Source organism: Pristis pectinata, chromosome 4 (genome assembly GCF_009764475.1).
Source record: "Pristis pectinata isolate sPriPec2 chromosome 4, sPriPec2.1.pri, whole genome shotgun sequence".
NCBI classification, from domain to species: domain Eukaryota; kingdom Metazoa; phylum Chordata; class Chondrichthyes; order Rhinopristiformes; family Pristidae; genus Pristis; species Pristis pectinata.
Window position 1 is genome coordinate 72,419,116 of NC_067408.1, and position 68,271 is coordinate 72,487,386.

The 68,271-nt window shown below is 42.1% G+C and overlaps 1 protein-coding gene across 1 annotated transcript; it reads right to left on the minus strand.

Annotated features, from left to right (window-relative positions):
* Positions 1 to 3,610: 3,610 nt before the first annotated feature.
* egfl6 (EGF-like-domain, multiple 6) lies at positions 3,611 to 57,446 on the minus strand. The gene is made up of 11 exons (XM_052014449.1): positions 57,345 to 57,446; positions 43,775 to 43,881; positions 37,830 to 37,922; positions 37,061 to 37,180; positions 34,258 to 34,377; positions 32,244 to 32,378; positions 31,687 to 31,809; positions 19,074 to 19,373; positions 9,886 to 9,981; positions 8,284 to 8,552; positions 3,611 to 3,721 (listed from the first exon to the last, which is right to left on the minus strand). The coding sequence occupies exons 1-11, from the start codon at positions 57,416 to 57,418 to the stop codon at positions 3,611 to 3,613; spliced, it is 1,548 nt and encodes a 515-aa protein (XP_051870409.1). The 5' UTR covers positions 57,419 to 57,446.
* Positions 57,447 to 68,271: the final 10,825 nt, after the last annotated feature.

The window sequence follows — 68,271 nt, forward strand, 5'->3', positions numbered from 1 at the left end:
CATTATTTATATAAATGATTTAGATGCAAATGCACAAGGCTTGATCAGTAAGTTTGCTGAGGACACGAAATTAGGAGGTGTTGTTGATAGTGAAGAAAGTTACCACAGATTGCAGGGGGATCTTGATCGGTTACGGAAGTGGGCCCAGGAGTGGCAAATAGATTTCAATACTGATAATTGTGAAGTGGTGCATTTTGGAAAGTCAAACCAGCATAGGACTTATTCTATTAACGGTACGGCACTAGGGAGTGTAATGGAACAGAGAGACCTAGGAGTACAAGTGCATAGCTCGTTGAAAGCAGTGTCACAGGTAGATGGGGTGGTGAAAAAGGTATTTAGCATGCAAGCCTTCATCAGTCAAGGCACTGAGTATAGGAGTTGGGACATAATGTTGCAATTGTTTAAGTTGTTAGTGAGGAATACTGTGTACAGTTTTGGTCACCCTGTTATAAAAAAAGATGTGGTTAAACTGGAAGGAGTGCAGAAAAGATTTATGAGGATGTTGCCAGGACTAGAGGGCCTACCCTATTATAAAAAAGATGTGGTTAAACTGGAAAGAGTGCAGAAAAGATTTATGAGGATGTTGCCAGGACTAGAGGGCCTACCCTATTATAAAAAAAGATGTGGTTAAACTGGAAAGAGTGCAGAAAAGATTTATGAGGATGTTGCCAGGACTAGAGGGCCTGAGTTATAGGGAGAGATTGCCCAGGCTAGATCTTTATTCCTTGAAACGTAGGAGAATGAGGGGCGACTTTTAAAAGAAGTGTTTAAAATTATGAGAGGCATAGATAAGGTGGACAGTAGCAGTCTTTTCCCAGGGTAAGGGAGTCCAAAACTAGGGGGCATAGTTTTAGGGTAAGAGGGAAAAGACTTAAAAGGGACCTGAGGGGCAACTTTTTCACCCACAAGGTGGTGAGTAAATGGATTGAGCTGCCAGAGGAAGTGGTTGAGGCAGATACAATAGTATCATTTAAGAAGCACTTGGATATGTACATGCAGGGGTGGGGCTTAGAGGGATATGGGCTGAACGCAGGAAATTCGGACTAGCTGGGTGGGCACTGTGGTCGGCATGGACTGGTTGGGCCGATGGGCCTGTATCTATGCTGTTTTGCTCTATAACTCTATGACTCTATAAATATTTTGTATAACATATTTTCTGAATATCAAATGGAACACTAAACACAACACAGGCTAATAATACTCATTAACTGCCACAACAGTTGCAATTATGCATTGTTTGCAATGCTGTATATGCAACCATATCATTTTCTACTTTGATTCCTTCTGGAGGTTCCTGATCTTCGTACTTCTGTTCTAAATCTGCCTTGCATCACTGCAACTTTTCTCTTTCCTGTTCTCCCTACTTCTGTTAGATAATCTTTGCCTCTGATCTTTCCTCTCTAGAGCACCTCAACCACAATTATTTTTACCTCTCTTGTGCACTTTGGCTCCCCTGTATTGAGCTGATTTCAGTAAATTCAGATATGATAAACACCGTTCATCTGATCTTCGGTAAGTTAGGATCACCTCAACAGCAATATACAGACAATTGCAAGAACATGTCCAAATACCTATGATTATAGGTAATCTGGATGTCCTTCATTTGACCCCTTATTGCAAATCTTCTCAAACAACTTCCATGTGCTGGAATTAATCTCTTGTCTGGTCACCCTTCTCAGACAAGAACACCTCAGTATTAAAAGAATAGTAGCTGGGGCATAGAATTTGATGGTCCTCTACAGATTGAGTATCTTGGTCTGCAGCTGTTTATTCTCAGACCAAGTTACCCAACATGGCCAGTCAGCTTGTGTTTGGCTGAGTAGAACCAATAGATGTTAGTTTCAAGCTTTGACTGAATGCAGAGTGAGTAGCACCAGTGAATGGTTCAATGCAACTGAAAGACTACAATAACCAGTACTCAGGGCGGACTTGATCTTGGAGCATGTGGTGTAGGAATGCTTTCCTTCCCCTGTATAGACAGACTGTGCACTGACTTTGTAGATTATGCATGTGAACGCATGTCTCTTTGAACCCCCACTGCTTCCTGCTTTTCACCATTTAGAAAGTATTCAATTTTATCATTTTGGAGCCAAAGTCGATGGCTTCATATTTGGCTTCATTGAAATTCATTAGTTGCAGATTTGCTCATTGGCTTAATTGATTCATATCAGTTTATAATTTAAGCTCTCTATCTGTGGTGTCATCTGTTGGCAAATCAAAAGAGCACAGGAACATAGGGGTAGGCCATTTAGCCCTTCCCATCATCTGTCTATTGTTCTAGTTGTTCCATTCAGCAGGACTGAACTACAGCAACAGCTTGCTTCTCCTTCCTTCTGAAGATACACCTCTCTTGACTGAACAGTTTGGCTATGAATGCCCTCTCAACTCAAGTGAGTGTAAGAGCTAGGAATGTCCCTCACCACTTATTACCACAGCAGTTTGAGGCTTCATTCTGTGAAAATGCTATTTACAAAGAGAATTCAGTAAAGGGTTGTTATCTATAAAGGGCAAAATTTATTGCAGAATGTTGTACAAATACACAGGAAATAATACAAAATATTGATATCAAAATTAATCACCCACACAGAACACTTTGGTTATATAGATAGAGGTTAAGCCATGATATTAATGTGGTGGATTCACACTGATTTTCTAAAGAACTTGAATTTTCTCGACCTTCCAAAACATTAGCCTTGAATTTTCTCTGCCCATCCAGCCCTCCATCTGCCATTCGAGACTCTGGTGGTTGCCACTGAAGAACGGTAGAAGTGAGGTCCAAAGACCCTCTTCATTTTGCTGCCAGACCATCTTGAATTGTCTGATTTGGGCATCTCGGGCACCAAGGCATCATCAACTTAGGACATTCTTGGAAATAGGATACACTGGGTCTGCACTGACTGCCGGTATTGGCCAAAGTCTTCTCAAAGCCCATTAAATCTCAGGACCACACTGAATTTGGGGCAGAAGGATCTTTCCTGCTCTGTGGCATCCAGAAACTTAGCATTTCCATGGGAGTAAAGAGAAGTTGGAGTCAGTTTTTTGTTCCAAGCTGTCAGAAATGGCTTAAGATCTCTGAAGGTAGTGGCTGTGTCAAGTTTAATAATCACTTTGTTATTGCCTTTTAAATACCATTGAGTACTTTCTTTTAAACAGATCTATATTTACATGAACCTTGTGCTTAATCAGATTGCTTGGGTAGTATTGCTATTGCATTGGGCAAAATACTGTCATCCCATGTCAACAAAACTCAGTCAAAGAACTGAATACTCTATGGGCCAAGTGAAAGCACTGGCAAGTGAGAAGTAGGTTAAAGGTCACTGAAGGAGTGCAGACCTGACATACATAGCACCTTGGGCTGCACTGATACAACATCATTACAATTGTACAGTTAGGAAACATAATATGATGCTGATAATAGTTAATACCACAATCTTGAGTGTAGGAATCCTGCACTGCCAAATAAAAGCTGGCGTCAGAACGAGAGTACCTTATTGCAAAAAATGTCTTGGTTTTATATGCTGGTGAACAATCTGCTCAGAAGTCATTTGAGGTGCTCTCGCGTGTTTGCAGACCAAAGAATTCAGGAATGTTAAAATGCAATTTATGTCTCTCAGTCATCGTTTTCTGAGGTCTCTTCTCTGCAAGGCCCAGAGGTCAGAATAACACTGTCCAATCCAATTTCACCAATATTGCCTTTTCCTCGCTCTGCTTCAAAGACAATCTACAAAGTAATTTAATAAAAAGAAATTGAAAAGCACAACATAAATGGTAATAAAAAGATTCCCCTTAACTGATGCTGCTATTAAATTCCCATCTGTCTGGTCAGCAGTGATGAAGAGGCCAATTTCATGTCATTGCTGTTGCTCTTGGTTTTGAACTAGATTGAAGGCTTTAGTCATTTTTATCTCTCTGTCTGTCTGTCTGTCTCTCTCTCTCTCTCCTGATCGTTGGCTTCTTGTATCTCTGTGTGTGGTGCCATATAAGTTATTCCAGCTGTTTCCATTCTCAAAACATGCCCAAGCCACCTGGTTAAATTCGTATTGCAGACATTGGAGTTCCTGCCTGGATTTATGATCCAGAGTTCAAATCTCATTTAGGGCCCTTCCAGAATTTAAATATAGATTTTTAAAACATTGAAAATTGTGCCTCTATGAGTGACAATGAAGCTGTCTGACTGTTATTTGAGAAAAAACAGCTGGATCACTAATGTCCTTGAGCAAGCCATTCAGATGTAATAAACTGTGACCAACACAGACTGCAGCAGTTCAAAAATCAACCCATGACCACCTCTCTGGGGAAGTTAGAATGGACAATGAATGTTGGTCTTGTCACCAAAGCCAACGTCCAAATAATTGTTCAAAATAACCTGCCTCTGCTTTTGGCTGAAGTTGCTCCGAGAAATTGAGCAAATGACTCAGGCTGACCAGCAATGTGCTTTGTTTTCTAAATCCATGAGGAAAGTGCCAGGCTTTGCCTCAGCATGTACCCATTGATCATATATAAAAAAAATGATTTTTCTTTATAACTTGCATTGCCAAGATCTAGCATGGCTGTATGAAAACTTTCAGGAATGGACACATCATTTGCTGTTCTGTGATCCAAACTTTTAGACTGGTCTCTAGTATCAAAGGCTTTGATCTTAATTCACCCCCGCCACCTCCATATTCCCTCTCGTGGGAGATCATCTGGGTTAGGCAGTGCTAATCCAACCCGATCCAGTTTGCACCGCTTCAGAATTTAAAGTGAAATCAGTCCATCTGTGAAGCAGCTACAAAAGTGGGCTGCCACAAATATCAGAGACAAACATGCTTACAAGTGTGGCACCACATTTAAAAAACAAACACTTTTGTACGCAGGATCAAGTGTTGGGGGAGCAGTTCAGCAGGAAGTATTAATCTGTTCCAGTTTCTTAACCAATACAAACCTACCATTATGGGTCATTGGAAAATATGCTTTGCGTGACATGATACCTCTTAACAAAAATAAAATAAAACCCTTGTTCCTGCAGAAAATATCAGATACAGCTGGAGATATATTTTATGTGATTTGCAGTCAAAGTACTGCTTGCTTAAGGAAAAAGAAGTGGACTCCAGGCAATCATGTAAATAGAATAGTTTGATTGTTCATAAGTATCCCTAGGGTTGTTTGAAATTGAATATAAGGCTTTCGGTCTTTGTGGCTGTTTAGGTGCATAACACGTAGTCTTGTGGACCACATGTAAACTTAATTCAACATCTCAATCATTGTGCATGTAAAGGAGGTCTTGAATGTTATTCAGACCACCAGGAACTGTTAAAAGTTTTATCCATCACTGGTACAGAAAATCTACCAACCCCATACTCAAACCTTCAAACCTTCAACCTCTTTTTCACCCGGAGGGTGGTCCACGTATGGAATCAGCTGCCAGAGGAAGTGGTTAAGGCAGGTACATTAACAACATTTAAAAGGTACTTGGACAGTTACATGGATAGGAAAGGTTTAGAGGGATATGGGCCAAACACGGGCAAATGGGACTAGATGGGAATCTTGGTCAGCATGGACCCCTTGTGTCAAAGGGACTGTTTCTGTGCTGTATGACTCTATGACTCTAAGTAGGGTTGGAACAGGAGGATGGGACTAATTGGAAAGCACTTTTGAAGAGACAGTGCAGGCACAATGGACCATGTGAAAAGTTTAGTAGCCTCTATTTAACTCCCACTACCAGGCAGAAACTGGGCAGGAGCAGTAGAATAAGGTCTTCACTTGCATTGCTAAGCCCTTCACTCAATTCCTGATTCTAATCTCCACTCTACAAGTGAGCAAGAAGGAATCTGGTCCCTCTTTAAATGCAGATTGGGTTCAGTTGATGGTGGCATTGCATGAAGACCTGAGCCGACAGTGCCTAGGCTGGCCGATAAATTCCCCATCTGCCAGAGCACTCTTAGGTAATTAGATGTGCTTTTCCAGGCATCTCATTGGGAGCCTTTGGATGGGACTTCCTTGCCTCAGGCTCCACTCTTACCCCTCAGTCACATCTGGAATGCTCCCCTCCCCATCACTCACTTCCACAAACCAATGACCATTTGTTCCATAGTAACTGAAATCTGGCAATGTAAGTCATTCACACATTGCCGTAACTTCCTGATTTTCATTCTTTTGATCTCATTGCCAGGAAACCCAGCAGCTTCTATGTGTAGTTGAATGATCCGTCACCACCAGATTACTGGGCAGATGACAAAGGCAAACGTCTCCAGCCTCACTCAGTGGACGTCCATCTGAGTCATCCATTTTCTCCATCCTATCACAGACATTCCCATCCCTTCCACTTTTCTGCAATCTGAAACATGCCTTAAAACATCATTGATCTGAGACATTAACTCTGTTTGTCTCTCCACAGATGCTGCCTCAGTGGTCGGTATTTCCAGCATTCTCTGTTCTCATTTCAGACTTACAGCATCTGCAAAGTTTTGCTTTTCAAAGGCAAAATTCTATCCACTGTCACTTCATTTGGCCCTGTCCTCGTCTGTCAATCCAAAATGAAACAATGTTGTTTAACAGCCTTCTGCATTGAGCAACATAAAAAAACTGTTTCCTCTCTTCCCTCCACCTCCCTGCCTACTGAGGAACAGTTCCCGGAAAGTATTTCAACAGAAGATCCAAAGCATTTTCAAAGATCCTTCTGGTGGAATCTGATACACTTAGTTTAAACACTCTGAACAGAATGATTATATCCATTTACTTCATTTGCTTTATGCCAAATGTCTTGACACAAAGCAAATTGCATTTTGTATTTTTCATTTTAATTATCTTTGGAGTACTCAAAGCATAAAATCAAATTTGCTTCACAAAGAAACAATTAGTTGTCTGGCCATGAGCAAGTCTTTTAAAACCCAGTCTTTATAATGGATTTTGGAATGTGGTTTGGTTATAACCTGGCAGTACATATGCAAAAAACCGCAGATGTTGGAAATCTGAAACGAAACCAGAAAATGCAGAAAATACTCAGCAAATCAGGCAGTATCTGTGGAGAGAGAAACAAAGTTAATATTTTAGGCCAATGACCTTTCAATAGAACTGGGAAAGTTTAAGGATAATGTACGTTTAAAGATGTAAAGAAAGATAGAGGGGAAAATGTCTTCCCTTTTGTTCTTCCTTTTTTCCTGCATCTTAAATCTTGCTTTACACCCAATTTTTTCCATTTCAGATCGGATCAGATCAGATATCTTTATTCGTCACATGTACATCGAAACACACAGTGAAATACATCATTTGCATAGAGTGTTCTGGGGGCAGCCCGCAAGTGTTGCCATGCTTCCAGCGCCAACATAGCATGCCCACAACTTCCTAACCTGTATGTCTTTGGAATGTGGGAGGAAACTGGAGCACCCAGAAGAAACCCTTGCAGACACGAGGAGAACGTACAAACTCCTTACAGACAGTGGCTGGAATTGAACCCAGGTCGCTGGCGCTGTAAAGCATTACGCTAACTGCTACACTACTGATTTCTGATGAAATATTAATTCTGTTTCTCTCTCCATGCATGCGGGATGACCTGCTGAGCACTTCCAGCATTCTTTGTTTTTATTTTTAACCATACAAAGTGGGTGCTGAAGTGCTTCACAATGAAAACAACTGTTTTCTCTATTATCTGAGTAATGCTACAAGAATCAGCAGCTCTGAAGTCCAAATTGCAAAACCTCACAACCTTGTGGTTTTACCAGCAACTTGATAATGAAAGTGCCTGTGTTGTCTGTAATTAACATGAATTTCACCCATCCATCTGATTCCTTTAACAAAAACGTGGATAGTGGTGAAGGCCACTGATGTCCTCCAACATTTTTTAGGTTTTGGGAAATTGTACTTAAAAGTTTTCTTGTGTTAATTATTGGACTTTGCAATACAAATGATCAAAATAAAGGAAAAATCATCCTCAATTTTATTTCCAAAATATAGCAAATTTTTGGAGAGAAAATCTGGGACATGGCTGTGGGAGATACATGTGCAGTGGATGGGCTTCACAGTTCACAAACATAATGAAAGAGAGTCAGATGTCAAAGGTTTAAATCATTCTGTTGAATGTTTAAATAATTTACTTCAGTTGCATGTGTGTTTAATTTAATCCCATCAATTTTCAAGATCATTTTATTGTTGAGATTACAGGCTGTAACTAACCTGAGGCTTTTTATACAGTGTGTATATATTTACCAAAACCACAGGAATTCTATTCCCCTTCCTTATTAAATCCATCAATCAAAAGCTTGAACTGTTTGCCTTGTTAGAGTAATGAGCAGCTTGTTGACTTACATTTTGCTGGGTTTCCGAACTGTTTTTAGCAGTTATTGTAACACTTCCAACCTTCCAGCCTTCCTTTTTGTCTCTGGTCCTTTCCCAGATTGAAGAGTCCCCGTTATTGGAAAGTACCCGGAGATTTCCAATCCTCTCTCCCGCAAGCCGATACTTAAAGGTCAAACAGAAATCCTTCTTGGGAACCAGATCACCAACAAGAAGCTTCAAATGGCCAACTTCGTTCTTAAGCCCGACAAATGCAGGGACTGCCATGTAGTGCCCGTTGCCTTGTGAGTGGGAAATAACACAAGTTAATCTAGGGTGTCTTCCAAAATTCCCTGCACCTTCTAAAAGCTACCTGAAGACTGAGGCTCTTAATTGGAGGTGGAGGGGAAACTGTGAGTTAATACAAGCAATGATGAATTTGAATGTTAAAATCTTCTGCATAGGGATAGAAGACACAACAATAGCATAACTGTCTGTCAGCTGTGATGCGGGTGGTGATGGGAATGGGGGAGAAAGGTAAGGCAAGATAAGGTTCAATTGAGTGATCAGAAGAAAGTAAATGGAACACCGAGTGTGCAAGAAGAGGTATGGTAGTCACATAGGGATAACAAATATCTTTGAAAAGGGATCATAAAATCATGTTGCGCATGAGGCTGTTCAGCCTGATGTTCCAAAGCCATCTCAATTAATCCTGCTCTGTTTTTTGTCCTGTGTTTTTTCCCAGATCAAGACAACTCGTTGTGTGTGATCAAGACAACCGTGGCGAGCTACCAACTGGCAGCTGGCAATGTATGTACAAAGCCATGCTCTTTCCTGGGGCCAAATATATCGATCAATGGAAGTGTCTGGACAATGAAAATATTTGCTTCATAATGTCAGTTTCTAGGTTTGTGTCTGTGACGTAATCATTAAAAAAGTAAGTGTAAGTGCTCAGCCACAATTGGACTATTATGTCCAGTTTTGGGCATTACACTTCAGGAAAGATGTGAAGGCTTTGGAGAAGGTGCAGAAGAGATTTACCAAAATGATTCCAGAGGTGAGGGACTTTGTGTATGTAGACAGACTAATGAAGTTGCAGTTGTTTGCTTTGGGAAAGAGGAGATTGCAAGCTTAAATCCAATTCCTAGATGGCCCCTTTGTCTGAGCCCAGCCTAATTCTAACCTCATTGCATCTGAGAATGATATTTAAGACCATGAAGGGTATAGACAGAGCAGGCAGAGAGAAACTATTCCCATTTGCAGAGAGGTTAACAGCCAAGGGAAAATTGTTTAAAGGTGACTGGGAAAAGAGCAAAGAACACGAGATAAACTGTTTTTGTGCAGTGAGCGGTTGGGATCTGGAATGCACTGCCAGGGGTAATAATGGAGGCAAACTCAATTGTTATGCTGAACAGGGTGTTGGATAAATACTTGAGAGGAAAGAATTTGCAGGGCTGTGAGGAGAGATCAGTGGAGTGAGACTGGCTGGATTGTTGTTATGCAGAGCAGGTACAGACTCAGTGGTCTTCCATGCTGTAACCATTCTGTGTTTCTGTCAAAATTAATGCAGTTAAATTGCAGCATTTTTATTCAAGAAATGAATTACATTCAACTGTAACTTAATTAAAAAAGCACCATTAGGCAGATCAGTGACTTTCCAGTCAAAGTCATCCTCTGTGTCCTGTATCCATTCACAAACTCCTTGATTAAAATTGCAGTCCACAGAAAAATCTAAAGAGAAACACAGAGAGACTTTCTTATTACCCCATTCCAGCTGATATATATTTATTTATTTGATACTTGTACTTTGAGAAGAGAAAGGCTTTTTAATGGGAATCCTAATGAACGTAGGTGAAGAGAATTCCTTTCACTGTCATATTTACAGACACATGATGTAAAAAAAGTCCACACAATTTTTCCCTCATTTTCACCCTAGAAACAGTGGACAGAAATCACTACCACTGGAGAAAGATGGCCAGCAACTATAGAGTTCATAATATTTCTGGTGTATAGTGACCTCGGGATGTATAAAAACACATTACAACCAGACAAGAACTTTTAAAGTGAATCACTACTGTAAATTAGGAAATTCAGCCATAACATACCAATTTGCATTCCATAGCTTCCCTTAAACTCCAATGTTATAATGACCAGATAATCTGTCTCAGTCATGCTCACTGAAGGATACATGTTGACCAGATTACACTAGACCATTCACTTGCTCCTCCTTGAAATAGTGCCACAGAATCTTTTACATGCACCTGAGACAGCAGATAGGGTTTCAGTTTAATATCTCATCCAAGAGCCAACAGATTTAATAGAACTCCTTCAGTCCTGGACTAGAATATCAGCCCAAAGATTTATGCTTGAGCCGGACTTGAATTTACAACCTTCAAGACTTAGGGGCGAGAGTGTCCCAACCAAGGTGCTCTGTCTTGGTCTCAATTTTGCTATTTCTTTGATGAGCAGCATTCCTTTGAACTTTTATGTTTTCTTTGAGGCCATTGCTATAGACTTTCCCTCCTTTCCACGCTGACGTGAAGATTCATTTCATGGTCTCCTCTAATTTATTCCTTCCCAAGACTACTCTGAATTCATTATTTTCCTGTGTCTTCAAGCCCTGGAATTCAACTTCAGTTTGTGAAGGAAAATTGGGGAGGGTATTGTCACTGTCCATTTTGTACATCCCTGTGGCACTTAATTGCTAATTCTTACTTTGCCTGAAGTTTTCTATTAAACCTTGGTGATGTCCTGCACAGTTCTCAATAAAAAGTTGGCATCAAAATTGATGGTTAATTTTGGACCAGCCTGAAACCAGGCATCTGTATCAGGACACTAATTTGGTGTCTGTTCCGTTTAAACAAAGCCAGGATTTCACATTAAGTATCCTCTGCTAGGCAGCCACCTAAAAGTTGACATAGACATCACCATCTCTTACCCCCTACACACACTACACACACACACACACACACACACACACACACACACACACACACACACACACACACACACACACACACACACACACACACACACACACACACACACACACACACACACACACACCACTGGCTGAAGCATGTAATTCCAACAGGGATTTAACTTAATAGAGAGCACTATAACTATATCTGTGGTGGTCTCGCCCAACTTACATACCTGATGCAGTTGGAACATTTTGGCAAGTAACTCTTCAGAGCATCACTAACACTGCACTGACAAAATGCCGACAGACAGCTGGAACATTGAAAGTCACCTACTTTCAGACTTTCAGAGGCTTATTTGTTTCGTACCGTCATTAAGTGGTTCTTGCACAGTGATTTCTTTCTTGCCCAGCACTGGACTAAATACTGTGGCTTCATTCCGCCTGGGAACTGAAACAATCAATTCTGTTAGACTTGATTACTAGTTTTAAATCCAGCTATGACAATCTTGCCAATTCTTACTAAATTATTATTGAATATTATACAGTCCTGTATGGTGGGAGTTGGTTACTTTGGCAACTTCACATGCTCAATCATCTAAATCATAAGCCAAAACTTTGTCGATGATTGGGAACTAAGATCAGAGGAGAATTTGGGGAGCCTCCTAGTAATTATCTAAATTTTTTTATGACTGTGTTTTGGTAACATTTTTGGATTTATTGGCTAGAACATTACTAATCCAGTGAATCTATATTCAAATTGCTCCACGAATGTTTGTGAATTCAGTTCTAAAAACTCTCAATACAAAAAAAACCGATATCAGTAACAAGTCCGATTGATGTTGCACTCACTATAAAATTGTTGCTTAGTGATACAGTTATTATTCAACTGGCAATAGTATCATGGAACATTGTTCCTAACTTGTTAAAGTTTTACATGCTGATAATGCACTCGGGCTGTTTTGCTTTGGATGTACATGTAACAACATGCAAGGTCCCCACATACAGTATATGTAGTAAACATCCAAAAAAACCCACAAGTTAAGAGTTTTACATTGTGACAAAGGAGACGATGGTTCCCCATGACTTATGGGGAACATTCACATTGAGTGATTTTACCTTAAAATTACTTTACAACTCTTCCTTCTTCAGCCCCTTGCCTCTTCTACCTATCATCTCTCAGCTTCTCACATCACTTCCTTTCATCCCCCTCCCCCACCCATCTACCTCCCCCTCTCACCTGGACTCACCTATCACCTGCCAGCTTCTGCTCCTCCCCCTCCCTTCTTATTCTGGCTTCTGCCCTCTTCCTTTCCGGTCCTGATAAAGTGTCTCGACCCGAAACATTTCCCTCCATAGATGCTGCCTGACCTGCTGAGTTCCTCCACCATTTTGTGTGTGTTACTTTACAACTCTACTTACCGCACCCCCCTCCCCCGCTATTAGACTTCTGAATGGTCCATGAACCCATGAACACTACCTGTTTTGCACTAACTATTTATTTATTTATTTATTTTGTAACTTATATTAATTTTTATGTCTTGCACTGCACTGCTGCCACAAAACAACAAATTTCACGACATATGTCAGTGATAATAAACCTGATTCTGATTCAGAACTGTAGTGTCCTATATAGTATCTCTTCTGTAATTGTCACTTTAGCATTTCCTTTTGCATTTCCTCAGTTTGAACTACCATGCTTTGCACCATTCAGTTGCTTCTGTGTTCGTCGCTCTATTTATTGTTGTATTTATTATCACCATGTATATTGTTTACTCTATAACCAAGTATACTGTTTACAATTCCATTGCACCATGGTGTATATGAAAATAAACTAATCTGAATCAAAGGCAATCGTATGTTAATTTTTACTTCACCACAATGGGATGCGCTGGTGAAATAAGAAGAAAAGGTACTATTTTGTACATAGATACATGTGTCTCCTGCTTTTGCCTAGTGTGAGTGACAGAGATTTTGACATATTTCCACTGTTTTGGCACTGCCTTATTTTCAAAGATCATTGCAAGGCTGGCCTCTCGACACACATTAAATTGCTTAACACAAGGTCTTTTTGGAAGGCAATTACCTCTGGGAAATCTCCTATAGAGCACCCCCCTCCTTCACTAGGAGCTCAGGTGGTTAATGATGGAATTCCCAGACCTGTAGCCTCCTGTTTTGGGAGAATGTAATCTTTAGGCTGTTGCCATAAATTGTTGTGATAAAGATCTTGCTGTTGGGCATTCATTTGTGTTACTGTTTCTTAACTTCAAACACATTGTCACTAGTGATCCTTAGAAAAAAGTTCTTTGTCTTATCACCCCCGGTTAATCTTTAATCTGTAAAAGTCCTGCAGCTACTAAACAGCTGCCAATAAGAGCTGTTAATCTTTGTTAAAAAAAATTCCAGACTCCAAATTATTTATTGAAGAGGACTCTTCCAGTGTTTAATTTATAGCAATAAATCAATTTTACAATCATTTTATTGACTTAAGTTTCAAAGTTGCCACTGGACTGGTGATATTCATTTTTTGGAAGCTGGGCTAAGAACTTATCCTTCATGATGCAGTCTAGCTGAAATCAAAATCATTGTGTGCTAAATTAGCACATTTTGTAAATCAGTATTTAATATGCAGAAAATATTACCACTCATTAAAATTAAAAAATGTGCCTGGAATGCACTGCCGGGGAGGGGGGGTGGTAGGGGCTGATACGATAGGATCAATTAAGAGACTCTTAGATACGCACATGGGTGAAATAAAAATAGAGGGTTATGGGAGGTGAAGTGGAGAGGGGGATAGATAGAATGTGGATAAGGTTTATATAGGTGTTCACAACATCGTGGGCCGAAGGGCCCGTACTGTGCTGTACTGTTCTATGTTCTTAAAAAAAAGCATGAATTTCTCTGACAACTGTCAGAACCTCAGGATGTAATGCAGTGTCAATGAGCCAATGAGGTAGAGTAATTCCTCAATTTGCGAATGTTTGATTAATGAATTTTCGCTGTAACGCCATTGACTCTTCGGAGTATGTGTCCTTGACTTAATGGTTAATATCTGGAACGCACTGCTAGAGGAGGTGGTAGAATCAGATACGATTACTACGTTTAAGAAGCATTTAGACAGACACTTACATAGGCAAGGCATAAAAGGATACGGTCCTAATGTGGGCAAATGGTACTAGCGTAGATGGTCAAAAAGGTCAGCATGGATGTGATGGGCAGAGGGGGCCATTTCTGTGCTGTTCAACTTTATGATTCTCTATGGCTCCATGATTTACGAAGCTATTTCTCTTGATAACAAATGGTGAAGCATTCTCCATGCAGAGGAATACCCAAGTTCCCATTATCCATTTTGCCTAGCCTTTTTGACTTATGAAATTTTGTCTAACAAATCATTTTCCAGGTACATATCTCTTTCATAAATTGAGGGATGTCTGTGTTTTGAAGTTTAGTCACGTACTTTATTAAACACAGCAGCCAATTTGCCTGCACTCAGGTCTCACACACTTCCATGTGCTAGTGACCAGGCAAGCTGTTTTAATTATGTTGACTGAGGGATAAACATTGGCCGGAACACTGGGAAGAACACCACAGCTCTTCCTCAAAGTCTTCCATAATCTGATAGAGAAGTTAAGTAATTTTGTTTTGGCAATTTTATTTGAAAACACGGCTGGCAGAACCCATCTGATCCACTTCCCTCTTTGTTGACGACAACTAATCATGGTGACTCTGTCACATGATACTGGAGCAACTTAGCTTGTTGGGTTGCGTTTAGATTTCTGGGGCACCAGGTTTTACCTTCAACCCTCTTTTAGCTCCACAGGAAGATGTATACATCATCAAATCAAAGAGAAATAGGAAGCTGAATTGCTGGAAGTGTTGTCCTTCAGATGAATTGGTAACCCAAAGCTCTAGCTATCTGTTCAGGTGAAACCCTGATGATCGTGTCAATGGTGACACAATCTAAGAAAGGCAAGTTTGCACTCATATCACAGCAGCTGAGTGATGCTTCATGAGAGCCATGCCAACACCAGAATCGTTGTGGAAAACAGTACGGATCTTCTGAAAGTGAGCTTGCTGTGTCTGTATGAGTCTAGGGTGCCCACCAATGTATGCCACTGTGGAGAGCCTTCATTGTGATAGCCTGAATAATGCACAACCTGTCGAAGACTGCAGCCAGTGTTGGAGAACAGGAGCCTGCAGACCCAGAGCCAGAAGGAATGAGCTGGAGCCTGAAGAATGGCAAGAGTAGGAGGAGCAGGAGGAAGAAGGTGACTACCCAGGAACGTTCCTGCTTAGACTCATCTCCCAGCTGAGTAGAGGAGACAGTCATTGCCTGCACAGGACTTAAGGGAATCCTTGATCGTGAGATGCTTCTCATAAGGAGATTGCACAATCACAGTTCCCAAAGCAAGTGACCCTTTCCACACTTCAATGGTTATTAACAACACAGTACACTCAAAATCAGGCAGGGGAGCCCGGATGACACTGAATGATCCTTCATCTGCTGCTTTGCAGGTTTACCTGCACTTTCGATAAAACATCAATAACGTATCTGTTATACAGTTACTGAAATGGCTCAGTTCAACTGTGTCTGCAAAACCCTGACATATCTCATAAGGATAAGAAATTTATTTGTGCATTGCTCTGTTGACTAGAGATTCTCACTCCTGGTGGAGACAACAGTAGCCACCTCCTGCCAAGATCTTGCATTGCTCCAAGCGGGTCTTCTGGTAGACAGAACCTCCTTCCTGGTATTAATCTCACAGATGAAGATATCCAGGTCTTTTTCAGTAAATTTAGGGGATCTCTCACTCTCCTCTGCAGCTTCTTGCCCATGACACAACAGTATGGGTCATTGCCATCTTGTTGCTGGGGTAAGTGTGACTTTAAGGGCTGACACCCTTCACAGATTGGTGAGTGCAAATTGAAACTACGTTCAGCTGAGCTGCTCAGGTCCCATTTTATGTAATTTTCAAGGTATAAACCACCACCCTAAAGCTAGTTCTTTGTCCAGCTTCACAATTTCTTTTGTCTGGGGACCAAATGAGTCCTCTTTCTGAATGCATTGATGGTTTAACGCCCTAAAAATAGGTGAAAATCAGTTTCTTGGCCTATCTGCTTTCTTCCTTCAAGCCAAATGAAAATGCTGCCTTGATCTTGCATTTGGAAATCCGTCACCTCGCCTCTGCTGTTTTTTGACTTGTGATGATAATAATCAGTAAACAGTGAAGTTAATTTGCAGCTGAATGTTGTATACTGGGAATGTTCACTGTAGAGCTTTTCAGGCAGTGTTGAAATGTGGATAGGGTTTCGACTGAAGGAAAGGCAAACTGAAAGGAGATAACAGGGTGTTTTTTCACTGATGGGTTTGAGAACAACGAGTTGGATCAAGAAAAATTCATTCCTCCTTTTTTCCATTAAAGGTTTAGGTATTAAGATAAAAGTTCCTACAGAATACAATATAGAGAGCACGCTAAGTAAGACAAATCTACTTCACTATTTGTACATTATAGAATAATGCACTCTTGCCAAGAAATAATTAAAAAATGATTTATAACGACGGAGTCTGTAATTAGTGTTCACTTCCTGTATGTCCCATATGGTTAGACTAGGGGACTAACCATTGCAAGAAAACAAAATGGGACTCTGTTGTGTTGAATCATACTGTGTGATATTTGCAATGAATGCTTTAATTGTTCCTGAGTAATATCTTTTCCTTAATGAACCAATATATTAAAGAAATCAGCAGTCTCATGTGTCCCTCTTCAAAAAAAGTGTTTTGCCAGAATAACTGGAACTTTATTTTTTTCTATTTACATTAATTATTTTCCTCATTAATTTTATACTTTGACATCATTGTAGTAAGCATCAAGGGCTTTACCAGTATATACTTCTTTGATTTATGTGTTCATGGGATGTGGACATCAGTAGCTTAGCCAGGATTTGTTGCCCTTGAAACAATTAGCTTGCTTGGTGACTTCCAAGGGCAGTCAACCACATTGTTGGGTCTGGAATCACAATTAGGCCAGACTGGATAAGGATGGCGGATTTCCTTCCCCAAAGGACATTAATGAACCAGATAGGTTTTTACAACAATCTGGTATTTTCATGGTCATCATCACTTTGGTTAATTAACTGGATCTAATTTCCCCAGTGGCCTGGGTGGAATTTGAAGTTGTTTTGTTGGACCTATCCCTGGGACAACTATCTGCTTAAAGCAACAGAACTTGAAATATTTTTGTTCAATGCTTGAAGTTCAGTAAGAATATATCATTTGTGAAACAGTCTGTTTTGCAGAAGCATTAGAAAAATTCTTAAATCATCGGTCAGTGCTGACAATCACATGCTTGCGACTTCCCTTAATCGTCCCATGCATCTGCATTCCAGTACGTGTAGGAAACACAGCATCATTTCAGTTTGAGATTGCAGAACTGACTGGTCTTTGAATCTTGGCAAATGGAGTGAACCTGAACCAGCCTCACACAAAAATAATAGTAGATGTTGGAAGCATACAGTCCCTGCAATTAGAAAAGGCCCACTAACATTTTCAGTGGAGATACCTCAATGCAATTGAGCAAAGTTTCTACTTCTGTTGATTTTAAAGTCAAAAGCTACTCTCCCTGTGTTTCCCTCAGGCTGTTGGATAATAGCGTAGATTCATATTATCAAAAGACCCCAGGCTATCTGCTATAAACTTTTTATGTTTTTGGTGTTAGTGAAAGTCAACAGCATTGATTCACACAGAAATTTGAAACCAAGTACAAATCATAGGAGGGAGTTCTGATTGAGGTACATCTGCATGGATTTTGGGAAGATTTGCTTGATGTGTTCACTATCCAAAGTTTGTCATATCCCAACGAAGAAAAGTTTGCCAGTTTTCCAACCCCCATGTGCAGAGCTCTAGGGATGTGTTTGATATGAACACAGAGTAATACCTGGTCAGGTTAGTATTGCAGATAACCCTGATTTAAGACACTCTCAGGCAGGCAGCATAGCGACAGTAAAACTTGTAGCTATCAAACACTCCTGTTAAAACTTCCACCAAAAACTAGGAACTGCAAGTTATTCTGTATTAGCACAAAATATAAAGTAAATATTATTAACAACTGATTGTGTAAGGAATAAAGAACAATGATAGATGCCTGGGTATGTTTATCTGTGTAACAGATTCTTTGGTTTGCATAACATCCATGAATACTTTTATCATTTTTTATGGTTCATAATATTATTTAGATCCTTCTCATGTGTTATCTTGCCCATTTATTATTCCATATTTCTCATATTCCCTTAAGACATAGAGGGAGACGATTTGACCCATTGAGTCTATTCTGGCACTCAGAACCATCCTTTCCATCTCAGTCCCCTACCCATTTCCCTGTAACCTATTTTCTCACGCACGCCTACTAATGCACCCCTGATTCTCCCACCAGCTATTGAGACCAGGGTTAATTTACTGTATTCAATTCACCTAACAGCCAGCATCTCTGGGATGTGGGAGGAAACCAGAGCACCCTGGAGGAAACCACATGGTCAGAGGGAGAACATGCAAACCCACACAGACATTACAAGAGGTCGGGAACCAAGTCCCCTGGAGCTGCAGTATCTGCAGTGCCACTGTATATTAACTAGTTAAATTTTCCCCATGGTTAAAGTTACAAAATGTAGGTTTCCACTTCCTAATGTGTCATAGAATAATCCTTTTAAAAACCTGCTCAGTTACTGCAGAGTGGAATGCCAAGGTGGGTAAAACTCTCTTTTCAAATGCTGTCACTGAAGAGCTCCAATCTTCCATTTTACTTAGTACTCCCATAGTTGTAAAACATCAACACCTGTTTTACATTTACTTTTCCAGTCCACATTAACTACAGCACCTTGGATGCCATGTGAAAGAAACTTCACTTACCAAACACATCTCCTCTGGGAGTTAGCTCCTCTGAGTCAATGTAGTTCTCAACCTCATCTTCATTGCCATTATAGCTCACATCAAGCTCTTTCTCATCATAGCTCCCAATGTAAACACCGTCCTCATAGTCAAATGGTTGAAGACGGTCCGGGGATGGAGGAGTAGCTATAGGCCGGGGGATGGCATTCTTTATCACTTCACTCTGCTTTCCATTATTCCTATTTGCCAGAATTTTCTTTAAGTCTTCCCTGGTTCCTCCCAGAATCACAGGCGTTTCTTTGTAAGGGATTTCAGGAACAGCTGAGAGAGAGAGAGAGAAGCCACATTATTTATTATTAATGTAAATCACTCCTGCGTCTGTTGACGAGAGTGTAAAAGAACTGTGGATGCTGGAAGTAAAAACAGAGAACGCAGGGAACACTCAGCTGATCAGGCAACGTCCGTGGAAAGAGAAACAATCATAACTTTTCAAATCGAAGACCATTCCTTGGATACTGCTGGACCTGCTGAGTGTTTTCAGCATTTTCTGTTTTTATTTATTCCTACCCCTTTAGTCCCCTGTAAACAAGAACCACACAGAGTTACTTCCATCAACACAATCAACAAAGGTCTGATTTTTGTTTCTGTTTTATCTTCCATAAGATGATATCTTTTGTTGCACCCTAGGTCTGCCCATGAACTTGCATCTTTCATAAATTCTCTTCCTCGCTCGTGTTCTCTCTGAGCTCATCTTGTCCACCTCCTGCTCCCTTAACCCCATGTGGATTAAACCTCTGACTGACTTGCCTTCCTGGCCCCAGTGTTATCGGTTTTCACACTTCTAGTTCCACCCCCCCCCCTTTCAAATCTGCCATTATCTCCTCTCTTCTCATGTAAACCAAAATCCATTGAGCCTTCCCTTCTTGCTAAACACTACCCCATCACCAAAACCTACCATTCCTCTCCAGTCCTTGAATATGCTGTAGCCTACCAAAGACTTCTTGTCTGAATACCTGCAGTCAGGGTTTCCTTCCCTGCCAGAGTACCAAGACAGCTGTGATTGAAGTCAGTATTGATATCCCGCATCATGATAATCTGTCCCACCTCAGCCTCTCAGCATTTAACACGGTTGACCATCCCATCCATTGTTATTCAGCTGAATACAACTTTATTCATGTGGTTCCATAACTATCCATGCAGTCATAGCAAATCACTAGTATTAATTCCTCCTCCCACTTTTGCACCATTAAGTCTGGTAGCTCTTCAAGGACCTTGGACCCTCTCTAATTCTTATCTCCCTGCTATCCAACAACAACACCAGTTGAACATACAGCTATAGTTTCCACATATATGCTGACAATACCCATCTCTACTTCATTACCTCTAATGGCCTTTAAGTTGTCAGAATGCTTGTCCAACATCCAGAACAAGGTGAATAGTTATCTCCTCCAGCTATATTTTGGGAAGGCAGTTGTTTTTGGAAGCCGCACCAAACTCTGTTCCCTAGCCGTTGACTTTATCCCTCTTTCTGACAACTTTCAAAAACTGAAATGTATGGTTTGCATAGTTGGGGTAATACCTGAACCTAAGGTAAGCTTCTGACTACAAATCTGTCTCATAGCCAAGACTTGCAGCACTGTGACATCTCTCAAACCTTCTTTTGCTTTTCTTCATCTGCCATAAATCAAAAGCATGAAGACAGCTTTCTGACATAATGTTTGCACCATTCACAACTGGAAACAATAATAGACAGAACCAAACTGTAAGGGTCTCCCTTAGATATCAATTAAAATATGCCCTGTCGTTCTGGAAAATGTGCTGTCCAAATATATGTTTAATACTCAGACTCTACTAGTAATAATAACTACTGTGCTGATTATCCATAGGTGTTGAATTTCTGACTCTCCTATGAACTCTTCGAATGACTGCCACCCTTCTTATGAACCCCTTCTTTCCCTTTAATGTCAATATGTTGCATTATGCCTCGAAAAATTATTGATCTGAGGAGAGGACCTTCTTGTCCTTGATGTAATGACCATTTTGATTGTGTAGTTGTTAATCAGTTTAATCTGATGCTTCCAGATTGACATTGCAAAGGGACTGGAGATACTCTGCATCACCTCAAGCAATGAATGCAATTACTGGTTGGCCTGTGCATCAGTATCAGACCCTCCATTGTTCCAACTAACCTCGGACGTTTACACGTACACTCATCTCACACTGTTTTCCGGTGCGATTAAATTTGATGGAAGATTTAAGACGTGCCCAGATGAAGGGATGACCTACTGCTTGGTATCCCTCTGTTCCAATTTTTGCATGGTCTTCGATCTAGGAGCTCCAGCTATGAACTCACGAATATGTTAATTGTGGTCATGTGACACATACGCACGTTGTGACATCTTTTTGGTGGCAACAGAAGCAGGCACCAAACAGACACTGGAATTGAGAGGTCACCATTTTGAATGTTCTTTAATGAGATACTCAACGTCAGGCGGGTTAAAATGGGTGAAAATCAAAAAGAGAACAGACCCTGGGAAACTGAAATAAAAGCAGAAAAAATTGAAAAAACTTAGCAGGCCAGGCAGCATCTGTGGAAACATTAACTGCTTATCTTTCCACAGATGCTGCCTAACCTGCTGAGTTTATCCAGCAGTTTCTGTTTTCTATTTTAGGTAAAAATGAATGCAGATCTATCATTTTACTTAATAACAATTGCTTGGGTATCTTAAGTTTCAAAGCTTCCACAATAATTTCCATTGCTGTCATAGGTTCTGTAAATAAAAACTACCCCCTTCACCCCCAATGATTCCACCACTGACTGGACAAAACATGTGAGTTAAATGTCTTTAGGATGACAAGATAGCAGAGAGAGAAGGAATCTGGTAAAGTGAGCTTCCTCTTGACTGATCTCATATGGTGTGAGGAAGTCCACAGCCCAGTAGTTACCTTTTTGCCAGAAGCTAAAAGAACTTAAGGAAGTGAGAAGGGTTTGCAAGGTTGATGAGTTTCTGATGGCAGTAGGAGAAGCATAAGTCAGCAGACCATAACTGGTCAATTCAGCTCCAACATGATTGTCACAATAGCTGGATTGGAAATTTTAACAGTCATTGTACTTCTCTCCCTTGCCTTATGTAATAAGATACTGAACATTGATCACTTGTCATTAGGGATATCTACTCTGTAAACCTGGGAACTGATCCATCCTTGTCAAGAGGTCTGGTCAGTATCAGAGTTCTTCATCCAAATCCAGAGCAGTGGCAGCTGTGCGAAGCTGTTCTTGTTGGCCAAGCATACAATTAGATTCCACGCATACCAGCAACATTTCCAGACAAGCTCCTCGCGCTTCTCAGATTAGTTTGGCCCTAAGATTAATACTTTCAAATAATTTGACAGGGCCAAAAAAAAAGAACAGAAATATGTGGCTGAACAATAAAAAATTATTGTATGAAATTATGCTTGGCCAAAGTTTTATATTTCAGAGTTCAGTTTTGATGAGTGCATCATAAAAAAAGCCCGTCATTGATTGCCGGTGCTAAACAGGTGTGAGTGTGGGATGCTGGATGTGCCCACCTCTGACACTACACTTTCATTCTCTTGAACCTGTTTAGAGCGAGTGACTGAAGATCCCACACCTTGTTTAGAAATCCTTCAGACAATGGCAAAAAGCAAGAAGACTTGTTGTGAAGATTAAAGAGGATTTAACTTCACAGTCAGCGGGGGTGGGTAACATTAAGAATCCCATTAAAATACATGATTTTTTAATAAGATGAGCAATTAATAATTTGAAATCAGTGAAATTAGTGGATAAATTACTTAATAACAAATACTAGTAAAATAACCTTCATTGTTAAACAAGTTTTCAACTTTTGGAATAATTTATAAAGTAGGTGATGATGACAAAAACACCAGCGTATTTCTAAGTCCATTTTGGTGGCACAGTGAAATTGTTCTCTTGGTAGAGGGGTAATGCTGGATCATAAATCTTGCATTGATTTATTTTAAGCAGTAAGTTAAATGGACACTCTGTAGCCCAGACATCATATTTAGTGTGCAACTTACAGTTAATTGGTTGTAGCTTGGGTTACAAAGAAGATGTGTAACACCTGACCCTACTGGTTTGTTGTAAGTGCACAAAAGTGTGGATTTTAATGTCCTCACAGTTGGTCACGGAATAAGAGTCACATCAATTTGCGAATAATGGCACTTATTAGGTTCAATTATCCAGCACAGATTATGTGGTAGTGAGTCCCGCTGCCTGGGACACATGTTGTAGATTGTCCCACACAGATTTCTGTCCATGCTTGAAATAGTCGGAACATTGTATGTCACTTCGCAATGTTTACTCTGTTAACAATTTTACTACGTGAATTCTTTCAACCCTTACTTCTGTAAATTATTACACTATAGAGTACCCAGATTACGAGAAGTCCTGGTATGAATGGGAATTGTTAAAATGAATGCTCCATTTACAGTTCACATGTATTTAAGACACAGCAGCTTTATTTAAAGGGCTTCAGTTCTCCTGCACTGTATTGCCCTCGAAACTTCTAGATGTGCAATTCTAGGAGTGTGTGTCTACATCTACTCATACTGAATTTGGACAACAGATAAATGGTTCTCTGCAGCACGGTTGCTGTGGCTATCTCTGTGGTATTGGCAGCAGGCCATGAACACAGTGGGAGCAAGTGTCCTGAATACAAAAGGAGCTTCTATAGAAGCCCTGGGTTCATGTCTCTTGATTGGTTTATAAATATCAACATGTGCATTGTAGTATTCTCACTGTTGGTACTGAATGGGGAGCCACATAAATTTGTGAATAATGGCACTTATTAGCCTCAATTATCCAGCACTGTTCATCTGGTAGGAGTCTTGCTACTGGAGATACATGCTGCAAATGTGTGGAGAAAATTTTAAGGCAATCCATTTGTAGATTGCTCTTGCACAAATCACTGAATATGCTGGATGATGCATTTATTGGGAGGCATTTTCCCACTCAAAGTCAGCTGGAATATGTATTGCAATGCATACTAGAAGGCTGGAATCCCAGCAGATTGGGAATCAACAGAGACCAGTACACACAGCCCTTCTATAAGGAATTAGTGCAGTTTGGGTGCCATGTATCAAGACAAAGTGTAAGCATAATTTGAGAAATTTATCACAGTAATTCAAGCAGAAAAAGTTCACATAATGGATTAAATATTGTTATTTGAACAGGTGGTGAATGTAGAGTAGAAAAACAGCCAGATAGGCATTGATGGTAGGGAATGGTATCGAAACAAAAGCAGAGAGTATAGTGGGCCAGTTTATTTTCTGAACGAATACTTTCAGGAATGCTGCAGCTATGGCGCACCTGTATGGTACTGACTTCCTGCTCCATTTGGGGCCAGACAGGCATCTAGATTTTTGTTACCTGGCACTATTACCTCTTTATCATTTAACCTCTCCTTCAATCCACCCGATCGCAAATGTTCCCTTTTGTTCTCTCCTTGTCTTCCTCTGCATCTTAAAAACCTGTTTATGGCTCACTATTTCCAGTTGATAGATAATAGACCTGAAATATTAACTCTTTCTCTCTCCACAAATGCTGCCTGACCTGCCAAGTGTCTCCAGCAGCTTCTATTTTAATTTCAGATTCTGTTATTCTTAATCTAAAACTGAAAACTCTTCACAGAGAAAAGATGTTCAAGTCCATTATGATCCTTGCAACCACAGAAAAGGCTTTATCATGATGTATTGCTTGTTCTGCTGCAACAATGCTGATTTAGTGTCCCTGTAGAAGGCTCCATAACTATCTGTTTGTTGTAAGGATTGGTGTCTGTACTCAGCTTGTACATGACTGAGTATCATTAACAATGAATGCAGACACTAGCTTTGTTCCCTCCAGAACATTTCTTTTATTCCTTCCTTCCCCTTCAATCAGGATTGGTACAGAAGATATTAATTAAAAGTATTGTGAGAGCAGGCACTGACTTGCATCTTGGCGTTCAGGTAACAGTATTCTGGTGGCAAATAGATGGAGTAACAACTCCTTTGGATCACGTGGATCACTGTATCATTCACATAAATCCATGAGAGCATGAAGACCTGTAGATCTGCACAGCCATGTCATTCATTCACCACTGGGCAGAAGCAAGTGTAAAGAAAGTGTGTTGACCCTACTGTACAATTCATTGATCATCACATATGTATTAGTTATGGCTCAACTGCGTTCAACTCCCACTTTAACAAAAATATTTAGTTGGCTGTTCCCATGTAGTTCTGAGGAAGTGCCACACTGTCAGAGAAGTCATCTGCTTGATGAGGTGTTAACTTGAGCCCCTGTCCACTTTCTAAGGTAGACAAAAAGATTCCAAAAAGCTGCCTATTTGTAAAGTCACAGCTGGTATTTATCCCTTAATCTTGATCACATATGATTGTTTTTCTGGTAGGTAGGTAGCTGTGTATAAATTAGCAGATTTGTCTCCTACATTACAATGTGGACTGCACTATAAAGTTCTTCATTTCAACAAAGTGCTCTGAGGTAACCCAGGGCTATAAATGTGATTTTTTTTCCCCTTTGTGAACAACAATCAAATTGAAACTGCAGCTGTCCTGAAGAAATGTTAGTCCACATATTCAGAATCCTCGAACAACTTTCCTTCTTTTGCTAGTCTTTTTCAGTCCAGTGTGAGGGGGACACAAAACCCACTGCAGGCAGGCTTCAGTATCTTGATATTCTACCCTGCATCACTGCTACAACAAACTTGTTGAAATTAGTTTTAGCAACGTTTTTTGTATGTGATACATAAGTCTTTCAGTGTGGCACTATTTTGCTTTACTGAAGCATAATGCAGATCTTCAGTCCTGTGGGATATAGGTGTGCTAAAGGGTTGGGAAATGGATGCTTCTCCACATTTCCCACATTATTGCACAACTATGAGCATTCCCAACTATAGTAGCCTTGCTTATGGCCATTAATTGCATCAAAAGTAGGTCAGACATAAACATTGCATCTGTACAAGTAATGCACTTTGACATTAATCAACTGATCACATTCTAATCTTGCTTGTACACCACAGCTCAAATCGAAAAACTTGAAATGTCAGCAGCAGAACTTCCTTTAAAAATCCTAATCTGGGAGTATTGCTTTGCCAATATCAGTGTCCTTGCAGAAGCCAACATCTCCATCACTGAGGCCCTGAGTTTCCAGTATCAATTGAGATGGAATGGGCACTGTGTGCATTTGTCTAATGCATGACGACCAAAGCAAATGTTGCATGAAGGAAGAAATTGGGGAGGGCACCGTCAATGTAAACATCAAGACAGACAGCAATATCATAAACTGGGAGACGGAAGGTCATCTGTTGAGGTCCTGTCTCAGGAGGAGGAATCACTTTCAGATTGATTGCAGACAAACACCAAAAGAGGACAGGTAATTCTCTCATAGAAATTATGGCCTAACCGTACTTTCTGGTACATCAATAAAACGTCTCTTCAGATTAAGGACCAAACTAGTAAGGACGTCTGAAGGTTAAAACTAAATCCTGCTATCAGTGACTAAAGCAGTTTGGGTTATTGCACTCTTTTGAGAATTTACTTCTGGATTTAAGAACTGTGGGCAAAGGACAGAACTCACTTTGGTCATACTATTGTGCAAAAATTTTTGAATGAACTATGAAAATATTTTTTTATCTTGATAGCAAAATTAAGAATAATGGTGCAGAATGAATAATGATTTAGTTGTATGAACATTTATTGTGCTGTGTTCTACTACACAGAATCAGCAGGAATTTGTGCAGGAGAGGCCTAGATTTCCACTAATCTTTGTGTGAAAAGGGCTTCCTGCTTTTGTTGCTAAATGGCCCAACTTTACTTTCAATATTGTAGCTCCTGAACCTTTTATTGAGATGGAATCTGACCACAACTCCAGTCCCAAAGACAGGACACACTATGTTAATTGGTGTAAAATATACCTAGTGTGTGGGTGAGTAGGTAGCATCTGGGGGTGGGGTGGTGGTGGTTGATGGGAATGTGGGGAAAATAACATGGGATTAATGTAGGTTTAATGTAAGTGGGTGATTGATGGTTGGCTCGGACTCAGCGAGCTGATAGGACCTGTTTCTGTGCTGTATAACCAACAATATAGGAAATGCATGTGAAATATACCTGAAAACCTATTGCCAATTCTTCCACAGAATTGGTGACTACTCCTTACTTCACTTAAACACTTAAAGCACAACCAAGGTTTAACTATGAGCTCTGAACCACAAGCATTCCCTGGGAATAGATGGATGTGGCTTGTACAGCTTTATGAATAAAATATGATTAAGATTGGAAGAACAGTTAAAAGCAATGATAAAACCACACACACTTGGCTGAAGTGGTGGCTGTAAATAGCTGTGGCATAACTGGAGGAATTTAAAAGACTGCATTATATGAATTAGGTTCTCACCATTGAGGATTTCGTCAGTGCTGCCCTGTTCTCCTTCCAAGTTTCCTTGCAGAAAAGGTTTAACTGTAAAAGAAAGATTTGTTTGTTAACTTATTGCAGATACTTATTTTATGTATCTCAGAAACAGATTCAGAGCAAGGCAGAAGTAATAGTTAATTGCTGGATGGTTGGATGTATGTGGCAAATCTTCCAAGAACCTGAACCACTGAAGATGCTTCGTAGGCAACCAGCTTTTAACTGAAAGTTATGAGCGATACCTCCTGTTGCATAATGACTTAGACTGCAGCAGTTGAAACACCACCACATTCTCTTGAGGAATTAGGACTGGATAATAAATGCTGGTCCTGGCTGTGACATTTGTATTCTGAAAAATTACTATATAGAAAATATTGCTATAAAGGTCTCCTAGACTGTCACGTGAGTATTCAAAATGGCTCATTTCTGTGGGACCTGTTAGTCACATTATCCGCATCATAAATGTCCAATCTCAGATCAAAGACCCCACCCACCTGGGTCATTCTCTCTTCTCTCCTCTCCTATTAGACAGAAGATACAGGAGCCTGGAGGGCACGTACCACCAGGCTCAAGGACAGCTTCTATCCCACTGTGATAAGACTATTGAACAATTCCCTTATACGATGAGATGGACTCTTGACCTCACAATCTACCTTGTTGTGACCTTGCACCTTATTGTCTACCTGCAATGCACTTCCCTGTAGCTGTGACACTTTACTCTGTACTCTGTTATTGTTTTTACCCTGTACTACCTCAATGCACTGTGTAATGAATTGATCTGTATGAACGGTATGCAAGACAAGTTTTTCGCTGTACCTCAGTACAAGTGACAATGATAAACCAATACCAATACCAACACCAAAACCTGTCTTTCACTGCAATTAAAATCAGTTTTGTTTGTATCAGTTACTGACTGAAGTCCACGAAGGATGATGCTGGAAGTCCCACAACCCTCACCCTCCAAACAGGAATGAAGTATGTGCTCTACAGGCCACCTTGGATATCATAGAAACTCAACCAAAATCCAACAGATGAATGGAGATACAAGAGACTTCAGACGCTGGAATCTGGAGCAACAAACAATCTGCTGGAGGAACTCAGCAAGTCAGGCAGCATCCGTGGGAGGAAAGAAATGGTTGACATTTTGGGTCAAAACCCTGCATAAGGACCAAAAGGGAAGAGGAGAGATGGCCAGTATAAAGAGGAGAAGGGGAGTGGCGAGAAAGGATTCCATGATGATTGGTGGATTGAGGAGGGGGGGGTGAGATGACAGGCAGGTTGTGCCAGGTAGGGGAGGAGAGCGGGGTGGAGTTGGGAGACAGTGACAGGTGAATGACAGATGGAGGCAGACAGAGAGAGAAAGAGAGAGGGGGGGGGGAAAAAAGAGAAAAAAACAACAGATGGAGGAAGATGGGGGGAGGGGAGGATGAAGTTTGGAGATGGCTGCTGGAGGGAGATAAGCAGGAACACAAAGGACTCCCAGAGCTGGATTCGGATAAGTAAAGGAGGTGAGAATGGGAACCATTAGAGGAGAAGGGAGAGGTGAAGGACAGTTGGAACCAGATTAGAGGGGTGGGGTGGGGGAGGCAAAACCTGTGTGTGGTGGGTGGATGGAGCCAGGAGGGGGAAGGGGACAAAGATGGCTGAGGGGGGGAAGGGGGACAAAAATGGGAGGACTGGAGAATCAGAAGGGAGGGGGGCGAATGGGGGGGGGGAGAGGGAAAAAAAGGAAAGGGAAGGTATACCTAAAACTGGAAAACTTAATACTCATGCCATTGGGCTGTAGACTACCCGGGTGGAATATAAGGTGTTGCTCCTCCAGTTTGCATTGGGCTTCATTCTGGCAGTAGAGAAGGCTCAGGACCGACAGGTCAGTGTGAGAATGGGAAGCGGGGTTGAAATAGTCTGCAACTGGGAGCTCGGGATGGCCATTGTGGACTGAGACGTTCTGTGAAACAGTTCCAGAGTCTGTGCTTGGTCTTGCCGATGTGGAGGAGGCCGGCCGGGAGCACCGAATGCAGTAGACAAGGTTGGAGGAGATGCGTGTGAACCTTTGGCTCATCTGGAAGGACTGTTTAGTTCCCTGGATGGTGGCGAGGGAGGAGGTGTAAGGACAAGTGTTACATCTACTGCAAGGACAGGGGTCAGGGAGGGATGGGTGTGGAGGGATGAGCGGACCAGGGAGTCACAGAGGGAGTGGTCCCTATGGAAGGCGGAAAGGGATGGGGAGGAGAAGATGTGGCTGGTGGTGGGATCTCGATGCAGCCAGTGGAAATGACGAAGGATGATATGCTGGATGCGGAGGGTCATCAGGTGAAAGGTAAGGACCAGGGGAACTCTACCTGTGTTCTGTCTGGGAGGACGCGGTGTGAGAGCAGAAGTACGAGAAACAGAAGATATGTGAGATCGGGCTCGACAGCAGAAGGGAAGCCACACTTCCTGAAAAAGGAGGACATTTCAGAAGTCCTGGAACAGAAAGCCTCACCTCGAGAGCAGATGCAGCAGAGATGGAGAATCAGGGAGAAAGGAATGGCATTCTTACAAGACACAGGGTGGGAAGAGGTGTAGTCTACATAGCTAAGTCAGTGGGTTTATAGTAAATATCAGTGAATAGTTTGCAAGCCATTTCAACTCCCCTTCCCATTCCCACACTGACCTGTCCATCCTTGGCCTTCTCTACTGCCACGATGAAGCCCAATGCAAACTGGAGGAGGAACGCCTTATATTTGGCCTGGGTAGCCTACAACCCAATAGCTTGAATATTGAGTTTTCCAACTTTAGTTAACCCTCCCTTTTCTTTTATTCCCTCCCCCTCCCCCTTCCTCTCCTTCTGATCCTCCAGTCCTCCCATTTTGTCGCCTTTCCCACCATCCACCCCCCAGACCCCCTTCAGCCATCTTTGTCCCCTTCCCCCTGGCTCCATCCACCCTCTGCCTGACCTGCTGAGGTTTTCCAGCATTTTCTGTTTTTCTTTCAGATTTCCATCATTTGCATTTCTTTTAGATTTTCCAACATATTCCTGGCTGGTCTCACCAATTCTACCCTCCATAAACTTGAGTTCCTCCAAACATTGATGGCTGTGCCCTAGACCTCCCGTGGCACCTTTGGAAGCAATGCCTCCTTCTAAAAAAAAATCTGACCCTTCGTTTAGAACCTCTCCATATTCTTAATCCTTGTCACGTCTGTAATTTTCACTGTAAGGCTGCAAAATATCCATGCTGCTCAATTCCTGGAATGTCAGCAGTATCTCTTGCTGGCAAGAGCTCTAGAATCTAGAATTCCCTCCCTAAACCTTTCTGTCTCTCTCGTTCCCCTTTCAACTTTTACACACTCCTCAAGAGCATACTCTATGGTCAAGCTTTTGGTCGTTTGTGCTAATATCTTTTTTTTAATCAGTCTATGCTGATTTTTGTTTACTAACACTTCAAGTGCCTTCAGCAATTTTACTATGTTAAAGCTGCTACAGAAATATAATTTATATTATCATCCAACTGCATATACAGGTATTCCTTGATTTGTGAAACAGATGAACTCCTGAAAGACAACATTTCCTAAATCAAAAAGGCTGAGTGAAATGCATAGTGCATATTTTGGTGTGGGGTATTCCTATGATTGGACAGAGACATCCCACATTAATTGATATAATTACATGTAGTGTGTATCTATGTAATTTTTTCTATGTATTTGAATCTGCTATAATTTTACCTATAATATGCTTGCCTATCAATAATTATGTTAATTGCATTTAAAGTCATGTAGTCAGAGAGAGGTACAGCACCAAAACAGGCCTTTTGGCCCATCGAGTCCATGCCGACCATCCACCACCCATTTGCATTAATCCTATTTTATTCTCCCTATATTCTCATCAATTCTCCCCAGATTCTCCCACTCACCTACACACTAAGGGCAATTTATAGTGGCCATTTAACCAACTAACCCTCACATCTTTGGGTTGTGGGAGGAAATTGAGGCACCTGGAAGACACCCCCATGGTAACAGGGGCCACTTCACAGACAGCACCCAAGGATTGAACCCAGGTGTCTGGTGCTGTGAGGCAGTGGCTCCACTGGGTGCGCCATTGTGCCATCCATTTTATTAAGAACATTTCCATTAGGGCTGAACCTGTGATTTCCCAGCACATGAAGCTCCTCATGTGGATGCACAATTATAATAACTACAAAGGCTTACCAGAACACTGAAAGCCACTGCCTCTGAATCCTGGCTTACATTTACACTTAAAGGAGCCTTGCGTGTTGTGGCAGTCTGCATGTGGACTACATGAGTGTGTATTGGCAGCACACTCATCGATATCTGTCAAAAAAACACATCTGTCATCAGGGCAGTTCAAAAGAAATGAGATAATTCTTTCGGTAAAAACGTGATGCAATTTAGTCACATAGGCCAATATTCCAGCATTATTCTAATCCTGGAATCCTGACTAGGAACTACAAAACCTTAGAGATGGGAAATAGAAAATTAGCCTGAATTCTTCCTCCTGGTAACTAACTGACATATATCAGTGAAGTGCCTATACGGCCCTTCAAGTACTTAATAGCTTGCTATTTCAGTTTTACACATACACAGTTAATGTTGAGTGAAATAATGAAGGGACTATTTCCCAAGATAAGCCCATGGCTTCTAAAAGAGAGCAGGGAACTCAAAATTATCACAATTTGTTTCATGATTCTCAATTATGCAACTGTAAGTTTGCTGCAGCTGGGAAGTAACTTCAGCATTATCCGTACCTATACACTTGTATTTGCCATCAATGTATTTAAGTTCATAACCAGTTTGGCATTTGCAGAAGTAGCTGCCAAATGTGTTGACACATCTCCGCAGAGGGGGGCATAGAGGTCTGGAAGTTGCACATTCATCAATATCTAGAAGAGGAAAGAGTAAATGAGACAGATGTGTATATTCTCTTTAGGCAGTGGCTTTAATTGCAAATATATTATTTACTGCATGAATCTATTTAAATAAATATTTGAAAGTGAGGAAACTCTTGCACTTTGTGGATTACTTATAGGATCTAACTCTACATCAATTCATTATTTTGATTTGCTTCACAGGCTAGTGTTCAGTGGGAAAAGTGAATTGGGGGTGATATGTATCTTGTGTGGTCAGGCAGAGGGCAAAATGGGCTAGAATGGATTGTCACTCTTTGGATTTAATCATCCAAGATGAAGTTTATCCCCAAGAAGCCTTAAAACCTTCCTGAAGAAACATTTGGGATAATGTTTTAATTAGGGATCCACCTGGTAACTTTGGAATACCAATGGTTTGATGGATTTGTTATTCTGGATTGTTCTGAAGCCTTTATGAGTTGACGATTAATTTCCTGAACACTGCTGTAAGCAATCTAGAAGAAATATATAGGTAATTCTCAAAACTAAAATTGAACAAAGCTTCAGAACTCTAATATCAGCTTCATATTAGTTTCTTACTTTTTGTGAGACAATAGTCCAGCCAGTCTTAAAAATATTGTCATTATGTGTTTGCTCTCTCTCAAGTCTCTTATTGGTATATTTCATATTTCCTTATGACATTTTGGCCCATTGAGCCTAAGCTGGCTCATATAGCAATTCCAATCCCATGCTAATGTTCCATGTGACCTATTCTCACATTCCCCCCAGATTCAACTACTCGTACCCACTGTGGACAATTTGCTAAAGTCAATTAACCTATCAATCCACATATCTTTGGCATGTGGGAAGAACCCACAGCATCCTGGTAGAAAACCACACGGACACAGACAGAACATACAAACTCCACACAGATGGCATCCAAGGTCAGGACTGAACCCAGGTTACTGGAGCTGTGAGGCAGCAGGTCTACTAGCTATGCCACTGCACCACCCCTAATCCTTCATGGTATAGGAAAATTGGAACAGGAGCAGATGATTCATTCCCTTTGGTCCATTTTACCATTCACTGAGACAATGGCTGACCTTCACCTCACCATAATTCACTTGATTTTGAGTTACTTCTCTTATGATTTATGATGCTGCTGTAAATCACATGACAAACCCTCTTAGAATACATCCAACCAATGTTGGCAGCTGTGTGTCTCCAGCTGTTATAATGGTTAATAGGAGTGGGGGGTAGTATGTTGCACATGGTTAAAAATAAATGTGTCACTCACTTATCTAAGCTTCTATCAGCAGCAAAGTAGTTAATACAATGAAATGCCCTCCACTCACGAAGCATACATAAAATCTAGGACCCATTGTCAACTTAATGCCTATTAGTAATCCACATATTTGTCTTATAAGTAGAATTACGCCTCTGTAGTAAACATTTTTCAGCCATTGTTGAGTAGATGTGTCTTGGAATATAGATGGGAATGGCTAGGCTGGAGACAGCTGGAGACAAGCCATCTTAGCTTATGCCTGACAGCTACAGAAGCTCAGTCTGTTCCTGTGTTTCCTCCTTGTTAAATCAAGTGTCAGGGAACACTCAAAGCTCTCATCAGTGCAATGTGTTTTCTGTCTGTGCAAACTCCACAATGGCACAGAGGGAGGAAAAGCAGTCAGCAAACAGGAATGGTGTTGAAATAGCTAAGGTCAAAGAGGAAAGACAAACGGTGGTCTTAGAACACCAGACATCATTGCAACACAACTGCTGTACCTTGACCAAACAATAATCCACAATTGAACTTAATATATTTGGGATACATTATGTGAAAAAAAATATTTCCTTCTGTAAATCATGACCTTCTTAACTGGCAAACTGGGCTCTAACACATGAATGAAGCACAGACCTACGCAGGTTCTCCCGTCTGGTCCGAGCTGCAGTCCAGAGGATGGACAAAGGCAGTGTATCTCTCCCTTCACATTCTCACAGCCATACTGACAATTCGCCATAGCGCATGTCCTGGAATCTAAAAGACACCAAATCTGTAAGTTCATCCAGGAGCCACAAACACTCAGCACACATGAGCAACCCCACAACAGATGGTTCATTCTGTTCTGTTCCCTCCATTTTTCTGGGTGACCAAAATTCAAATCTGTTCCAAATCTTTGCTAATGCAGGTGACACAGACTGAATGAGCTGTGCGCTGTGGGAAGGGGGCTGGGCAAAATGATATTTTATTCTTCATTATTCCCAAAGGAAGGTGACAACTGGAAAGAGCATTATTTATTTGATCTCTGTTATTGTGGAGCTTGAGTTATTTCTGGCATAACAGATTGATCGTGAAAGGGACGTAGAGCAAAGTGTTGGTTTAACATTGTTCACAGTAGCCTTAACATGATTTATAAGATAAGATTAAGATATATTTATTAGTCACATGTACATCGAAACACACAGTGAAATACAATTTTTGCGTAGTGTATTCTGGGGGCAGCCCGCAAGCGTCGCCATTCTTCAGGTGCCAACATAGCATGCTCACAACTTCCTGACCCATACGTCATTGGAATGTGGGAGGAAACCGGAGCACCCAGAGGAAACCCACGCAGACACGGGGAGAACGTACAAACTCCTTACAGACAGTGGCCGGAATTGAACCTGGGTTGCTGGCGCTGTAATAGCATTACGCTGACTGTTACATATAGTTGGATTACATTATAATATTGTAAAATGAAAGTGCTTTGACAGGATTAAGAAAGGTCAGATTTCTGTCACTTGAAGTGATCCAGAAGGAGGCCATTTGGTCCATTGCCCCTCAGAGGAGACTTGCCATTCATCCTACCGTCTGTCTCCTTTTTCCCTGCAACTTATTCTCTTGCACACATGCCCAGCAACTCCCCTTTTGATTCTGTTTGCCTTCTTTAACTCTCTGAAACTAGAGCATTCAGAAGAAACCCATGCAGTCACGGGGAAACATGCAAGCTCCACACAGATAGCACCCAGGGTCCCTTTTGCCAACTGCTGCATCACAAAACCACCCAGCTAACAGCAAATCTGTTCATTATTTGTCCTAAATCTGTGGCATTTGTCAACAACAATGGCAGTGGGTGCCCTGTTGGCATTATATTGCTTTGCTGACATAGTGCTCCTGTGTTTCCAGTTGCTGTGCCACAGACAGGCAGAGAATGCATTTGATTGCCACTCCTGCTATTGGAGACAATCTGACTGGAAGCCAGATAAATCCCCAAAAAAGAAGACAGGGAAAATTAAAGGGAAAAGAAAACTCCCCATTGTCACCTCCAGGTTGTGGTGACAGGGTCCTGGGAAATGGCATCTAGAACAGTCCCAGCATTATTCCCTGCATTTAAGGTGAGAGGGGTAAGTTTTTTACACAGAGATTGGTGGGTGCTTGGAATGGACTGTCAGGGGTGGTGGTGGAAGCAGATACGATAAGAGGCATTTAAGGGGCTCCTAGATAGCCACATGAATGTGCAGAGAATGGTAGGATATGGGCCATGTGCAGGCATAAGGGATTAGGCGTCATTAGCTTAATTAGTTTGGCACAGACATTGTGGGCTGAAGGGCCTGTTCCTGTGCTGTACTGTTCTCAGTTCTATGTTCTAAGGCCCTCTGCACCTCCACACTTCTCTCCACCTCCTTATCAATCTTTTGGCATCTCTCGTGGGACTCTTGGTTCAGCATTCATTCATTTATCTTTTTTTTTGCTCTGTTGACTTTTATAAAGCACCTTAGGGCATTGTCCTATACAAATTAGATTGATGTTATTCTTAAAATAATCTAGGATTTGTAGGTGGAATCATTGAACAAGGGGGCTATTTACTGAAGGTATGGAGGTTGTTTTAATCTAACTCAGTCAGAAGGATACCCGTGGAGTTGGCTGGAATGCCAATCTTATACCACACCCAATATCACTTTCCATTGACTTCAATTGGATGTCAGGCCAATGATGTACCCAGTCTTATCAGTTTCTGGTTCAGTGGCTTAAATTAAAGCTGTGCATATTTGTGTCTCCCATTACAGAAATCTTTTCTTTTAATTGCACAGTATTGTGCCAAGAACTAAATGTAATATTGAGACAGTTTCTGTAGCAGCACATCTACAATTAGTTAGCCCCGTTCCTCCAAAGCCCATAAAGTTGCTGGAAGTTTGAGCTGATATGTTGCAGCAAGTGAAACATGGTATTTGGAATCTCCCTAAAATATTCAAAGTTGCAGGAATGAGATTCTCATCTTGTCTTGTAATTAACAATTAGAAACATTTTTTGTTTGTACTTGCTTGCACTAATGTATTTTGTGGTGCATTTTGTTCATAGCTATCACACCAATGCAATTTTAGGCAGACACCAAGATAAATTTTTTTCAAAGCTAATGCAGAGCAGTGTCCCTTTGGCAGCAATGTCTGGACATTTACCTGTCTGCCCCTTGCCTGAAGTTGCTGTATCATTAATGGATAAATCATGACAAGTACCATTCACCTCACAATAACTTTGATAGCAAATTCTGAACCATCATTTTAATGTATTTTAACATATAAAATAAGCATTGGTCCTGAACTTTTAAGAAACATTGACCTCAAGAATACCAGAAGTCATACTAAGTAATACAAATTAAAAGTTAGTTGGGAGTAAAACATAATGAACTTTTCAGATGACTCATGCAGCACAAGTATTTTATTACACCACTCCAGTTACTCACTAGCACATGTGCTATCAGGCATCAGCATGTAGCCATTCAGACAGTAGCACTTGTAGCTGCCATGTGTGTTCATACATCTGTGCTCACAGGGCCTTGGCTTCAGTCCACATTCGTTAAAGTCTGTAGCAGCCAAAAAAACATTGGAACAAAACATAAATAGCTGAAAGGACCACATTTATTTGTTTTATAAGCTGATTTATTACACTCTTGGATAACACACAAACCTGCAAAGTATTCAAAAGGCTTTGAAAACACAAACATGGTGATGGTATATTGTGCGGGATTCATAAAGGTGGGAAGAAGTGTCTCCTTTAAGACACAGCAGTGCACTATCTGCTGGAGGAACTCAGCAGGTCCAGCAGCATGTGTGGGGGGGAAAGGAATTTAACTGGTCCCAACTGGAACTTAAGAAGCAAAGTAATGAAACAGAAATGAGACATGCCAGTACGGAGACTAAATACTTTTTAACTACACTCTTGAGGAGAACAATTGATGCTTCTCCTTCCCAATCTCTGGTTTTCTCCCATCTTCTTCTCTTGTGATATTTTAGATTTCCAGCATCTGCCATATCTTAGATCCTCTGTTCTGGTTGCTAGAGACTGTCTCCAGGTGTCCCAGTTTCAGCCTCTTGCTGCTGGTTTTTGTGAAGTTCAACAGGACCTTTGTGTACCCAAACCTGTCTGGTTTCTGACATTCCTCTCTGCAAATACTGGTGCCATGGCTTCACCTGATTCAGAAGTTACAGACCATACAAAGTCTTGGCACTCACCTTGGTTACATGTTTTACCAGTAAATCCAGGGTAACATTTGCATTTATTTGCCCCGATACATTCTCCGTGTTTACATCCATGTTCACAGACAGCTGCAAAGAAATCAAATCAAGGGAATTAAAGCAGAATTAGAATGTGATTGACTGGTTACATCCTTCTGTTTTATTTTCTATTGTCTTAATGAAGGATTCATTTCCCAATTAACAGAAGGGACAAACAGCAAAAAATAAAGAGTAGCTGCACCTTTCACTTTAGCCTGAGTAGAATAGATCAGTTAAATGCAATGGAAGGATATTTACTCAGAAAAGTTACCCAAGTCCTAACTTGTTTTAAGATAGATAAGATAAGATATCTTTATTAGTCACACGTACATCGAAACACACAGTGAAATGCATCTTTTGCATAGAATGTTCTGGGGGTAGCCCGCAAGTGTCACCATGCTTCCGGTGCCAACATAGCATGTCCACAACTTCCTAATCCGTACACCTTTGGAATGTGGGAGGAAACCGGAGCACCCAGAGGAAACCCACGCAAACAGGGAGAGAACGTACAAACTCCTTACAGCCAGTGACTGGAATAGAACCTGGGCTGCTGGTGCTGTAAAGCGTTACGCTAACCGCTACGCTACTGTGCCGCCACGGTCTTTCTGTCTCTTTGGATGTAGATGGACTGCATATGAATTTCCAATTTTTTTTGACAATATTTTTATTAAATCCATGAAAAAAATACAGATTTCCAATATTTAAATGCCATATTTCCAAATCAGATTCTGATCAGGTGACTGATTTTGTCCTTGGTTTATCCACACCCCTCCTACTTGGTAATTTAGCCCCATTTGTAGTTAGAAGCTATGTTTCTTTGGAAGTGAAAGATATTAAAATTGAATCACGCAGAATGGAGTCTCACTCCTTCTCAATGTCAGAGGGACAGGGTGTTTAGCTAAAGTGAAATAGGGTGGGGAAGAAGCAGGTGTGAGTGCACTGGGCTAAACCAGCAGTGATATGCCCCACTTCCCCCAATAATTATCAAACACATTCAGGGCACTTGTGTACAAACTGCCTCTATTTAAAGCAAGCCTCCAAAATGTAAAGTCCAGCTCAGGCCCTGGGCAGATAGTGGGATCATAGTCTGTATGGACACAGCTCAGCACATCACGAAAACCAGCCTCCCCTCCATGGACTCTGTCTACACTTCTCGCCACCTCGGAAAAGCAGCCAGCATAATCAAAGACCCCAACCGCCCCGGACAGTCCCTCTTCTCCCCCCTCCCATTGGGTAGATGATACAAAAACCTGAAAGCACATGCCACCAGGCTCAAGGACAGCTTCTATCCGGCTGTTATAAGACTATTGAAAGGATCTCTTGTACAATAGGATGGACTCCTGACCTCACAATCTTCCTCATCATGGCCTTGCACCTTATTGTCCGCCTGCACTGCACTTTCTCTGTAACTGTAACACTATATTCTGCACTCTGCTATTGCTTTACCCTTGTACTACCTCGATGTACTGACGTGGTGAAATGATCTGTATGGATAGCACACAAAACAAAGCTTTTCACTGTACCTCAGTACATGTGACACTAATAAACCAATTACCAATGTTTTTGATGTGCATTCTGCTGGGATGACAATTCATTGAAAACCTTGGTAACCATCCAAATTACCATCCATCCAGAATTTACATGTGGTGAGTCATCAGGAGCAAGAAGCCTCATCTGATTGGGTATGAGATTGAAACTCAACCCGATACTGCCAGTCTCAAATAAAAACAGAAACGCTGGAAACACTTGGCAGGCCAAAGAGCAATATTCCCAGTTATGACGAAGGGCGTTGGACCTGAAACGTTAACTCCATTTCCATTTCCACACATGCTGCCTGACCTGCCGAGTGCTCCCAGCATTCTCTGTTTATATTTCAGATTTCTAGCCCCTTCAATCCTTTGATTTTCATGGCCAATCTGCTCCTGACCTGACCAGTGCCAAACTGACCCAGATCTGTCCATGGCCAAACCAACCCTGACCCAACCATGACAAACTGACGCTGACCCGATCACAGCCAACCTCTCCCCGACCCGACCAGTGTCAAACTGACCCAGATCTGTCCACAGTGAACCTCACCCCACTCTGACCAAAGTCAAAACCAAAGTCAAGTTGATTGTCATACAGACAAGTACATGTATGCACAGGTGCAATGAAAAACTTACTTGCAGCAGCATCCACGATAAAGTGACCCTGACCCAACCATGGCCAATCTGAACTTGACCTGACCACAGCCAACATCCACCCCATCCGTCCATGTCTAACCCACACCTGACACTTGAGTTTCTCAAGTGCAGAGATTGACCCTGAGGATCTTCTGGCAGTTTTCACACACTCTTTGCACATCCATCGATCTTTTTGTTGGTGAACAAGTTTGGTCCATGTAGAGTCTGTCAAACCTCAAGTGTGTTGTCTGTCCTTTCCTGAAGTTTTGGGAATCCCACAGTCTAGCAAGTTCCCCGTGCCTATCTGGCCCTGCTAACTGCTGCCCAAGGAGATGGATGCAAATCTCTCTCTCCTTGCGTGGAGAATCTCTGTCTTGTTACACAGCCAGTGAGCAGTGTGCTGCAAGTTGTGATGTGTGGCGTTCATCTGATGCTGCCTGGAATGATCCTGAACCTAAGAAATTCAGGGTCATCATGACCTTCAGCTCCAGCTGCAGAGAGATCCAGGCACTGGTCCTTGGCTGGAGTCAAGCCTGCGGACAATGGGAGGTCTCAGTGACTATTGGCTGTGAAAACCTTAGCCTCAGGATAAACTGTTGTATCTACATGTGTAGAGTCATAGCGTCATACAGCATGGAAACCCACCACATCCACACCGACCAGTGGTCACCCACTTGTGATTAATCACATCTTCTAGCACTTCACACGTAGCCTTCTATGGCCTAGTCGATTCAAGTGCTCACCGAGACACTATTTAAATGCTGTCAATGACTCTGTTTCCATCATTCTCTCAGGCAGTGTATTCCAGGTATTCACCCCTCTCTAGTGAGAAACGGTCCCCCTCAGATCCCCGCTACATCTCTTACCTCTTACCCTAAACCTATGTCCTCTCGTTTTATCTACCTCTGATATGGGGAAGAATTTCCTGCAGCCTACCCTATCGATACCCCTCATAATTTCATATACCTCTATCATGTCCTCTTTCAACCTCTTCCGCTCCAAGGGAAACAGACCTAGCTGCTCCAGTCTCTCCTCGTGACTGAAACATTCCATCCCAGGCAACATCCTGGTGAAGCTCCTCTGCAATCTCACTGTCACATCTTTGTTGTGTTCTCAGAAGACACTTGGGGGATAGGCCCTCCTGGGCAGCGTCTTTGTCTCCTTCTCCTATGGGCTTATTGGTCTTGTCCTCAGGTCCTCTTTCCCTGCTCCCAATAGCCCAGTAGCTCACAATCAAAACAACCGTACTTTATCCAAAATACAGCAGCCTTTATTTCATTGTGGGGAGTAAAAACTTGTGATGCTGGCAATCCCAAGATGTAACTTCATGGATACAATGAGTTCCCTTACAAATCAGACCTGCCAACAATGGATGATCCCTTTAAATACCAATCTACCAAACATGAGGCACGCAGTGTGTTAGGTGGATGTGCACAGACCAGTGTGTCAGGGTAGCTGTGCAATCTGAATGCTTTGGGAGTGCATGCATGTTATGCACAGAATTCTGCAATCGTACAAGTTATTCAAGGCACACATCGATGTTTCCACTTGCACATAATGGGGGATTGCAACATGAAAAATGTGTATGACAGGAAAGAAACTCTGCCCTTGAAAGTTGAACCAGGATTCCTCACTCAAATCAGTGATAGTTTAAAAGTGTGTAATAAGCAAACCAATTCTGGGGTTCATTTATCAAAGCAAAGTTATGTTCAATGTCTAGAAGTGTGTTTGGACCACATCTGAAGTAACTATAAATGCACAGAGGCACTAATATTATAACTCGGAAGTTACAGCTACTGGGTAAAATGGAACAGACAGAAATGGCCATCAAATTAATAATGATTTCTCTTGTGAGGAAGATGAAGAGTTATTCATATTAGGTAGTCACCAGTCGATCCAATGTGGAATTTAGGGGAAAATTTTGGAATGAGCTTCCCACTAAGGCACTGGCGAGAGCTGTTGGCTCACAACCATTTTGCCCTCTCTAGGGTGCAGGATTAAGCATCTCTGCAGGCAGCCATATTTCCTGCTCATCCTCAAAACTCTGCATGCTGTACATTCTAAATACAAAACCCATATGTCGGAAGAAATTCTGGCCACAAATCTGCTTTCAGTTTTGTACATTCTCCAAGCCACAGGTCATCACAACATTATGTCATTTAAGCTATCAATTTAGTTCTCAGTGGAGAGAAATATGAAGGAAAATATTACATTAACCAAGAATTAATGCTGCATAATATAGCTACACAGGCAATATGTACCAGATAGATTAACATGGTAGATATTGGCGCCTCTGGAATAATCATCTGAGTTATGGCTTGACATGAGGTAAACTGTTCAGACAGCGTGAACCAGACACACAGATGCTGGTTTCCCTTGTCTATGACATGCTTACTTGTTGAGATTGGAGCCAAGCATTTATTCTGTCGCTGCTAAGACTTAGTTGGTGGGAAAATAGTTCTGTACACAAAATTATGACCTGTGCAGAAGCTTTCATCAGATGCTTCATACACTTACTTCAGGCCATTGGCAAAACAGGTGTGTACACTTCCTGCAGTCTGTTTACACAGACTGGTTCTCACAAGCCCTTGTCAAAATGGTGATCCAGGAATTGTAATCAGACTTCAAAGGGAAAAACTCCACAAAGTTTCCCAATTACTGTTATTGTTCAGCTCCTGCTTTCTATCTGGCATTGAGCTTCAATAACTGAGGTACCACACAGGAGGCCAATAGCAACAGATAAAGGTGCATGTTTGGAAATGCCACTTGTGCCTCCAAAATGCACCCACAATCTGTGCTTTTGAGGATCAGAACATCACCTTGGAAGGCTATATTGTTCTGTGCCTTTGGAGAAGTCTGGGAGTAGAAATTAGTCTTCGAATAGTTGCTAAACATGTGCAAGAACATGGCTCACTTTGCACACATTTGGTTCCAAGTTAATGAAACAGAATGTGTTGGTTGATATCTGATACTATCCCATGTTGTTAGTGGTGCTTTTTGGGTCCAATTCTTTGGAAATCCCTCCCTAAATCCCTCCACTTTTGCCTCTACTCTTTTAAGACCCCGTCCTTATAATCCACCTCTGATCATCCTTTCTAATAACATCTTTGCTAGCTTGGCAGTTACTTCCTCTATACCTTTGAAGCATTTTATTTACTTACAAGGGGCAATATAAATTCAATTGAGTGTTTTGGGGTCCTTGCTGTGCACAAATTGACAACCACATGTGTCGATGTAACATCAGAGATTGCATTTCAACAGCATTGCATGGGCTGGAAATTGCTTTGTGACATTTTCAGGATTATGGATGATGGTATTTAAATGTATTATTCTTCTGTCTTCATTCTGAAGTCACAAGATTTCTTTTAATATTCATTTACAGGATATGGATATTGCTGACAAGTCCAGCATTTATTGCCCATCCCTAATTGCCCTTGAGAAGGTGGCGGTGAGCCATCTCTGGAACTGCTGCAGAAGGTGCTCCCACAGTGATCTTGGGCAGCTTGTTCCAGGATTTAGACCTGGTGGTAATGGAGGAGAAGTGATATACTTCCAAGTCAGACTGGTGTGCGACTTGGACAGAGTTATATAGATGGAGATATTCCGAGTGTCTGCTGCCCTTGACCTTTTTTATGCTAGAGGCCAGGGGTTTGGAAACCATGTTACAGTAACTTCAGGTAGGGATTGGGATGCAGTTCACTACATTGGAAAGGCAGGAGAAGGATACTGCTACTTCTGCACCTTCACAGTGTCCCTTGTAATTCTTTTTCCAACCATAGCAACATTCAAATCGGGATCCATAGCGACAAACTCCAGGCTGAATTCCAGAATGCCTTCGGTCTCGAAACCTGAGGGAGAAAAACACAGAGGTGTCAACATTTAGTTACAGTTACTTCTTGTCTTTTTTTTCTCATACTGCTAAGAAGCCTGTGCATTAAAGTTGACAGCCTTTCAAGTCAATAGTACTGGCAGTGGAAAAAAAGGGCTTGCATTCACATAGTGCTTTTCACATCTCTTTCAAAATGTCCCAAAGTACTTTACAGTCATGTACTTTATCCATGATGTATAGGCACTGCTGCAATGTAGGAAATGTGGTTGACGATCTGTGCACAGCAATATCAAACAACTAGCAACATGATTGAGACCAGATAAACTGCTTTTAGATATAATTATGGAGTCATAATGTTGGCCAAGGCACCAGGGATAACACCCTTGACGTTCTTCAAAATAGCGCTATTGAATTTTTACTTTGAGAGGGTGTCTCTCACCTACCTGACCGTTAGATAAGGTCAGCATTGCCACAGATACTGTGATAGTTATTGTAGGGGTAGAAAGATGGCACCTCTGACAGTGCAGCACTCCTGCAGCACTGCAGTGGAGAATTAGCCTGGATTTTAGTCCTCAAATCTCTTGAGCGGAAACTCACAGTCTTCTGACTGAAGTAGTGAGAGTATTATTGGTTAACAGTCACGAGCTGCACGTGACTCTCCTGCATCTTAGGTGTGCCTCAATGGCCTGTGAATCTGTGATTGTGTTGTGACCATTGAGGAACTGAAGCTGTGATCAGTGCTCAGTGTCTGGGCCATGTTATTTTCCGTGAAGATGGATTTTGGAGGTAGCTGAATGGGAGCATTGTATTCAAGACACAAGCAGCACAGACCCTACTGGGTGACCAAGAGAAAGACTGGAACTTATGACCTACATTTTTTATTACACAGAATAAAAACACCAATTTAAGACGATGTTGAGATAATCCAGCAAACAAATTGATATGGAGAGACCCTAAAGATGGCAGCTCCAATTTCTCTCTCCTGACCCAGCTGTGATGTTGATATGCCCTCCAGTTACACTCGACGGCAGAATTAAGGGTAGCTAGGGGTGTCCATGTGCCTCTGTGGGACGTCCCTGTGGTTCCACTCACATTTCCTCCCCTGTATAGATGGCGATGCTGAACTGGCCCCTGTGCCTAATTGTCAGTTGGTGAGAGGTCATTTAGCAGAGTGATTTTGCCGTATTGTTTTGGTACTGGGTCATTTCTAAACATTGAAGACAACAGTTGCTGATCATTTGAAGGTATTTTATGAAACCCATGCGGACATGGGGAGAACGTACAAACTCCTCACAGACAGCAGCCGAAATTGAACCAAGGTCGCTGGCGCTGTAATAACGTTACGCTAACCACTACACTACTGTGCCTGCATTGAGAAGGTAGCCTTCCCTCCTGTCGTGACATAGAAAATCCAGCTGCTACTGATTTCTGCCACGAGCATTGCTTGTCAGTGGCTGAGAAAGTGATCAGAGTGCCAACCTTACAGCTGCTGCGAGGCAACTGTTGCCGCCTGACCCGCCGAGGTCCTCCAGCACCTGGTGTGTTGCTCCAGATTCCAGTGTCTGCCGTCTCTTGCGTCCCCATTTTGCTACTCCACTGCAAAGTCTCTTCAAGCTATTGACCACTCTGAAGACGTTCTCCTCCTCTCTTTGATGGGAGTTCTGTGAGACCCTCTCTCACTGCTTCCATTCTGTGATTTCTCCTGCTCTTTGACCACACAGACTTGCTACTACAGCCACATGTCCTTCCTTGGTACTTGTATCACCTCCTCACCTGGATCCACCTATCGCATGCTAGCTCTTGTTCCACACCTCCCTTCCATCTTTTTATACTGGTTATGTCCCCTCTATCTCTCAGTCCACATGAAGGCTCTTGACCCAAAACATTGACTGTCCATTTCCTTCTGTAGATACCGTTTGACCCATTGAGTTCTTCCGCTGTCTTCTGGGTTGCTCCAGATTCCAGCATCTGCAGTCCCTTGTGTCTTTGACCTGTGATGTCAGTGAGTCAGTTCTCGTTCAGCGTAAGAGGCAGGCCTTTGTTGCTCTGCTTAGGCATGCTTTTGTGCTTATTCAGTTTCACATGTGCCTTCCGAAGCACAGAGAGCTCCACCTTCTCCTGTGGGCGGTTGGATCCTCATGCAGTTCTTGAGTTTATAAAGACCCCATCAACTGAATGGATAAAAGGATATTTTATTCTTTATTGTCCAGAGACTGAGTGATGTGTGACTTCATACTATGCTTGTTTGCAGTCTGGGGATCATCATGATGATTTATAGCTTTACGGACTGTTCAGGAGAACAACACTGCTCAGTCAGAGCAATGTGGCTGTCTGGCTGGAAGGGAAGGAGGGGGGTTTCTATTTCAGCCTGGGTTGGTGACATCCTTTAGGCATGCAAGTACAGATGCAAAAAGTAATTTTGAAAGGCCTTAGCCAGAACAGAATCTTGTTGAGCAGATCATTCGAATTTTCAAGTCCCATTTCTGGTGCCTGGACTAATACCTTGCAGGGCACGACAGGATTGATGTCAGAATGTTTCCATGAGAATCTCGAATGAGGGGCATGGTTACAAGGTTAGGGCATGGTCACTTAAACTTGAGGCGTGTCAGAATTTCTTCTCTCACGGAGGGTCGTGAATCTCTGAAATTCTCTGTTCCAGAGGGCTGTGGAGGCTGGATCATTCAAGGTGTTTAAAGAGGAAGTGGATTCACTTTTGAAAGATCAGGGAATTGAAGGCTATGGGGAACTGGCACAGAAGAAGAGATGGGGCCTGATCATATTGAATGGCTGGGCAGGCTTGATGGGCTGAGTGGCCTACTCCTGCTCCTATTTTTGTATGTTCTTATGGACAAGTCAAGATGAGCCTTGGAATCCAGACCAGCAAGGAATTTCAGGTTTGCTGCATATCCCAGAATTAGATCATCGAAAAGGGATTGGGTCCTCCAAGCTCAGGAGGTAAAGAAATGTTGGAGACTAATCCTGGATGGTAATGAAACGGCAGAAAGGTTCACCTGACTCTTCCCCAACCAACGTCATCATGTGGCTGAACTTCCAAACATCAGCGTGATAAATAAGTTCATTCATGATCCCCTTGTCTAGTATTCAAAGAATTATTCAACCAACCTCTAATACCTCAAACCTCCTCTCTGGTTGAGTATAGTAACAAATATTAAAGTCATAGAGTCATACAGCACAGAAGTAGTCCCTTTGGCCCAACTTATCCATGCTGACTAAGGTGTCCACTTGAGCTAGTCACATTTGCCTGCATTTGGCCCATGTCCAATCAAACCTTTCCTATATCCATGTACCTGTCCAAATGTCTTTTAAATGTTGTAATTGTACCTGCCTCTAGTACTTCTTCTGGCAGCTCGTTCCATCTATCCTCTGTTTGAATTAATTATACCAGATGGACAACAGGAAGTACTGAATGGACAGAAATGTTCATGGTTTAAGGAATAGCAGGACAATTATCTGGTGTAGAGCATTGACGAAGGCGGGCAGGTGATCTCACTGAAGTGTACAAAATTCTAATGGGACTCAGTAGAGTATACATGCAGATGATATTTCCCCTGGCTGGGGTATCTGGAACCAGGGACACAGTCTCAGAATAAGGGGCTGGTGATTCAGGACTTCAGTAAAAAGGAGTTTCTTCATGCAGAGAGCAGTGAGTCTTTAGAATACACTACCTAGCAGGGCTGTGGAGACTCAAGCCACCGTGTTTCTTCAGGACAGAGGTTGATAGATTTTAAAGGGAATAAAGAGAAAAGGGGTTGGTGAAGAAAAGTGACATTGAAGCAGAAGACCGGCCATGATGTCACTGAATGGTGGATAAGGTGCAAGAAATCAGATGACCAGACTCCTGCTTCTATTTCTTATGGCCACCGTGAATACATTGTTACGGACTCAGTGAAAGTCCCTTTAAGATAGAGAGTGTGTGTGTGGGGCGTGCTTACGTCAATAGAAGATAAAGGACGTAATGACGTTGTTGAAGAAGTCAGAAGAAGAAGGAGAGAGAGAGAGAGAGAGAAGGGAGAGAGACACCAGCCTGCTAGTTTTCTCTATCGATGGATGAGAAACTATAACTGTGTCTGCCACTGAAATCCATGTATGGAAGTTGGAAGTAATCCGGTGGGGTTCACTTTGTTGCTGACCTGTAGAAGGAAACAGGTATTTGTGTGTGGACGACCACGATTCGGATGCTTTTCGGGGTGAGGAAGTCACTACCGAGTAAACACTGAAGTGTCGTTCGGGTTCCATCGTGGAACATTTGGATTTCGTATTTACTCTCTCTATGTTTCTCTACGTCTACGTCTTATCTTCAGACAACGGTGGTTGTTGAAGAAGCCCTTGCTCATGTTTCACCTTATGGCTTGCGGAACTGAACTTTAAGAACCATTCCGGAACTGGGAGTTTGGGACTTTGCCACACACACACACGAAGAGTTTCGTTTTGGGGTTAACATTCGAGGTTTAACATTTTTGAATTCTAACATACTAACATTTTTACTTTTATTTTACGTATTATCATAAGTAGTAATTAATAAAATAGTTTTTAACATTGAATCATGCTCAGTGTGTTTCTTTTGTTGCTGGTTTGTGACAACATTAACAAGCTTGAGTGACTCAAGCAGGTTCAACCATTCACACTGTGTAGCGAATAAACAGAAATGTTTTTAGAGCAAATAATATTGTTGAGGTTCTGAGGGGAGGGTACAAAACATAAGAGAGGTGAAGAAGGTCCCAGAGGGAGAGATGTGAGTCTGGGGCCCAGGGAAGACATCATGAATACACTGAGGTAGAAGCAATGCTTGGACAGTGACTTGGCTATCTCTGAACAATGAGAATGTTCAGAAATCTTGAAGGCAAGCAGTTCCAAACAAAAGAACTATAAGCTTAGAGGAGTGGTGCTCCGATGCACCAGTTGTGTGGCAAGCATCCTTTGAGTGTTATGATCTGGCAGCTGTTTGAACAGCATGAGAGAGACAGTTCACTGGAGCTTCAGGACAATAGCCGGACCACTACAGGAGCCCACAAACAAGATGAGAAACAAAACGCTCAGCACAAGGTGCTGCAGACAATCTGATGAAGAAGCCTGAGAACCTTAAGAGTTCTAAGTTGTTTAATTACTGAATGAAGGGTCCAGATGAAGGGCCTTGGCCTGAAACGTTGACTGTCCATTTCCACCCACAGATGCTGCCTGACCCGTTGAGTTCCTCCAGCATCTTGTTTGTTGCAACAGGTTCCATCATCTGCTGTCTCTTGTGTCTCCTAATTACTGCATAGTCTGATTCAGGCACAGAATGAGTTGGATGCTTTAAGAAGGGACTAGTTTGCAAAGTGGTCGCAATTCACAAGTTCTAAAGATCCAATGCAGGAGGTCACAGCAGACATGGACTTCCTGCTATCAGCCAAATGCAGTGCAGCCAGGGTGCAGCAAGACAGATCGAATACTGCCATGGTGGACTTGGGCGCCTTTGAGACAACCATATAGGGAGAATCAGAAGAGATGGCTCAGTGACTTCAAAATGGACAGGAGGAAGGAAGAAAAGCACAGAGTCTACAGGGTGAGAAAACAAGAAGATGCTGGAGGAACTCAGCAGGCCAGGCAGCATCCATGGAGAAAAACAGATGGTCAACGTTTTGGGTCAGGACCCTTCTTCAGGACTGAAGATAGGAAAAGGGGAAACCTAATATATAGGGGGGAAGAAATAGAGCAATGATAGGTGGACAAAAGAGGGGAGGTAGGCTGGGCACAGGGTGGTGACAGGTAGATGCAGGTAAGAGATAGTGATAGGCAGGTGTGGGGGAGGAGGGGAGAGCAGACCCACTGGGGGATGGGTCAAAGGTATGGAGGCAGGCAGCATGGGGGGAGGGGAGGAGAGGAAAAGAAGAGAAAAAAATTGGTGAGGAGTAAAAAGAGAGAGGCTAGGAAAGGGAAGAAAAGAAGAGGCATGGTGGGGGTGGCATCTGTTTACTTAAAGTGGGAGAACTCGATGTTCATGCCATTAGGCTGTAAGATCCCAAGACGGAAAATGAGGTGCTGTTCCTCCAGTTTGCGTTTAGACTCCTCCTGGCAGCGGACAAGGCCGAGGACTGACATATCAGTGATGGAGTGGAAGGGGGAGTTGAAGCGACTGGCAACAGGTAGATATAGATCGCGGTTATGGACCAAGGGTGTAGCCAATGGGTACTCACATGGGCCCAGCTATGCCTGCTCTTTTGTTGGGTACGTTGAACAGTCTCTGTCCAAGCCTACTCTGGCCCCATTCCTCAACTCTTTCTCTGCTATATCGATGACTGCATTGGTGCCACCTCTTGCAACTGTGTGGAACTCGACAGTTTCATAAATTTTGCCACTAATTTTCACCCAGTTTCCCTTCACTTCCCAAAGACGTGCTGGCTGTAGGGGAATTGGCTACAGTACGTTACCCTCAGTGTAAGTGGCTGGTGGGAGAAGGGTGTTCACGTGCATGTGAGAGAGAACGTTAGAGGAAACAAGTGGGGGAATGGATTGATGGCATTGCTCTGAGAGATGACATTCACTTCGTGGGCCGAATGGCTTTTTACTGTGTTGCAAGGAAATATGAATACACTATGTGTTGTGACTTTTGATACGTATTTATACAAAGCATTGCCCTTATTTGAGAGTTACTGCCTTCAATAAAGAATGTTCTGCTGATAGCTCTACCTCTGTTATTTGCCTTTACAAGAGGAACACTAAAGAGCCTACAGATGCTACACATACAGACATATCTTACCTTTACCTCTCTGATACACTGTAAATGCATCTACCTTCTTCAGCTCAGCCACTCCACATGCTTGCAGTTTCCATCAGTTATCTGCCCCAGCAATGCCTGTACTGTGGTCAAACCTGGGTTATTCTGGATTGCTTTCTTCCTAACTACACAGCCCAAGTAAACCAGGCCTCTTCTGTTCAATCAACTACAGTGGAATAAGTGAGGGCTTAAGAACAATACAACCAGTGCCGTAGCCTCCAATTAAAGTCATTCCTAAAAATGGCTGGAATTCCAACACAGCTGGAATCAGTATTTTGGTAAGTAGCCAACTTAAGAACTTTAAAACTTGCCACAGGGATTTGAAATATTTGTGTCAGGAATAGAACTCAAATGTTAACCTGCAGTGGGATTTGAGCAGGTTGGCCATGGGGTTGGAGGTCAGCGCGAGAAGTAATCTTGCACAATATCACCGGCATGAAGCCCAGATGACTGTAGCTTGCAGACCTCATTTGTTTATATTTAATGGCATGCATCACCAATAGGTTGCAAAATGGCATCTGCTCATTTCTGTGGTGTAATAGGTGTCCTCCAAACCCCAAACTCTACTAACCAGAAGAATAATGGCAACTAATGATTGGGAATGTCATTTCTCTAAGTTCCCCTCTGTCATGGGGCATCCTGACATGGAAATATAACACTGCTCCTTCATTAGCAGTGGGTCAGAATCCCAGAACATCCTGTCTGAAAGTACTGTGGAGTACCTCCACTCCACTTTCTGTCGTGGTTCACAGGCAGCTCACCACCACCTTCGCAAAGGCAACTAGAAATGGGCAACAAAGTCAGGCTTTAAAATCTATTTCTCTAACTCCTGAATGAACCAAAACAAATGGTGGACTTCCAGAAAAGATTTAATAGCAGCGATAAATAAAACAGGTCTGACAGGTAAGGTGGATGAACTCAGGGCACGGATAGCTATGTGGGACTGGGATGTTATAGCCATTACAGAAACATTTCAGGAACAGCTTTTTCCCCTCTGCCATCAGATTTCTGAACAGTCCATGAACCCATGAACACTACCTCGTTATTCCTCTTTTGCACTATTTATTTATTTTTGTAATTTATAGTAATTTTTATGTCTTTATGTCTTGCACTGTACCGCTGCCACAAAACAACAAATTTCACAACATATGTCAGTGATAATAAACCTGATTCTGATTCTGATGGCTAAGGGAGGGGCAGGACTGGCAGCTTAATGTTCCAGGGTACAGGTGTTTTAGACAGGATAGAGGCGGAGAAAAGAGAGGAGGGGAGTTGCGTTTTTGATTAGGGGGAATGTCACAGCAGGAATCAGAGATGAAATTACTGAAGGATCGTCCAGTGAGGTTTTATGGGTGGAGCTGAGAAGTAAGAAGGGGACTATCACATTTTTGGGGTAGTACTACCACCCCTCCCTCCCCCCCACCCAATAGTCAATGGGAATTAGAAGAACAAATGTGCAGGGAGATTGTGCAGAGTTGTAAGAATAATAGGGTTGTCATAGTAGGGGATTTTAACTTTCCTAACATAGACTGGGACTACCATGCTGTTAAGGGCTTAGATGGGGTGGAATTTGTTAAGTGTGTTCAGGAAAGTTTCCTTGGGCAATATATAGAGGGCCCTACTAGGGAGAGGACAAAGCTTGACCTACTCTTGGGTAATAGGGAGGGGCAAGTGACTGAGGTGACAGTGCGGGAGAACTTTGGGACCAGTGACCATAGTTCTGTTAGTTTTATAATAGTTATGGAAAGGGACAGAACTGGTCCACAGGTTCAAGTTCTAAATTGGGGAAAGGTGAATTTTGATGGTATGAGATGGGAGCTTGCAAAGGTTGATTGGAGTAGGTTGTTCGTGGGCAAAGGGACCACAGGCAAGTGGGAGGCTTTGGAAGGTGATGCAGTGAGAGCTCAAGGTCTTCATGTTCCTGTTAAGAGTGAAGGACAAGGCAGGTAGGAGTATGGAACCCTTGATGATGGGGGATATTGAGGACTTGCCCAGGAAAAAGAAGGAGGCATGGATCGGGTACAGACAGCTGGACTCAAGTGAATCCCTGGAGGAGTATAGGGGGTGCAGGAATGTACTCAAGAAGGAAATCAGGAGGGCAAAAAGGGGGCATGAGATAACTTCGGCAGAGAAGATTAAGAAAAATCCAATGAGGTTTTATATGAAGAGAATGGCACCCTTCTCAGCTATAGACCAATCAGCTCTGCAGAAACATCTCCAACACCTTCAGACTTTGGGTAAATTCTCCTTCAAATTGCCATGGCCATGTAGGTAGTCAGCATTAGATGGCATGCTTGGGAGGTTTCACTGATTCGTCGCACTCTGTATTGGAACCCCTACAACATCATTTGACCTCAATTAACATTTATCTATCAGATGTCAACTACATTTCAGTGTTGCAGATAAAATGGTGGCAGGAGATTCTCAGCTTGAAGGAGCAGAAGTCAATTCTGCGATTTCAGATATTAACCTGCCATCACCAACAACTTCTTCAGGATGTAGGGTTATAATTAAGGTCCTCATTTAAATCATATCCCTTGATCTCTCTAGCCCTAAGAGCAAACTCTTAACTCCTTCTTGAATATATTTAGCGATATGGCTAATTTTAATCATTTTAGAAAATGAATAAAATAAAATTTAGGAACATTTGTCAGCCAATGCATGAAAATTTAAGACAATTAAAAGCACAAATAAAGGTATCAATATTGAAAATTATGTTCCATGGGTAATATCAATATTCCTTCTGGAGAAGTGATAGGAATTTCAGAAATAGCAGGAGATCAGATCAGGAAAGGATCCATTTCAGAGGGACTGGCAAAGCTGTTTGTATTGAACCCTTAATGGAGGACACAGGGTCTTGAGAATAATATCCCCACGATGGGTGGGTGGTAGGCGAGGGAGGTGGAATGAAAACAGGGAATGAGTCACAAGCCCACTGTAGACGTGTGCTGACATTTTCTCTGTGACGTCTGTGTGAACTGATACTTAGAGGTGGGGAACTTCATAAACAACCTTAAATCAGATCCCCCCCCTCCTCCTTTTTGGTTTTCCCTTATCTCTCTGGCCCCTTTACCACTTCTCTTTCCCCTCCCCTGCCCTCATGACCTGCCCATCACCGGCACCTTCCTTCCTCTGGTTCCCCAACTCCTTCCCCTTATTCCATGGTCTACTGTCCTCTCCTATCAGATTCCACTTTCTTCAGCCCTTTGCCTCTCCCACCTATCACCTCCCAGCTTCTCACATCATTCCCATTTTCCCCCCTCCCCCATCAACCTACCTTCCCCCCTCACTTGGATTCACCTATCACCCACCAGCTCGTGCTCTTCCCCCTCCCTCCACCCTTTTATTCTGGCTTCTGCCCTCTTCCCTTCCAGTCCTGATGAAGGGTCTCGGCCCGAAACGTCGACTGTTTATTTCCCTCCATTGATGCTGCCTGACCTGCTGAGTTCCTCTAGCATTTTATGTGTGTTGCTTCAGAACCCCCTCTCCTCTCATCACTGTCCAAGTGACAGATTGATGTTGAACTTAAATTGAATGGATATCTTGATGTTTTATTAGAGTTCAGAGGTGAACTGGAAATGGGAGCTGCAGCCACTTCTTGTAGGCCAGGAGAAGCAGGAGTTCTCCCTACTGCAACCCATTTAAGAAGCCTTTTGTCTCTCTTCTGCTAATCACAGTCCAGCTCTTTGCCACGAGTGTGACATGCTCTGCCTGCTACTGTCATGGTTCTGAGCGCTGGCCCGCAATTCGGCTCCATTGATGGTGCCTCGTTGTGTAGCACATGGATTCCATGCACTACTAATTGCATAACAACACACACCTGAGCCTCATCAGGAGACTAGCATAAGAGCCCTGGTTTCACTGGCACTAGTTGCCAGAGTATTGGTCAACATTTGGGTATACTGTGGCTCTTGCTGCTTAGAGCTGTTAACTCTTGAGCAGTCCCAGTTTCACTGTTCCTCTTAGGATGTCCAGTTTTTGTGTTGGGACCCCACCTCAGGGCCCTGAGACAAGATGCCTTCTGGTTGCTGCCTGTGTTTGGTTCTGAGGAAGCATCCTGACTCCAGTCTTGTACCAGTGTGCCGCATTTGGGTTCTCTGAGCTTGCTCTTTGCTTGACATTGTGACAGCTACGATCTTTTGTTCCACTGCTCCCACTCTTCCTTGGCAGCCTCTGGTCATTGCTTCTCCTGCCTGGCTGACAGCCAGCCTGTCAATTTAGTCAAGTGCCAGGCAAGGAAACATTGAGAAGGAGGTCCTAGCAGCTAGATTAGTCAGGACCTCCTTTGTCTATGCCCTTGCACAAGGCATTCTGTGGCTTCCCCCTCACTGTTCCTGCTTTCCTGTAGGTAATGAGGCCCACATGCAGTCTGAACATGATAGCCCACCTAAATACAAAGCTTCTCTTCATATCTGAATCCAAACACTTTATGTCAACTGCTTGCCTGATTCATGTTGTCTGATATTGTTTTTATGCACTTTGTTGTATTTATGTAGCTTACTTCAAATAACTGGATAACTTTCACTGAAAAAATTGTGCTTGACTTATCAGGATTAGGTTGCAATGATATGTTTTTTTTTCTCTTTTGAAACAGGAAGGCCTGTATGATTCTTATCTGAAACTTATTTGTTTTTCCATTCCATTCATTGAGAGTACACCATGATTTTCCTCTTAAGTTCCATAGGGTACCATTTCCTCCACAGAGTACGGTTTGTATGCTGTGAAAATGTTGAAAATTGACACCAACCCATCAAGAGGGAGGTTGGCACAGCCAAATTACATATCATGAAGACAGGATAGAGACCATCTGATAACTGCACATTGTCACATACAAATCCACATCATTTGTTCACATCTCAAATATTTGAATGCAAAGCTGCATGGAATCTTTTTCAATATTTCATCTTCTGGTAGAGAAAACCAGCATGGCTTAAGCCAGTGATAATCTATTCTGAAGCAGAGTTTCCAATAGTGCCTGATAGCTTAGTGCCCAGATTCACACAAGAAATAAGAGCAAAATTAGGCCGCCTGGCCCCTCAAGCCTGCCCCGCTATTCAACGTGACCGTGGCTGATCTACACTGGCCTCAATTCCTCTTCTGTGCCAGTTCCCCATTGCCCTTAATTCCCCAATCCTTCAAAAAAAATAATTTCCCTTTTTCACTTTAAATACCTCCAGTGATCTAGCTTCAACAAACCTTTCGGTATCGAGCATTCCACAGATTCACCACTCTCTGCGAGAAGATGTTCCAATGCATCTCATTTTTAAGTGACCGCCCCCTTATCTTGCAACTATGTCCCCTCGTTTTGACACTCTCCCACATGTGGAACCACCTCCACTGTTTCAATAAGGTAACCTCACATTCTTCTAAATGCCAGGGAATACAGGTCCAGCTTCTATACCCACTTGTCATAGGACAACCTCTCATCCCAGGAAGCAGCCTAATGGATTGTCTCTAATGCTACTATATTTCAGTACAGTCAGCTGTGGAAGTTAGTACAAAAGATCAGGGAACTCAAAATATCCATGAGTTGTGCTTAAAGTCGTTTAGTTTACACTTACTGTGATTTTTATCTTTACTCTGGTTCAAGAACTAATTGGCCCGAATTCCCTGCCCTGATGGGTTCCTTTAGGACAAAACAGCAAGGTTCTACTCACTGCACTGGCTCAAGCAGCCTCTTCCAATTCAACGTGCTTTCTCAGGCACACTGATACAAACATTTCAGGACTCCATTCATATCAGGAAATGTTTAATTTATGAAAAAAAAGGACCAGAATAAGCCAATGAAACTAGTAAATGATCCAATGTAACTTATGGCAATTTTATACTCATTCCACTTGAGAAGCATCTAGATATGCACTTGCATTGCACAGGTGTAGAAGGCTATGGATCAAATGCAATTAGCACAGATAAGTACAATGGTCAGTATGGACACGGTGGGCCGAAAGGCCTATTTCTTACTGTACGACTCTATGACTTTAATGCGCAGAACACAGGACACCCTTGCTAAAATATTATTTTTCTGAAAAGCAAGTGAATTAATAAAATTGCACAGACTTAAATCAAAATACATTAATGAATATTATTTATTAAAAGGATAGAAATAGGAAATGATTATGTTCTATTATACTGCCTGATTGCACTGGATTGTGGAAGATTTAATGTTGGTGATTATGAAGTGAATATCAGTGGAAACCTGAAGCTTAGCCTAACCAATGCAACTTCAAGTGCATTCGGATGCAATTTTCTGATCATGCCCAAAGTAGAATCTCAACTGTTTATAATTTTGCCCAATCGTTCAATGCAAACACACACATAATTTAATATTAATGTCACATTATCTAAACAAGACAGACAACACTTATTTTGTTGGTCTACTAAAATTAGCGTTTATTGAGGTGAATGAAATCCCATCAATATTGGCCATCTATACAAAATTTCACTTTATATAGTACTCATTTACGTAGAACATGCAACAGTACAGCACTGGACAGGCCATTTGGCCCACGATGTTGTGCCGATCTTGATGCCAATTTAGTTGCAAAACTTCTCCAGTCGTAACTACCCAATGAACAAAGACATTCAGGTTTAATATTTTACTTCTATTTAGGTGCAATCTTTCAGATTGGAATGAACAATCTAGTCTTTTTTGAATTTAAAATAATCATTTTCTTGAAATCTTTATTCACTGTTAACAAAATTCTTACCGGTAAACTTCTGTTTTCCCGCTAACAGCAAGCTCTACAAATGCCAGCAGACTTATCCACACGCTGTGCAACATCTTTCTCTTTAAGACTTCTATAAAATACTTCACAGGGCAAGCACAGTTTAAATGCTTCCAGCTGGATAGACTTCAGCCTTTCCCCCTTTCTTTCTCTCCTTCTCTCTCTTGCTATCTCTTTCTCTCTCTCTCTTGCTCTCTTCCTCACCCGTATACATGTGCACGGTGCTTCTGGTGGTGACACTGTTGCACTGAAAGGAACCTCTCCTGTTGCTCTTGTTCTTTACTCCCTTCCCCCATACAACTCATGGTAGTTATGTAAATGATACAACCTGGCAGCCTCAGGAAACCACTTAGTGACGTTTCTACTCTTTGGATTGCCAGCAGTTCTGGGGGGGGTGGGGGGGGCTGGAGCACGACAAATTTGTGAGTAGGGCTCGCAGTGATGAATGACTGGGATGTAGGTGGTTCCAAGCCCTGCCTCCCAGGCACAATAATGGACTGAATCCTTGCAGCGCATTCAGATAGAAACCATGGTTGAAGCCTCGTTAAACTAATAAATCTCTGCAGAAAAGTTCCACTATATTATTCATGCAACTGCGAGGTCTTGCTTTTCTTTTGATTTGCCATTTGAGGAGAGCACTTAATAAAGGTAAAACAAGTTTGGCTTTGTGGAGCTGCTTTCAAATGGTGAAAGGATATGAACTGATTTACCCTGATTAAAATAAAGGAAAATTATTGCAAGGAATCAAAAATACAATTGGTGTGGAATTGCCTTAAACTGGTGAATGATATGAATTACTTTGCCCTGATTAAAATAAAGGGAAATTATTGCAAGAAAGCAAAAACACATTTGGTTTGTGCCTCTTTCTTGGCTTCTTTCCATCTCTGGATTTTACATTCTCACACCTTTCCTTTTTAGAGTTAAATTTCCTCACGATCTTTTACAGATTTCTAAAACTTTATTCAATTTAATTTTATAACAGTTGACGTCCTCAAGTTTTCCTCTTCAGCTCTTTGCTCTGTTTCTGATGGGGTGTTCAGTTTCATGTCACACTTCCCAAAGGTATCTGGAGTGTCACATTTCCAACCTGTTGATTCTTCTCAATGTGAGTGAAGACATTTGCTTCACTATCTCTCACATCATCCGCTCACACATAGTTCACACCAGGAGTCCTTGAGGGACTCAAACTTGCTCTCATGATACCATGTTTGGTGAAGTGAGCGCAGTGAGTAATGAAGTGTACACTGTGTGAAAAACCAACATTGCTATGCTAGTCCTGAACTTAAAGGCCCTTGAATTCAATATCTTCCTTGAGGCCAATGATCCAATCAGACCATGTCAATGACACTCATGACCATTACATTTTATAATATAATGTTTGCTCTGTTCTCTTATTCATCCTTTTGACCAATGAGAGATGAGTGTTGGAACTATGAGGTGTGCAGATAACCACAGTGTGTACAGCACATTCAATGTATCACCAAATCACAAAAGGAGATATCTGGACAGATGATATTTAAAAGAAAAGTCTGGTCATAGAGGCAGATTTTAAATAGCATCTTAAAAGTGGTACCTTAGAGACAGTTTGGGAGGGAATTCCAAAACTTAGAGTATGGCTGCAGATACCAAGGCTGTAAGATGGAAACTGGAGATATACACGGGCTTGACTTGGAAGAGGTGGGTTGTGGGTTGATGGAAGAGGCTGTAGAGAGCACATGGGCAACACCATGGAAGGATTTGAAAACAAGAGTGAGAAAATTACATTTGACCTGGACCTGAAGACTGGTGACCATTGGGATGCAAGTTGAACTATAGTTGGCATGAGAAAGCCAATAGTGGACAGTGACAATTAAGAGCTTGTTTCATGGCTCTTAGCAAAAATAAATTCATGTACAGGGGCAGAACAGTGGTACAGCCAGTAGAGCTGCTGCTACACAGGGCCAGTGACCTGGGTTCAATCCTGACCTCTGGGGCTGTCTATGTGGAGTTTGCATGTTCTCCCTGTGACCATGTGAGTTTCCTCTAGGTGCTACTGTTTCTTCCTACATTCCTAAGTTGTGTTGGTTGGTAGGTTAAATGTAAATTAACTCTAGCTTATAGGTGAGTGGTAGAATCTGGGGGGAGTTGATTGGAATGTGGGGAGAATAAAATGGGATTAGTGTAAATGGGTGTTTGATGTCCAAGTACACTCAGTTGACAAAGGCTTGTTTCTGTTATGTATCTCTCTATGATTCTTTTACATAAAATCGTGTATTTCCTTGCACATTAGGAGAAGGCCATTCAGTGCATTGAATTTATGTTGGATCTCAGAGCAATCCCATCAACCTCATTTTGCCACTTATTTCCCTATAACCTATCCTCCCTTATGTGCCCACTAACTCCCCTAGGCCAGGGTTAAGATACGGTAACCAATTAACCTACTGATATTTGATATCTGGGAGGAAATTGGACCACCTGAGGGAAATACACGGGGTCACAGGGAAAATGTGCAAACTCCACACAGATACCACCCAAGTTCAGGATCAACCTCAGGTCACTGGAGCTGTGAGGCAGCAGTATTACCTAACCCTAACTCTTCTGCTCATGAAGTTAGATTTTCTATGAGATAACTTTTTTTAGGATGTTAGAGTGGAAAGCATTTGGAGATATATAATTTATATTGAAGGGAATATCCTGTGATAGATTGGACACAAATGACTAAACATTCAGCAGACTGTAAGGTGGTCTGAATGGGAGATAAAATTTGTGGCGTGCTGTCTTTGTCAGTCCAGTTGGTTCACTGGAATCTGCCTTCTTTTGGATTTGCTACCAGAGAAATTGTACGGTGCAAACATAGACTGCTGCCACCTCCTGAGGATTCTCTACTGTTCACCTATATGGATGCTGCCTTCCAGTACTTAATGGTGCAATTCTCCTTCACTGCATTTTTTCTGGCAGTCCCCTTATTGGCACATAGACAAATCAAGGAACTGATTGACACCTCTGCTCCAAACTGCCTCTGATTTTTAATGTTTAATCCATCAAGCTTTTTAAAATGACCAGAGAGCTGGCAAAGACTCAATGCCAAAATGGCCTTCTTCATACCAGAAGTAAATATGTGATGTATGTACACAAACTCACTTTCACTATGGGTCATATAATGGGTTCTTGGTTTCCATTGTCTGTGACTGGCACACCAAAATCTCTCTACCACAGAACAGCAAGCTTGCAGTGTCCTGAGTACTGGACACAAGAAGCTTACTGCACATACGTGATTAAGCCTGACACCAGAAGTGAGACAGAAATGTTCTCTGCCATCATAGCACATATGAAGGCCCTCATATATAGAAGGCCCTCATATTGAGTCAATATATAGAGGCCCTACTCGGGAGGGTGCAATATGGACCTTCTCTTAAGGAATGAGGCAGGGCAAGTAACTGAAGTGGCAGTCAGGAAGCACTTTGGCTCTAGTGACCATGGAGCAAGGCTAATTTTGGGGGAATTAGGCAGGATCTAACAGAGGTCAACTGGGTGAGCCTGTTTGAAGGGAAAGAAATGAATGGCAAGTGGGAGCCTTTTACGAGTGTGATATCAAGAGTCCAGGAGCAGCATGTTCCTGTTAGGGTGAAGGGTAAACCTGGCAAGTTTAGGGAACCCTGGCTGACGAGTTATTGAAGCTCTGGTCAAGAAAAAGAAGGAAGCATATATAGGATGTAGGAGGTTGGGGACAAGTGAATCCCTTGATGATATAAAAAGATTAAGAATACTCTTAAAAGGGAAATCAGGAGGGCAAAAAGAAGGTATGAGATGGATCTGGCAGGTAAGGTTAAGGAAAATTCCAAGAGGTTCAATAGCTATATAAAGAGTAGAAGGGTGGCCAGGGAGAGAGTAGGTCCCCTGAGAGATCAGCCGGACCGCCTATCTCCTGGGCCGCAGGAGATGGGTGGGATTTTTAATGAAAATTTCTCCTCGGTGTTTATTGAAGAGAAAATCATGGTTGCTCAAGAGATAAGGGAAACAAGTGGAGATGTTTTGGAGGGCACTTGTATTACCAGGGAGGAGGTATTTGCTGCCTTACAGTGGATTAAGGTGGATAAATCCCCAGGGCCTGACCCAGTGCATCCTCAGAGGCTAGAGAAGAAATTACGGAGGCCTTGCGGAGATATTTGCTTCATCGTTAGCCATTGGTGCAGTTCCCAAAGACTGGAAGGTGGCTGATGTTGTTCCATTGTTTAAGAAGGGTAGCAAGGACAAGCCAGAGAACTACAGGCTGGTCAGCCTGACATCAGTAGTGGGGATGTTACTGGAGGGAATTCTGAGTGACAGGATCTACCAGCATTTGGATAGACAGAGTCTGATTAGGAGGAGTCAGCATGGCTTTGTGTGTGGAAAGTTGTGCTTGACAAACCTTTTAGAGTTTTTTGAAGAGGAATCCAAAAAGATAGATGAGGGTAGGGCAGTGGATGTTGTCTATATGGACTTTAGCAAGGCCTTCGACAAGGTCCTGCATGGTAGGCTGGTTTGGAAGGTTAGGTCCCATGGAATCCAGGGAGAGCTAGTTAGGTGGATTCAAAATTGGCTTGAAGGTCGGAAGCAGAGGGTGGTGGTTGAAGGTTGTTTCTTGGAATGGAGGCTGGTGACTAGTGATGTGCCGCAGGGGTTGGTTTTGAGACCCTTGTTATTTGTTATTATATAAATAATTTGGATGTGAATGCACAAGGCTTGATGAGTAAGCTTATGGATGACACGAAAATCTTAAAAATAAAGATAAATTAGGAGGTGTTGTTGATGGTGAAGAAGGTTATTGCAGATTACAGGGGGATCTTGATCAGTTAGGGAAGTGGGCCAAGGAATGGTAAATGGATTTCAATACAGATAAGTGTGAGGTGATGCATTTTTAAAGTCAAACCAGAACAGGACTTATACTATGAATGGTAGGGCACTAGGAGGTGTAATGGAACAGAGGGACCAAGGAGTACAAGTGCTTAGTTCATTGAAAGCGCTGCTACAGGTAGACAGGGTGGTGAAAAGGGCATTTATCAGTCAGGGCATTGAGTATAGGAGTTGGGACATTATTTGCAGTTGTATAAACTGTTGGTGAGGCTGCATTTGGAGTATCGTGTACGATTTTGGTCACTCTGTTATAGGAATGATGTGGTTAAACTGGAAAGAGTGCAGAAAAGATTTATGAGGATGCTGCCAGGACTAGAGGGCCCGAGTTATAGGGAGAGGTTGGCGAGGCTAGGTCTTTATTCCTTGGAATGTAGGATAATGAAGGGCGACCTTACAGAAATATTTGAAATCATGAGGGGCATAGATAAGGTGGATGGTAGTCTTTTCCCCAGGGTAGGGGAGTCCAAAACTAGGGAGCATAGATTTAGGATGAGAGGGGAAATATTTGAAAGGGATCCAAGGGCAACTTTTTCATGCAGAGGGTGGTGAGTACATGGAACAAGCTGCCAGAGGAAGTGGTTGAGGCAGGTACAATTATATCATTTAAGAAGAACTTAGATAGATACATGCAGTGGTGGGGCTTGGAGGGATATGGGCCAAACGCAGGAAATTGGGACTAGCTGGGTGGGCACCATAGTCAGCTTGGACTCAATGGGCGGACGGGCCTGTATCCCTGCTGTAGTGCTCTGTGACTCTATGATTATCACATAATTTGCATACCTGTGCTACATCTCCCTCTTATAACATATTTCTGTGTATTCCTGAGGTGGCATTACAGGATTTTGTTTGGAACTTATGCCATCCATACTTACCTCTTACTGGAAAAATGGTGCTAACCATTTGTCATTCTGCTCTCAATTATGAAGGGTCTGTTTCAAAGATATCAAGTGCACCAACTATTTTACCCAATGTACTAAGCTCTTCATATCTCATGAAAATAACTTAAATTTTTTCAGCATGCTGTTGTTAAAGCTCCACTGGTTCAGGTAAATCCAAACAAGTTCATTAAAAGCCTAACATTCTGTACTGTTTGTCTCATTCTTTGCCTCACCACTGCATTTTGATACTATTTGTATAGAAGATATCGTGAAAGAGTGGTACATAAGTTTGCTGTCCATTGCACAGATCACCAACTTGCAAAGTTTTCTGTCTCTCTCTGCTTTAGGGCGCTGATCACTCCTTCATGAAGAAATCAGAGTCGGAAGAAAAACACCATTTATATTAGACACAAGAGGTCCAACCTCTTCTCCTCATGGCGAGCAAATCTCCTTTAATTCTAATGTCCTTACTTTAAGTGGTGAGGAGTAAGACACCTTTTATTAGGAAAACCTACATTTAGCAGGAGGTACTATTATACTTGCCATCCTCTGCTGCCACCAACCTAAATGTGCTTCCATTGCCTTAAAGGCACTCATCCTTGCTGAAAATGCTCATGTATTTTTAATACCAACCCACATTCCATCACCAATCTACCTTCCACAGCCAGACTCTCGGCAACATTTTTCAGTTGCCTTGGAGAAAGTGATACATTACAGCTGTTCATTAACATATGCAAGTGTCTCTTGTAAATTGCGAATGTTTGAACCAATGCATAGGTGCTTTGTAATTATCCTTATTGCAAAAATTGATTGCTGCTCCAAGAATATTTTAGTCTCCTAACCTTTCATCACCCAGAACAGCTAAAACACAGGTTATTAGATTTCCCCAGGTTCATACACTCACGTTGAAGTAATAATGACCCAGAGACTGCAAAACAACTGGAACTTTGTCTTGATTTACCACTGAGTACTAGAAATGGAAGTCCTTTCATAAGTTTAATTTAGTGGGAATAGGCAATGACGTTGAGAGAGTAAAATCAATGTTTATAAAGCATAGAGGATTTGAAAGTCTGTCACTGGGAATGCAGTGAGGAACTCATTTGTTTTGTGCTATAAAGCTTCAACATTGTCAGCCTGGATTTTATAGCCATTATAGTCGTTCTCTGGAAAATACATGTGCATGTGGTGGAAGTCAAAGCTATTCGCATTACCTTTATGGGGTAGAAATGTTTAGAAGGAGAAGCGACAATGGATTAAAAATCTGTTCTTTTTCAAGTCATGAAAGATTCTGTATTGTTGGCTCCCTGCTGCTAGGCAGCATCTAATCTTACGTGCCAGGAGAACAGATCAGAGGCCAGTATACCTGATATATAGCATTCATAATTCTCTTATCAGTTTAAGTTATTGATCGATAGATTGGATCAAGACAATTCTTACTCCCACCCACCTACCACCCCCCTCTCACCTGGACTTGCCTATCCCTTGAACTCACCTATCACCTGCCTGCATGTGATCCTCCCCCTCCCCCGACATTCTGGCTTCTGCCCTCTTCCTTTCCAGTCCTGATGAAGGGTCTTGGCCCGAAACGTCGACTGCTTATTTCCCTGCATAGATGCTGCCTGACCTGCTGAGTTCCATCACTTATTGTGTATTGCTCCAGATTCCAACATCTGCAGAATTTCTCATGTCTCCCTCTTACTGACCTTAGTGGAAATTCTCTCATCAGTTCTTCTGAAAGTAGAGAAGGTTAGGAGAGATTTAATCGAGGTTGAAAAATCATGGGAGATTTTTATAGGAAAATCTTCTTCTATAGTTGGAGATTTAGGATAATTGGGAAAAGAACTTGAAAAGAGATAAGGAGGATATTTTAAAAAGTTATTATCTGAAAAGGTGGGGGAGCAACAACTTTTAAAAGGGATTTGGACATATAAAATTGGATAGAAAGTTGGCTGGCTATCAGGAAATAGAGAGGGTCTCCGACATCCTTCCTGCTACTGGGCACGGTTGTACCAGGTTAAGTGCAAATGTGAGGTGTTGCGCTTTGGGAGATCAAATGTAGAGGGAAAGTACACAGTTAGTGGCAGGACCCTCGACAGTGTTGATGTAGAGAGGAATCTTGGGGTCCTAGTTCATAGCTCCCTGAAAGTGGCTTCACAGGTTGATAGGGTGGTAAGGAAGGTGTAGCGCATTGAGTTCAAGAGTCAAGAAGTTATGTTGCAGCTTTATATAACTCTAGTTAGGCCACATCTGGAGTGTTGCATTCAATTCTGGTCGCGCCATTGTAGGAAGGATGTGGAGGCTACAGAGAGGGTGTAGAAGAGGTTTACCAGGATTCTACCTGGATTAGAGGGCATGTGCTATGAGGAGAGGTTGAACAAACTAGGGCTGTTTTCCCTGAAGCAGTGGTGGCTAAGGGGAGACCTGATAAAATTATGAGAGGCATAGACAGCGTAGACCGTCGGTATCTTTTTCCCAGGGTCGAAATGTTTAATACTAGAGGGCATGCATTTAAGGTGAGAAGGGTAAAGTTCAAATGAGATGTGCGGGGCAAGTTTTTTTCTCACACAGAGAATGGTGGGTGCCTGGAATTCACTGGCAGAAGTGGTAGTGGGGGCAGATACAATATAAATTTAAAAGGCTCTTAGATAGGCACATGAATGTGCAGAGAATGGAGGGATATGGAGCAAGTGCAGGTAGAAGGGGGTAGTATAATTAGGCACCATTAGCTTAATTAGTTCAGCACAACATCATGGACCAAAGGGCCTGTTCCTGTGCTGAACCATTCTATGTTCGATGTTAAAGGAAGGTAATAGCTGCAATATAAAGCCCTGAAAAGGGAGCCCTGATGCTAAATCCTGTTGCACACTGATTGCCGTCATGGTCTTCCTATTCTGAGTTTCTCCAGTAGCTGTCAACTGTGCACCCAATCACGCTCACTGATATGGTCTGCTGAACTTGCTTTATGCTGGATGCCTGCTGGAATCAAAATGCCACCAGAGAGCTGATGAAGAAAATTATATGCTCAAAGAATGACTGTCAAAAAGATGGAAGTGTAATAATAAAACCATCAATCAGCTTCCTGCCAGCTGAACTATTGCCTGTCTCTCCTCCTCTCTATTAAACCCCAGCAGAGCAGGGTTTGAGAGGGGCTCAGCTCCTGTCCCATAAGTTCTGCATTCTAACCTCAAACCCATCCATTTTTGGGGGTGATTCAGCCCCTGGCTGTTTATCTTTTCTGAGAGCATTGTTTAAAAATCTTTAAGCGTTGAGAAAAAGGCACAACTGTCTAATTGGTCTGACTGACCAGCCGCAGGGAATGAATCAGATGTGTAAGACACTTCATCCAATAACCAGGCTAAAGAGGTTAATTGAATAACTAGGGCTGTAGGTAAGGCTTTAAACTAAATAGAGGGGAGACCTCTGGGAGTGGGAGGTTTAGGAAGTTAAAGAGACAGGACAAGGCTACAGTGCAGTGTAGTAAATTGAATAATGATAATAACGTGTCAGGAAGGGAGAGACTATGCAAACATAAGAGTGTGTCTCCAATTAAAGTTCGAACAGGGGAAAATGGTAAAGGTACAAAATTAAAGGCACTTCATTTGAATGCACACAGGGTTTGTAACAAGATAAATTAATGGTACAAACAGAAAAAACATAGGTACAATCTGATTAGCCAATACTAAAATGTGGTTGCAAAGTAACCAAAGTTGGGAATTAAATATTATTAAAAAAATAATTAACTTTAGAAGAGATAGGAAAAGAATGAAGGATGATCTTGATAATAAAGAAAGGGATAAAGGCTTTTGTCAGTTGTGGATTTCCTTTCATTGAGTTAAGTAGAGGAGTCCATGGTGGTGAATCAGCCAGTGAAAACCAGATATTATCAATTTAAATTTAAATTTTTAAGTTTTATTTACAGCGTGGTAACAGGCCCTTCCGGTCCAATGAGTCCGCGCCGCCCATTTTAAACCCAAATTAACCTACCCGTACATCTTTGGAATGTGGGAGGAAACTGGAGCACCCGGAGGAAACCCACGCAGACACGGGAGAACGTACAAACTCCTTACAGACAGCGACGGGAATCGAACCCCGATCACTGGCGCTGTAGTAACATAGCGCTAACCGCTACGCTACCATGCCGCCTCTCTTCATTATGTCTTCATTCAGTCATCATTATGTATCACTCACCACTTTCAATTTCCATCGACATCATTAAGGCCATGTTATTTAAAGCACTGCAGAGACTTTACAGCAGGCTTCATCACAAGTCATCAAAGAATAACATTCTTCTTTTAAATCCCAATTCCATAAAATTATCATTTTCCATGCCAGAGAATATTGCAGATAAAACATTGTTGATAATATATTGTGCTGAATGGTTACCTTTTGACAGCTGATGTTTCAGAGCTCCTTTCATCCACGTTAGAAAGAGAAAGAAAATAGTATTTACAATTTTAGAACCGACTTTCCAGAGTTAATATGCTTTATGTCTGGAAGTCAGTCTGGTATATTAGAAACTTTATCCCTGTCATTCACAGTGAAGAGAAGTTAATTATCCTCAGAAAGTACAACTGAAATAACAGCAGTAAATACACTGTAGGCTTACACTTGGCATTACTTGTACACCACAATCCCCTGTGTATGATGAGAATGCACTTCAATTCTTTTGACAGATAAAGTGACTGTGAGAAATGTTTGCAACACAGTGACCCTGGCCATCGGTTTTCATCATTAGTCCCTCTCATCCATCCCGATATAAATCAAACTGTGAAGAGACGTATTTTAGCATTTGCCAGTGGATATTCCGTGGTTTGGCTTTGGTCACTCTGGGGCTTGTGGAACTAATAGAGTACAGTGATTTTTTTTACCTGATGGCTGTGGTTTGTGTGTCTGCATTGCTTTGAATCCACATGTTAGCTCAACCTTAAAAAAATGAACCGACGCTTCCACTTACCCACCCACACACACACCCACCCACACCCACCCACACCCACCCACCCACACACCCACCCACCCACCCACCCACACACACCCACCCACCCACACCCACCCACCCACACACACCCACACACCCACACACCCACCCACACACACACCCACCCACACACACCCACACACCCACCCACACACCCACACACACACCCACCCACCCACACCCA

Coding starts and splice junctions, on each gene's coding strand:
- egfl6 (XM_052014449.1), bottom strand. CDS start 57,418: ATGTTGCACAGCGTGTGGATAAGTCTGCTGGCATTTGTAGAGCTTGCT. Junction 43,882..57,344: donor GGGAAAACAGAAGTTTACCG/GTAAGAATTTTG, acceptor TTTCTCCCTCAG/GTTTCGAGACCGAAGGCATT. Junction 37,923..43,774: donor TTACAAGGGACACTGTGAAG/GTGCAGAAGTAG, acceptor ATTTCTTTGCAG/CTGTCTGTGAACATGGATGT.